This window comes from Lactuca saligna, chromosome 1 (assembly GCF_052625555.1).
Source record: "Lactuca saligna cultivar CGN05327 chromosome 1, ASM5262555v1, whole genome shotgun sequence".
Lineage (NCBI taxonomy): Eukaryota > Viridiplantae > Streptophyta > Magnoliopsida > Asterales > Asteraceae > Lactuca > Lactuca saligna.
In genome coordinates, this window is record NC_136417.1 from 23121805 (window position 1) to 23182752 (window position 60948).

At 33.5% G+C, this 60948-nt stretch overlaps 4 protein-coding genes across 4 annotated transcripts; 2 read left to right on the forward strand and 2 right to left on the reverse strand.

The window, feature by feature from the left end:
• Nucleotides 1–7571: 7571 nt before the first annotated feature.
• On the reverse strand, nucleotides 7572–9237 carry LOC145028630 (uncharacterized). The gene is made up of 2 exons (XM_078977343.1): nucleotides 8833–9237; nucleotides 7572–7946 (listed from the first exon to the last, which is right to left on the reverse strand). The coding sequence occupies exons 1-2, from the start codon at nucleotides 8982–8984 to the stop codon at nucleotides 7886–7888; spliced, it is 213 nt and encodes a 70-aa protein (XP_078833469.1). The 5' UTR covers nucleotides 8985–9237; the 3' UTR covers nucleotides 7572–7885.
• Nucleotides 9238–12888: 3651 nt separating this feature from the next.
• Nucleotides 12889–14840, reverse strand: AZG2 (Xanthine/uracil permease family protein). Its single transcript, XM_078977357.1, has one exon. The coding sequence runs from the start codon at nucleotides 14740–14742 to the stop codon at nucleotides 13093–13095; it is 1650 nt and encodes a 549-aa protein (XP_078833483.1). The 5' UTR covers nucleotides 14743–14840; the 3' UTR covers nucleotides 12889–13092.
• A 26425-nt stretch (nucleotides 14841–41265) lies between these two features.
• On the forward strand, nucleotides 41266–41934 carry LOC145003633 (uncharacterized). Its single transcript, XM_078962635.1, has one exon. The coding sequence runs from the start codon at nucleotides 41266–41268 to the stop codon at nucleotides 41932–41934; it is 669 nt and encodes a 222-aa protein (XP_078818761.1).
• Nucleotides 41935–42555: 621 nt separating this feature from the next.
• Nucleotides 42556–44081, forward strand: LOC145003649 (uncharacterized). Its single transcript, XM_078962636.1, has 2 exons — nucleotides 42556–42820; nucleotides 43546–44081. Exons 1-2 carry the CDS (start codon nucleotides 42556–42558, stop codon nucleotides 44079–44081), a joined length of 801 nt encoding a protein of 266 aa, XP_078818762.1.
• The last annotated feature ends 16867 nt before the right edge of the window (nucleotides 44082–60948 follow it).

The window sequence follows — 60948 nt, forward strand, 5'->3', positions numbered from 1 at the left end:
TACGCCCCGCGTACGTCCAGGCTACGCCCAGTGTACGTCTTATGGGCTGCCCAAAACTTGGCCTAAATACATAAACCCAAAACAATATTCTTTTCCTTCCATATTAGGCCCAACATAAATTAAAAAAAAATTAAATAATTAATACCTCGAGAGATGGGGCGTTACAATTCACCCCCACGTGAATCAGACTTCGTCCTCGAAGTCTGCTGTTACTAAATCTGAAAACAACTACGGATAATGCTCCTGCATTTCCTCCTCTGACTCCCACGTCCACTCTGAACACTCTTGATGCTGCCACTGCACCTTCACTAGCTGAACCACCTTGTTCCTCAAGGCCTTCGTCTTCCGATCCAAAATCTCAATGGGTCTCTCGATGTAATTCAGGATACTATCAACCTGAATATCCTCCAATGGTACAACTGCTGACTTGTCCACCAAACACATTCACAAGCAGAGTAGTTGGGTTTCTACTAAGATGGGGTCTGGATGGCAGGGTTAGAAGGCGGTCGTCTGTATGGAATGAATCTTTAGTCTTAAATGAAATTCAGGAAGTTCGGGTAGGATCGACTAAGGTTGCCGAGGAAGTAGTAATGAATGATTTTGAGGATGAAATATAATTTAAGTCGGGGAGAGTTGTAACATCCTGTTTCAGGACGTTTCTTAATTTGGGGTTCATGCACTGTAATTCGACCATGTAAAGGCATTGGGTTTCAAGGGAATGGAGTTTAGACTCTGTTGATTGTTTATGGTGTTGGATAAGTGATTTAAACCTTGGATTATTCGATGGAAGTTGAGGGGTAAATGTGAAAGGTAATGTTTCATGCTTCTTGCATAAATTAAGGATTTTAGTTTGAGATGTTGTTAGTTATAAGTAACTAGATAGAGTTATGGGGCTCGTCGATCCCTTTCATTGGATATAAATATCATCGAAAACAGAGTTGAAACGAAGAAATTATGGTTGTTTGAAGTTAAGCAAAGGGAGTACGTTGGGCATATTGGGCTGAAGAAGTCGTGTTTTTTAGGGCATTATGTTGGTTGTAACTTTAGGTACGCTGGGCATACCGCCGCAGAGTAAAAACCCTATTTTCGTGGTTTTGATCCCTATTTAAGGTCTCTAACCCCTTGGGTGTCGTTCCTACCAGGAGCCTCCACCCTCTTGAGTCTCTAACTAAAAACCCTAGCCTCCTCTCACTTATTTTGAGCCTTGGCATCATTTATGAGCTTATTTATCCATTAGAAGGGGGGATCTTGAAGAACAAGGTGGTGGCAAAGTGTATGGAAGAAGGATTTAAGCATAGATCTAGCAAGATTACATCATTTCTAAACCTTTGTGAGTAAAGAGCTTCAAACTTTCTCATTAGTTTCATAGATATTGTTAACTTTCATATTTATCACTTTTTGGTCACTTTAGTGCATAAAGTTTAGATCTTGAAATTTTGTGACCTTGTTATGGATAAACATGGAAACTTTATCCATCTAAACATCATAACGATTCAGATATGAATGTTGGAGACTTTGACTTAATGGACTAAGATGAGAAAGATGTGTTTTTTGGTCCCTTTGAGGCTTAAAGACTTGATCTTGGTTGTTTGGATCATCCTAATAGATAAAGTTGGAAACTTTATCGAATATGAAGCTATTATGAACCTAATTTGTGTATTGGATGGTTAGCCTTTGAGCATTAAGTGCTAATAAGAAGCTAGGGTTTGGTTTTGGGCTTCACTAAGCCATGAAAAGGATTAAAGTTGCCAACTTTATCAGTTAAGACCTTCCCAAGACTAATATTTGAGTATTGGACATTGTATCTTAAAGCATTAAGTGCTTAACATGAGGTTTTAAGGTCCTTGTGATTACGCCCTACGTAAATCAGAGTACGTAGTGCGTACAGCTTCTTGGTCCCATTTTTCCTTTTCTGTGGTTACCGAGTATGTGGTGTGTAATAGGGTGGTACGCATGACGTACTCACCAGAGGGCCATTTAGGCCTTGGGTCCTTTTAGGTTTGGGCCATGGTTGACTATATGTTTATTTGTAGGGGTGAAATAGACCCGTACCGGTTGAAAGATATCGAAAGAGTCGGAAGGGACTCAGGGGTGAAATAGACCCGTACATGCTTTAGTATGATATGTATGTATGATGTATATGGTATGTGATATTTTGGAAAACTCACCAAGTTTCGTGCTTACGGTTTATGTTTTAAATGTTTCAAGTACTTCTGATTCCAAAGGGAAGAGCTCGACGTGATTGCATCACATCCACCGGTGTTCCGCATTTTATGATTCGACATGTACTCTGATAACTATTAATATTATTTTGTACTTGATGGAAATGAATGAATGAATGGTAGATTTTTTTGGTTTAAAAATATATTTTTTTCACTTAAAATTTTGGGACGTTTACACCGGGAGGGGGTCTCGGACCAACGCTTCAATGATAAAGTCAGTAAAGACTCTAAGAGAGAAGTTTAATTGTGTAATGAGAATCGAATGAAGGTTAATGGAATGATGTATTTGATTACGTACATGATAAAATGACTTTCTTTATTTATTTATAGGCGAGATGAAGAGGTAATTACCTCTTCATATATCGAGCATGTCTACCATCTTGTTGTATTAATGGCCATATGCCCGAATGTACGCTTGTGTGTACTTGTTAGCCACTTAACAGCTATTTCTCGTTGATCAAAGGATCTATCAGTCATTAATCACAATACATGCTATTTTCTTAGAGTCTCAATGTACTATAACACTATTGTGGCGTTAATTCCTATCTTCATCGTTATTTTATGTAGTTCGGTACTTGCACATAGTTTGGTACATGCCTAGTTTGGTATTTATTTAGTTCGGTATATACCTGACTCGGTATATACTTAATTTGGTATATACTTGGTTCGACATATACTTGGTTCGGCTTGATGAGGGTATATTCGTAGCCTCAAGCTAGGTTATACCCTATTACATGCCATAAATGGGGAAGAGGACAATAGCGATCTATGACATTCAACCACAAGGAGGCATTCAAATTTCAAAAATTTACATATACGGTCCCTGGGGCTCAATCTAACGGCAGCTTATACCCTAAATTCGAAAAATCCATTCAAAACTAATTTTGGGAAAATGCACAAAACACCCCTGGACTTATAAATCCTAATTAATTAAGTAAATTGATTTATTTAAATTGTTATTATTATTATTATCATACCTTATTTATTCAGTTATTTTAATTAATTAACGATTATACGTCAAAAGTCTTAAAATATCATTTTAATTAATTAAATTACTAATAATTCCCTATTTAAATATATTTAATTACTCTAACATTTATTTACATTTTTTTATAAATAAACGGAAGCAAGCGTTACAATGGTGGTACCTCAGACAACAGTGAGTTCTGAGAGCATGGTTATGGGTTAGGTACACCTGAATAATCATCGAATGACGGACCCGAGCACATCATGATGTGGATCTCATTGTTGATAGAGCGTAGACCTGATGACGTCGGTGGATGTTTGTGCAGTTAGCTTGTAGCATAGATTCATATGATTGGATTCACATGGCTAATAGATCCATTTCCCAGCTTGGTCCGAGTGTGATGCGGTATAATTGTGTTTCGATTACATTACCAACGTAAATAGTCATTTATAATAAAATGTTATTTGATGATTACTTAATTTCAACACTTTGTGCAACTTTACATCCCTATCAATATACCATCATCTCACTGGTTTTGGGTGTTTTGGATTTGAAGAGATTCAAAATAACTATATAAATAGTCACTAAGTGGACGATTATTTTGAAAAAAAAATGCTTCTTGGTTGACACCTATGCAAACTCGTATCTATGAACTTCTAATGGATATCAACTATTAGGGTATCAAACCCACTGATTTCCTGACCTTAGAGATTTTCAACCGAAACCTGTGTCATATCATATCACAAACGATTAATGGAATTTTTTTAAGGAATCAAGAAAAAATAGTGTTCCATTGGAATGATATAGTATTATTTAAAACATATGGAACACTGGTTATTTTTACTTTTATGTAACTATTAGTTTTGGTATATTAAAAAAAACTTAGTTTTGGAAGATCTATGTAATTATTAGTTTTGGTAGATTTAAAAATTATCAAGCATTGTTCTTTTTTGTAATATATACTTGTTATATATATATATATATATATATATATATATATATATATATATATATATATATATATATATATATATATATATATATATATATATATATATATATATATATATAAAACACGCAAGAAAAATGACGGTTCTGGAATGCTACTACGGAATACTATTCCGGTACCCCGGAGTTCTTGCCGGAATCCCCAGTTCCGAACATAATGGTCATATTTCAAATTTTATAAATTATTAGTTATTTTTTTCAAAAGCATCTTTTATATGGTAGATTACTCAACTTCCCTTAAAAAAAACTAGATATTTATATACATAGTTAGAGAATAACACAGTTATGAACAGTACATTTATAGATTTTTTGACACTTTTGCCTCACATGTTTTATCGGTTGGTATTTTTTTCCTAAGTTTTTTTTTTTTTTTTTTTTTTTTTTTTTTTTTTTTTTGGGTTCAATTCTCTCGTTCTGCTTTTGCTTTAACGGATTTCCATTTTTTATATTTTACATAAAGGGTCCTTAGGTTTTGTTGAATTTGATTCTTTTGGTCTATTTTTGTTTTATTTGTACATATTAAAGATTTTTATTGTGTTTCGGTGAGAGAATTGACTTATTTTACGTAAATGGTCTTTAGGTTTTGTTGAATTTGACATTTTAGGTCCATTTTTGTTTTTTTATATATCATAAAGTTTTTTTTTTTTTTTTTAGAGAAATGACTTAATTTATATGAATGGCACCTAGATTTTGTTGAACTTGACACTTTTTGTCATATTTTTGTTTTTATAAAAAAAAGAAGGTTTTGAGGGAAGCCCAAATCACCTACTAGTTAATGTTTAGGGATAATGACTTAGGAGGGTAATAACGTTTCCTGTTTGTCCATTTTAGGTCCCTAACGTATTTTTTTGTGCGTATTACACCATTAAGGTTATTATAACCGTTTACAAATAGTCTTTTTAATAGGAAGTAGCCGGTAAAAGGATTATTTATAAACGGTTATAACAACCTTAATGGTGTAATATACACAAAAAATACGTTGGGGATCTAATATGGACAAACAGGAAACGTTATTACCCTCCTAAGTTATTATCCCATGAAACTATAAACCCCTATAGTAAATTTTTACTTTTTAAATAAGAAACTTGTAGGTCTTGAGGTTGGTAGTTTGGATGTTTTTAACCTCGGTCTTCTTTATAAATGGAAGTCGCGGTTTCTTAATGATAAGGGAGCTCTTCAGGTTAAAATTGTCAAATTTTGTCATGAGGAAGGTGGTGGTTTTTCGGAAGATTCGAGAATAGGAATTGGAGGGGGTGTTTGGCAAAAGATTGTAGGATCCATTAATCACCTCCATGAGAATGATTGTATTCCTTCTAATTACATGTATAGAGTGGTGGGGGGGGGGGGGGGGGGGGAGAGACTCAAACGAGGTTCTAGAAGGATGTTTGGTGCTTGGATATTCCTCTTAGGGAGCGGTTCGGGAGGCTCTTTGCTTTGGCCTAGAACCTCGTTTGAGTCTCATCCCCCCACCACTCTATATATGTAATTAGAAGGAATACAATCATTCTCATGGAGGTGATTAATGGATCATACACTCTTTTGCCAAACACTCCCTCCAATTCCTATTCTCGAATCGTCCGCAAAACCACCACCTTCCTCATGACAAAATTTGACAATTTTAACCCGAAAAGCTCCATTGTCATTAAGAAACCGCAACTTCCATTTATAAACAATGTTGAGGTTAAAAACACCAAAACTACCAACCCCAAAACCTATAAGTTTCTTATTTAAAAAGTAAATATTTATTATAGAGGTTTATAGTTTCATGGGATAATGACTTAGGAGGGTAATAACGTTTCCTGTTTGTCCATATTAGGTCCCCAACGTATTTTTTGTGTATATTACACCATTAAGGTTGTTATAACCGTTTATAAATAATCATTTTATCGGCTTCTTCCTGTTAAAAAGACTATTTGTAAATGGTTATAATAACCTTAATGGTGTAATACGCACAAAAAATACGTTAGGGACCTAAAATGAACAAACAGAAAACGTTATTACCCTTCTAAGTTATTATCCCTAATGTTTATAGTTCAACTAGTGTGAATAAAATTTATGATTTCTTTTGAGTCAAACGAATAAAAGTGAATGAAAATTTTGTAGGTCCACACCCTCACAAAACACATACTTAAATAGTGAATAAAATTCACATTTTCTGTTAAATAATCTGAATAAAAAATAACAAAAAAAAATGAAGGTGAAATTATTGTGAAACCGTTAACAAGATAATATTTCGAGTAATCAATTCCAACAAGTTTCAAATACAATTATTTTTTAATAATTTTGTTTGCTAGTAATTTCATGATACAACATGGACTTTTTAGTACTAGAGATGACAATTGTAGACACGACATAATAAAAATACACGATATGAAATGAAATTGGGATAAAACTGAAATTCGAATTTGTGTTCGTGTTAAGTGTAAAAAACACGATGTCGTATCGTATCGTGTTCGTGTTTAAAATTAACACGAAATTGACATGATTTAGCATTTATTTGTCGTGTTTTTCGTGTTATATATAATTAAATATTAATTAAATAAGCTAATTTTTTTATTATGTTATATTTGTTGTGTCGTTTTTGTCGTTTTTTAATCAGTTCGTTTTTGTGTTAGTTAAAAAAAACACGACATCGTGTCGTGTCGTATCGTGTTACATAAAACGTTGTCGTATCGGACAAAAACACGACATGATTGCCCGATTTGCCACCCCTACTCCTTACAAATGTTTTTATCTTATACAAATGTTAGGATGTTCATATTGTACACGAATTACAAGATGATAACGTTGGGAAATATTGCCCAGAGATAACATTACAAATTAGTAATCATGTTTTAAGCTTCCATGTCAAACTTTTTTGAAGACTTAAACTCATGCATTCATAAACAAATGAGAGAAAGATTAAAATATAAGCAACTTAAAATAAACATAACTTTTGATCCGTATAGAGTTTTGAGGCCCGCGATACATCGTCAAAAGTCAAAACAACGCTCTCGTTTGACAAACCAAAACAGTTGAAGGTGGTTCGCATACCTGTCGTCTGTCGAGTTCCTCTGTTTTAGGCCTCAAGTTTAGCTAATTTCCTTATTTTGTTTTATAATGTTTTTTAATAAATATTTGATTTCCTTAATTACTGTATTTTTCACTAGTTTGTTTTGGAGGTTAATTAGGAAACATAGATGTTCGATTTTAATGTTTAGAAATTTAGCAATATCAGCCAAATTGAGCATAGAGTTCTTCTATGTACGCTTTTATATATGCATCTTAAAAGTTATCAATACATTCCCTTTGAGTTTTCTAGAACAATTGCACCACCATCTATTTTGGTGTTGTCTCTGATTACCACTACATTCATGGCGTGTAGTTTTTCAAGATATGCAATTACATTATCGACTACACACCATAAATCCTCAACCGTGGGACCCCCATGATTAGAGTTATAATCACGTAATTATAATACTTTTACAGGTCTGAATACTCCATACTTATGAGAAAAACTATGTATAAGTTCATTTATGCTAAAGAAAACAAGCCAGAATAGTGATTTATAGAGGCTCAAAGTAAAACTTTGTATAAGAGACTCTTGTATGTTTAAAATTCTTACTACCAAAAAAACAAAAAGCCAAAATACGGATTTTTACATGTAAGTGAACATGTTTAAAACTCTTTGCAGGGAGCCATCATCAGCTTAATCATCCTTGGGAATATCTTTCTTTGGCAGCTCCTTTGGTTTTGCCTTCTCTATTTCCCTATAAAACCAAAACAAATTTTCCCCAACTCAGTGGCTAAATGCAAGAAACAGCAATGTTACTTTCAAATTGTTTTCTTACTAGAACATTGTACTTTGAAAAATCCAGCCCATTAGGCAATATACCTTAAAGAACAACTCATTATTTGCTAATGAAATTATCAAAATTAACCTATTCCTGGGTTGATTTAAACAAGTAATAAACTTTCTTCTTGTTGTATGATTGCATAAGCTAGCTGTAGACAGTCTTGACATAACACATTTTTAGGTTATGAATTAGGAACATTTTGAATTAATGAGGAATTGTTCGATCATGCTTTCTGGAAGCACCCAAGTATACATATCCTGAAGTGTGTTAGATTAATTTCATGTTATCAATGTCTAGGATCCATTCAAATTCATGGCGAAGCTGAGGTTGTAAAATGACCCAAGGATTTTGTAAAACATCTAAGTGTTAAGTCAAACATAGATTGAACATCATTCTTGTTGGCTGTTGCAACAATTTGCATGCTGTTACTAGACTATGACTCCTATGAGTAGGAAGCTCATAGGAAGCTCCTATAAGTGTTAAGTCAAACATAGATTGAACATCATTCTTGTTGGCTGTTGCAACAATTTGCATGCTGTCACAGAGTGATGTCTCCATAACTTGTGAAGATTTCTGATAACTTGATAATGATCACTATGAGTAGGAAGCTCGAGGACGCTGTCTATGACTATGACTCCTACTATTTTGGAACCCTAACTTTCTACAAAATGGACTCTAATCGAGAAACGGGTGGATAATTGCGTATGTTCTACAGCACATCAGTAGTTTAGGTTTATACAGAAAGTATAACACATTAGTCAATAAATCAAGGAACAATTTGTGAGTATTGAAAGAGTACTTAGCGGCGGATGCAGATTCTTCTTCGAGCCAGTGACGAATCTGACGAACGTTGCGTTTGAAGATGGAAGCGGACTGTTTCACATCGCTCCTCATCAGTAGAACCACTGCGCTCACTCCCACCACGGTCAGTATGAAATTTGTTAACGCCATTCGTTCGATAGAATCCAATCTATGAAAAAAAAAAAGGTTGTCGCAAAAGATGAACAGCGAATCGAAATCTTCGTGTTTGGTAGGTAATCAGATTGAAAGATAGCGGACGGCGGAAACGGCAGGTGATCGCCGGAGATTGATTTGGGGTAGGGGTTTGAATGTCGTCAATACGATTGTCACGACGGCGGTCATGTCCTAGAGGGATTCACAAAATACAAAAACGACAAATGAATCCTTCAACTAGCAATTTGTTTAAACTAAGCCACTATTGTTATAAAATCTTCACACGGGCCATTTTACAAGCTTTTAGAAATTTGATAAGGTAATCAAATTTTAATTTTGTTCACAAACTTTTGTATATATTTGATTTTTTCCATAAATTATTTAAAATTGTTTATATTCTTATGACCGTCTCATAAATATAGAATATAAATAATTTCAAATAATTTATAGGTAAATTTAATATGAAAAAAAATTAAATAATTAAATACGAATAAAATTAAAAGTTCATTAGTGTTTTAAATTATGATCTCTATAAAATTATTAACCTTATGCTTCTTAGTTATGTTTCATAAGCTAATCAATAAATATCATAAAGAATTAAAGATCTTGTATGAAACATCATGCTTCTAGTATTGTTATTTATATAGTCTCAATAATAGCAGTAGAATAAAATATTTCAAAACTAGGATATAACTTCCACATAGCATTTAAATATATTTTTTGAAAAATAATATATGTAATGACTGACATGTTATTGCAAGTCTCCAACTACTTTTACTAAGATGATATGCAACAATCAACATCGATATTTTAAGAAACAATTACAAAGTTCCAACAATCAACCTTTTGGTCTCGATGTGGCATCGTTGAATATCTATACAAAGACATATATAGCTTCATTGATAAAAAAAAAAATCAGTCAATTTTGTTGTGGTATATAATCCATAAGTATTTGGCAAAACTAGATTATTGTGCCGGAAGTTTGCAAAATAATTGTATCTGAAACATATATTTCAAATTATATTATTTACTTAAAAAATCATTTATTATTATAAGAGAGTGCACCTCCTATTTCGTATTTGTTATATGTGACAATTATTTGAAAATGTAATGAATTTTCAATTTTGTTCATATTTAATCATTGATTCTTTTATGTTTGATTTACCAATGAATTATTTGAAATTGTTCATATTTTATCTTTTATGATCGGTTGGTTGTAAACAGCCATAAGGATAAATGAATAATTTTAAATTATTAAAAGGTAAATCAAATATGAAAAAAAATCAATTATTAAATATAAATAAAGTTAGAAGTGTGTTACCTTTTCAAATCATTATCTATAGAAATATTTAAGATGTTTTCACATAGTGTAAAATCCTTTATCAATTTATTTATAGATTTCATAAGATATAATTTATATATTTTTATTGTTTATAATTCAAAATAACTAAAACACAAAATAATGATTCAAAAAGCTTTTTACAAATGATTTGTAAATTTATAAATATTGATGAAGAAGTTATAATCGGAAAAAAAAATCATAGATTGAAAATTTAGTTGAAATTTTTAAACAATCAAATATAGTTGCACTAGTATCTCCAACAACCCTCTTAAACAATCAATTATAGACCGGAAAGAGGTTTGATGTGGAGATATTGCTTTGAAAGACTTATTTTTGAATTTGTATGCTTTAGAGAGAAACAAAGATTGTCTTATTTTAGATAAACGTAGCCATGAGAATGATGTTGGTTCAAGATGGATTTGGAGTTTGTCTTAAGAGAGGCAGGGAGGTTGCCTAATTTTCGGATTTAATTGTTTTGCTTGACAACTTTCAGTTTGTTGGTGGAACGAGCAGCTGTTGTTGGAATGGTGATGGTGCTAGTGATTTCTTTGTTAAAATTCTTTCAAGGGGTTGAATTGGATCCCTTTAAAGATTAGTTGTTTCATTTGGAGATTATTTAAAAACATGATCCCTCTTTTTCAAAACATTTTGATCCGTTAATGTTTATTCCTCTTTATGCCCTTTCTATCAGATTAACGTTGAGACTCTAGATCATGTATTCTTCAACTGTGATGTGGTGAAGGTTTTATGGAGTTGGCTTATGGGGTGGGCTGCGATTATCAATAATCCTTGTGATTCGTGTGAGGATCTTCTGGAGATGTTGTTGAATTCTAAGACTACAAACAAAAAAATTCAAAAGCTTAAGTGGCGATTACTTATTCCATCTTATGGGTCATTTGGAAAGCACGTAATGATATTGGTTACAGGAATGTTCGGCAAGCTTCGATGTTTTTGGCCGATGATATTTGCATCAACACATTTAATTGGATTAAATTTAGATCCAAGTTAGTTTATATTGATTGGTCGATTTGGTGTACTTCTCCTATTAAAAATATTCTTTTATATTCGGTTTGACTCTTTGTGTTTTGCTTAAGTCTTTTTGCTTTGTGTTAATATTATTGCTTGCCGTTCATAAAAAAAATGTTGCACAAACTATATATAAAATAAAATATTAAAGGCAAAATTTAAAATTTAATTTTTTTATATTTATAAATTTCTTTCACTAAATTACAAATCTGAACTTTACATTCAAAATTTAAATTTTAACATTATTAATATGTTTTTTTTAATTTATTAATTTCTAAATTAGAAAACGCCCACAGCCGCACACCGCAGTGCAGCACTCTGTTCCCTGTATCCTACAGCCACAGTCTACTCCGCCACCAGCCACCACAACACCGTTCCCGCTCAATACCCGTCGTCTTCGTTCACCTCCTCCATCTTTCACCCACAGCAACTAAGAAGTAAGAACCCTTCAATTCCTCCACATCACAACCACTCACGATCCCTCCACAAAATTCTCATGCGACACCGTTACCCTATTCCGCCACCTCATCTCCCTCCAACTCACCAGTACTCCTCCGTCCTCCACCTCCCCTCCCTCCATCTTTGATCCACAGCTTGGGCCGGCCCTTCATGCAATTCAATCGATTTTGTCGACTAAACCCCGTAAAGTCTGCACTGTGGAGACATCATTTAGGTGGTTCTTGAATCACATTTGTCATCATACTATACCAATTCCAAAACCCTAAAGTTGCTAGCCTATTCGTGGCGATGGAAGCCCTTTTTCAGTGTTTGCTCAAATTCGTAGTTTTCATAACTTCAAAACCATACAAATACAACATTATTCCAATTCCTTACTCCCGCTTCTCCTCCATCGAGTTCACAATTAAAGTTGCAAAGCCGACTATCCTTAAAACCCGCGATTTTCATAATTTTCCGCCATTTGTAGCATCGAGGAAGAGAGTATTAAAGTGTATAGATAGCAACGAACAATTAGAACTAGTTTTGATGAAGGAGATAGTTGGAAGAACGGTGTTCGAAGGAAAAACCTTGCTGTCTTTGTCTCCGGTGGTGGTTCGAACTTCCAAGCTGTTCATCAGGCTATTCTTATGGGAGATGTTCATGGACGCTGTGTTGTATTAGTCACCAACAAACATGGTAGATTCTAGCATCTTGTTTCTCTTATTTTACCTTCTTCGATTTCGCATGATTCATCTGTAATATGTGCATCAAAGCCAGTGGTTTTTCATGTCTAGATTTCCTTATTTTTCATTTTGTAAATGTATAGAGACAGCAAACAAGATAAATTGCAGGTTTGAGAAATTTGTTAATGAATGATTAGTTCTTGAAGCTTTGGAGTTGGAAAGAAATAACTGCGGAAGCAAGCAAAACAAGTTAATCATTTTCTTTGTGCATTTTTTATATCAGTGAAAAGAAATGAAGATATTGGATTATTGGTTAAGAATATGAGAAGTTTATCATTTTCTGTGTGCATTTTTATATTAGTGAAAAGAAATGAAGATATTGGTTAAGAACATAGTAGAAACTCGGTTAAAATTAAATTATCCAACAACACAAGTTTAACACCTAATATTAGATTTCAAAGTTCATGGAAAGAAGAAACACAACAAAACACAAAGGATAGAAACCTAAATTATCCATCAAAGATGCAGGAACTGCCACAGAAAACCATTCTCATGGTAGCTCGTGCATCTTCTTCCATCTTAAAATAAAACAAAAGAAAAGACAATTCTAAAATATTCACAACACCTCAACGATTCGATCAGCCGCAAAGCTAGCAGATACTTGATTTTGTTCTCTTGAAACCATCTTCTTAATCTTGATCAACCATTTGAACCACCAAACTCCATAATCATACAAACTAAGAGCAATGTACATCCCGATTCCCCCAATAATTCCATTTGAAATCGAGTATGTTAAAGGCATGAGTAAAATGGTCACAAATGCGGGTACACCTTCTTTAATGTTATCCCACTCGATATCTTTGATCACCTTCATCATCAAAGCCCCGACCATGACTAAAGATGGACCTATAGCCCATGGTGGCACACTGCTAAATAATGGAATGAAAAATATCGATAAAAAGAAATAAAATCCAACAAGGATTGCAGTTAATCCTGTTCTGCCACCTTCTCGAATCCCAGCTGAGGATTCGATGTAGGTGGCGATCGGAGAGACCCCGAGCGTGGACCCTACGATCGAGGTCCCTGCATCGACCATGTATGCTACATATTCCCCTTGGAAACCGCCTTTTTCATCAATAAAACCCCCGAGTTCTGCCATTGTATATAACGTACCCGTGGTGGCAAGTATGTCTACATATAATAAAGTGAATAGGGCAACCCATACTTCACTTCGGTTAAAATTGACGAAGCTAATTGCACCTAGGGTGGACTCAATTTTGTGAAAATCTACCACATTTTTGAAGTACTTATATCTAGTGTCGCCTAGAGGTGTGTCGGGAAAAAACGTCACGGACGTGTGCCTAATCCATGATATTAAGGTGACAAACAAGATACCATAAATCATGCTTCCTTTAATATCCTTCATTAACCCATAACATGTGATTAGGAACCCGACTAAGCCCAACCAAAATGTTGGGCTTTGCATGATTCCATCAGTACATGCCCCGGTAATCGAATTTTTACTAGTGCATGCTGCTAGGGTTACTAAAGTGTCAGGATCAGGACCTACAAGCCCAATACCTTGATTAGCTTGCAAGCCCACAAACGCTATAAAAAGCCCGATTCCAGCTGCCGAAGCTAACCGGACCGATCGGGGTACGAGTCGCGCTAGCTTGGCACGCAGCCCAAAAGTTGCAATAATTAAAAAAATACAAGCCTCAACCAATACAATGGCCATAGCTGTTTGGTAAGAAATGGACCCCGACCCATGAAAGCCCACTAAGTTGTAAGCCAAGTAAGCGTTTGGGCCCATACCAGGAGCCAATGCCAAAGGCAAGTTGGCAAATATTCCCATGGCTAATGAGCCAATCATCGATGACAAAGCGGTGGCGACAATAAGGTCGCTTTTTAGCTTTGAAAGACAATTTTCATAACCGATATTGGGTTTGAACATGCAATCTGAGGAAATAAATGTTGTTGTTTGGTTGGATGAAGGAGGAGTGCAATCGGAAACAGAACACGTCCCACCGGAATCAGTCAGGATTGTGGCGTTGACTGTGATGATGTAGGCCATGGTGAGAAATGTCGCGGTTGCAGCCCGAAGTTCTTGAGTGAAACAAGTCTTTCGAGCTTGTAACTTGAAATATTTGCCAATCTTGCCATTTGAAATTGAGTCGTTTAATTTTTTTCCAAAATCTTCCCATAAATTCCCCATTTTTTCACAAACCCCATTTCCGTATCTTGAACACAACTCCCCTCCTCCCATATTTGAGTCACCTTTCTGTGGGTGGTTTGCCTAGTTTACTCTTATTATAAGACACACATGTCTCTTTTTATTGGCCGTAGTGTGTGTTATCTCTACTTGTGAATAATGCAATATGACTTGTATCTTGCTTTAAATGTAGTGAGAAAAAGGATCAATTTTTAATGATGGAAACCTAACTGGGTCTTTTCGAAGTTTGTGAAAGATTCTGTTTTTGTTCTAGGAATTTACTTGTTTTATTTGAGCTATGTACAAAAACTTACTTTTTTCCTTTAAAAAATGCATCACATTGATAACATGAAATTTTTAAAAAATATCAACTGAAATGATTTTTGAGATTTTGTATTTTGAACTTTTTATTCATCTGTAATAAAATATTATTTCAATAATCATTAAAGTTAGGATAAATCAAACACTTAAGTTTGGTAGAAATACATAGATTTACTTTTTTATGATAATTTATATCAAACTTAAGGGTTTTAATAAATAAATAAATTAATAATAATAATAATAATAATAATAATAATAATAAATAAATAAATAAATAACATTTATGCCAAACATAAGGGGCTTAATAAATTATAAATACACAAAATACTAAAATTGGAAGAAAAAAAGTTGCAAACTTCTGATTTTTATGAACCTAAAATAAGCAAAACTTTAAATTCATCAACTTTAAGATCTTTTATATCATTTGCCCTTGAAATTTTATCGATGTTATTTGTATTTACGAGCACTTAAATGTTTTTAATTTAATATGTTACTTTGATAAGAGTTAGGTTACCTTTTGACCATTGTCGCTACATACACAATAAAATATATATCTTATGTTTTGTTAGTTATATAAGCACTAAACTTTTATAAAGAACACAAATCTTACAAATATCTAATATTAAATAAGTCTCAGATTGTTTTACTTAAATGTTGTGATAATTGCTAAATTATGTTATAAATTATATATTATATATTTTCCATGAAGGGTTTTATTATAAAACTCTAAGTATTTTCATCAATCATCATTGTCATACATAATTTTTTTTAATAAAATTTACAGATATTTAATATTTTCTCCTGCTCAAAATTATTGTCTACAGATAAAAAATAATACATAAATTTAATTTTATACAATAAAATGATAGTTTTGTCTTTATTTTGTATTTAATGTTCTATTAAATACTTAGTTGTTGAGTAATAATAAAGGAGTATTTTAGTAAAAATTTTATTTATTTTTAAAAATGACGTATTGTTTTAGGATAAACAAAAAAAAAATTGCCTATAATTTCGGGAGAGAACGAATAAGAGTTTGTTTTGTACAAAAAAATTTATCTGATTTTTTTGTATCATGAAAAAATGTCCTCTGTTCACATGTTCGCTTTCAACTTTGGGGCCAAACCCACTAAGCTGGGTAAAAGTGAGGTTAGTTGCCTATTTAGCCCCCTACATTTAAGGAACGTCACAAATAAGTATATAATATTTTTTTATATGGCTGTTTGATCCTTCTTTTTTTTTTTTTTTTTTACAGTTTAAGGTTGGGTGATCTAAAAGACTTAAATGATTAAAAGAATCTATTATATATATATATATATATATATATATATATATATATATATATATATATATATATATATATATATATATGTATACAGGTTCAAGATTCTAATTTTGTGAGACCGTGAGAACAAATCTAAAAATAATTTTAAAATTCAAAATAAATGGAAAAATCCAAAAATTCTTTTTTTAAATATTATTTTCGGAACTTTAATTAACTTTAAAAAATAAATAAATAAAATCCCTTTTTTTTTTTTTTGAAAAATACGTGAAATATTCTAAATAGAATATTACACTGATATATTCTAAAAAATAAATTTAAAATGCAAAATAAATGGAAAAATCTAAAAATTCTTTTTTTAAATATTATTTTCGGAACTTGAATTAACTAAAAAAAATCCTATTTTTTTTAAAAAATACGTGAAATATTCTAAATAGAATATTACATTGTACATATTCTAAAAATAATTTTAAAATGCAAAATAAATGGAAAAATCAAAAAATCCTTTTTTTAAATATTATTTTCGGAACTTGAATGAACTAAAAAAAAAAAAAAAAAAAATGTGTCTCACGGTCTCACAACATTAAGGCGTCTCACATGAACCTAACCTTATATATATATATATATATATATATATATATATATATATATATATATATATATATATATATATATATATATATATATATATATATATATATATGAATGAGTTCTACCGAAACCAATAATCAAATGACACGTGTCCATTTCTTTCTTCACAAGTTATGTATTGTGAAAGTTATTGTGGAAGTGATGTGTTATCATGTTTTCATTGGTTCAAATATGTGTTCCCCTAATCATTCATTTTCCATATAACTCTTCCCTATATATATATATAGGTTCAGATTCATTTGAGATCATTCTAATTTTGTGAGACCGTAATACCAAATCTAAAAAAATAATTTTAAAAAACAAAATAAATGGAAAAATTCAAAAATTCTTTGTTTAAATATTATTTTCGGAACTTGAATTAACTAAAAAAAATAAAAAAATCTCGTTTTTGTTTACAAATACATGAAATATTCTAATACAATATTACACTGACATATTCTAAAAAATAATTTTAAAATGCAAAATAAATAGAAAAATCTAAAAATTCTTTTTTTAAATATTATTTTCGGAACTTGAATTAACTAAAAAAAAAATAAAAAAATTCTATTTTTTTTTTTTAAATACGTGAAATATTCTAATAGAATATTACATTGTACATATTCTAAAAAATAATTTTAAAATACAAAATAAATGGAAAAATAAAAAAATTCTTTTTTTAAATATTATTTTTAGAACTTGAATTAACTAAAAAAAAAACGCGTCTAACGGTCTCACAAAATTAAGCCGTCTCACATGAACCTATTATTTTAATATTACGAATAATTTTAAAAATATTTAATAACAATTTCAATAATTTAACAAAAAACGGATATAAAAAGAGAAACAAATATCAAATCAAACAGTCTTTTATTCCATATTAAATCAAGAATCAAGAGAAACATGAACATTCTGAAATCAAAATTTTCCATGTCATCTATAGGAATTAATACACCATGAAAGACATTGCTTTATTTCTAGTTGCTACTAATTTCTTCTTCCTCAAATCCCATTTGATATACCGTAAAAGAAAAGAAAAACAATTAACACACAAATTATATGTAAATTAAGAGAAACATACACATTATAAGTTCAGCAAACAATTTAAAACCAGAATTGCATAACCAATTAACGATGAACTCATTCAACAATAACATAGTAACTTTTGAAGCAAATGAGTAGAAATATGAGCAAGTAGATCAGAGTTGATTATTTCATATTTTTTTAAATGAGTAACTTACATTGGAATTGAAAACCTTTGACTTTCCAAACTTATAGAAATCCTTTGTTACAAAAAAAAAAAAAAAAAACAAAAAACAAAAAAAAAAAACAAAAAAAACGGATTTCGTATTAAAAATTATATAGGTTGAAAATTAGGGAAAAATAAGATTTTCACATTCAAAACCAAAAAAACGAAGTCGTATTAACAAATAAAAAATTGCAGGCTTCCACGATTTTAACAAGTGATGGCCTACAAAAAATTATGATTATTTGGACATTTTTTAAAAAAAAATTTGGCTATTTTTTTTGAAAAAACAAAACTTTAAGAATATTAACTATTATGGGAAATTTCCCATTGAGTTAATTACTTTCACGTTGTAATATTACATATTTTGCTTTTAAAACTATTACTATTTCGTCAAAAAATTTACATATATAATAATAAGGTTCCATATCGAAAAAGTCAAATTTTAAGGTTTTATAAGTAACTAAGTGTGATACTCATGTATTACATGAGTTTAATTAAAAAAAATAAATATGAAATTTTAATAATTTGAATAGTTTGAATTTATAAGAAAATAAGAAAAATTTTGAATTATTAAAATTAATGAAACTTTAATGTATTGAATACATTAAATATATAAATCATTTCTAATAAATACTTTACATATATATTACCTTACATATTAAATGTGAAATTTTAATTTAATAAAATGAAAAATACAATAAAATGACAAGTGAAAAATAGAAAATTCAAAAAATTCTAAAAAATGCCAAATAAATGAGAATAGGACATGCGACAAAAAACTTTCATTTATTATAGTAAATGAATGATTATTTCCAAGACTTAGCTTAAGACAACACTTTTGTATACATAAAAAATGAAAAAAAAAAAAAATAACATAATTATAGATTGAGATTTCTAACATATGCCTAAGGACACAGATAAAAACATTAATTATGGAAATTTATACTAACAAAACAGTAGGCATTATTGTCATTTGATATTTTCTTATAATTTACGTTTTCTTTTCAAATCTTTTATAAAAATATTACTTGTCATTTTCACATCATTTTTTATTTTTTAAAAAGTATTGATGTTGATAATAAGTTAAACAATTATTTATTTGATCCATGTTTTTTAGGAGAATTTTAAATTCGTTTTGAATAAGTTTCAGTTGTGATTGCCGATAATAATTATATTTCTATATTGAAAATCCTACAAAATCATATTTAATTAATAATTTATTTAAAATAATTGATTAGTAGCTATGAGTTTTTATTATAAAAAATTAATTATATAACTATGGTTCCCACAGACTTATAAACTAGTATTACCATAATTAAATATGAAGTGCAATAATTATACAAAATATTTCTCAATGAAAAATAAGAAATGCATGAATTAAGAAGAATATTCCTTATAATTAATATATTTCACATTTAATTATGATAATAATATTTTCCATATTTAATGTTTTTCATACGTGTCCTTAGGACACATGTTAACAAATTTCTTATAGTTTATGTAAAATATATAAGATTTTTCGAAAAGTTATATCAACACTTAGTAAAAGAAAAACTTAACAAATACTCAATGATTTCATTCTCAATTTGGAAAAGCCAAAAAGAAAAAGCAAAAAAATGACTTAAAAAAACTCACGCCATAATAATAATAATAATAATAATAATAATAATAATAATAATACGGAACCTAAATGTAACATCCATAAAATTCATAGAAATTTAAAACCTTTTTCAAGCATCCAAAAACCATTATTTAAGTGTCCCCAAATCTTGAGAGTGAATACCACCGTCCCCAACTCCAAATCGTGTGTGGGATATCTCGTCTCATGCGGCTTTAGCTACCACAATGCATAGGCTATCACCTTTCCTCTCTGCATAAGGACTTCTCCCAATCCGGTGATCGATGCATCACAAAACACCACGAAATCCTCAACTCCCTTAAGGAGTGTCAAAACTGGCGCCTCGCAGAGTCGTTGTCGCAGAGTCTCAAATGCAGTCTGCTGCTTAAAGCCCCACCGGAAATGCACCCCTTTCCTCGTCAGATGAGTGAGGGGTACCACAATCTTTCAGAAATCCTATATGAATCTCCGGTAGTACCCTGTCAATCCCAAGAAGCTCCTGATATCAAGGGGAGATTTTGGAACCACCCACTACAAAACCGCCTCGATCTTGACCGGATCAACCAAAATCCCCTCCTAGTTAACGAGATGTCTAAGGAACTGAAAATCTCACAACCAAAACTCACATTTCGAAAACTTGGCATAAATCTGCTGTTAGGCGTATCAAATCCAACAAATAAAGGGGTACGATATACTCCAAAAGAACACTGCTATATTGCACTAAAAGAGTAGTACAAGGAAAGCATGGTCAATCCACAGAGACACGGAACAATTAGTTTATACCTCTTTGAGCAAGGTACTTTAGTCACCAAAAGTAAGAGGGGTGTTTTGAATGCAAAGATTAAAACAAACAATTAAAGACACAAGTAATTAGCAAAAAGAGTGAATTAAATTCAGAATTTGTAAGGACCCCAACTCTATGTATGAAAACTTAACAATGCAATTCAAAGATGACAAGATATTTGTTCAATTCTATCTAATTGTTACTTGAAAGTGTTAACAAGCTCTTTGATTAATCTTAACCTTACTAACCTAATCTAAACAAGCTCTTAGAATTAGATCAAAAGATTTCATTAAACTTTATGTAAATGTTCCCAACAACACCCAATACTCCTCACAAGCTCGGAAGTGTAAGAGTGTGTGAATAATATTTACACTAAATTCATTCAATGAAAATCAATTTAGTGCTTGTTACTTAGTCCGATTCACAAAATAATTACGGATTTTTCAATTAGGTAACTTAAATGACCTAACCCTAATTCAAATGTCTAATAAGAATCACAATTAGAATCAAACATTCGATTAAAGCAAAATCAATTTCACTAGATAGAATTAAAAGCAAACATCAAGTCATATGATTGAAATCACAACCAAGAAGTCAAAACATGAAGTTGCAGAAACTAGGGTTCTAGCCACACATGGCTAGAATAAAATCACAAGTTGTACAGATGGAAATGATGTGCAATTACAACTTAAAAATAAGAGAAATAATGTTTCCAAATGATAAATGATCAAATCCTTGCCAAAACCTTTGAAATTCCCTCACCAATAATGCTCTGATATGATGTGTGTGTCCCCAAATGACCCAATTTCCGTCATATGAAAAATAGGAAAAACTGCCAAAAGTTGGTTATATAGTCGAACACGACCCGTGTCAAAATAGAACAAATCAACATGGGTCGTTTTGAGTGGGAAATGGCCAAATATCCACGACTTTTCATTCCAAAGTACAATGCTCATTTGGGTCAGCACGACCCGTGTCAAAATAGAACAAACTGATACGGGTCATGCTCAGTATGGTCGACAGCTCCTTTTCTGGTCAAACACGACCCATGCTCCTTTTGCAGTGTAAATCCAACACACCTCGTGTACCCCTCTGGCTCCGATTCTAAACTTCATTTTTTCAACTTTTCCATTCTTTTCCCGATCATCCTGAAATCTTCACCAATGCTTCCCGGCACCTCCCAAAGTGCGTTCCAACCTTCGGTTTCCCTGAAAAGAACATGAAAGTGTGAAAATAAGGTTGTTCTAGAGACTAACATAAATATGATGAAATACAATAAAAATGGAGAACAACTATACTAAATAGATGCATAAAAAGGGAATACAAGGTGTGCAAAAAGATGCACAAATTGCACCTAACAGTCGCTCTCGCCTCAAAACTCCCAATAGCTCATGGAGATGCTCATCATGCTGCTCTCTAGTCTTGGAATACACCAAGATGTCATTTATAAACACAATGACCGTTCTCGAGCATCGATCTGCATACTCGATGCATCAGGTCCATAAACACTGTCGACGTGTTGGTGAGCCCAAACGACATCACCACGAACCCGTAATGTCCATAACGAGTCTGGAACATGGTCTTCTCCACGTCCTCCTCCTTAACCCTGACATGATGGTATCCGGACCTCATGTCTATCTTGGAGAACCAAGATGTTCCTTGCAACTGATCAAAAAGATCATCTATCATCGGGAGTGGATAACGGTTCTTTATAGTTAACTTATTCAACTCCTGTTAATCGATGCAAATCTAGTGTGAGCCATCCTTCTTTCTGATGAAGAAGATCGCTGCTCCCCATGGAGAACTGCTCGGATGGATGAACTGCTTGCCCAACAGTTCCTGTAACTGAGACGACAGGTCCTGCATCTTGGGTGGTGCTAATCGGTACGACGCCTTGGCGATAGGGTCCACACCTGTAACGCCTGTAGATCCGGGCTAGTCAATTTAGAGGCAATAAGGGTCGAAAATGACTTTTCGACAAAAGATTATTTAGGATAAATAATCTTAACCAAGTTGTAGAATATGTCACAAGCTTTCCGTACATATAAAGAACGCCGAAATCCGAGTTATAACGAAGAAGTTATGGCCCGCCGAAGTTTTACGGCAAAACCGGCACGGCACCGGGAGACGTAAATAGTGAATTTACGATAGAGCGAGATTTAGCCTTAGAAATCTAAACAAAAGTTGTAGAAAATGTTAAACTAAGAGCGTCGATAAAAAGAACGCCCAAATCTGACTTCGTATGAAGAAGTTATGATTTTTCTAAGATTCGGCTTAGCAGTGTACAGCCCGAAACTCGAATTTTAGTTCGAGCGGTTTTTGGCTTACGCGACCTAAATGAGAGTTGAAGATCTCATTAATAGGAACTCAACGGTAAAAAGACAGACGAAAACGGAGTCCGGATGAAGGAGTTATGAACTCTTCGCGGCCATTTAACAGTCTAAACGCCTCCTACTGTTAAATTTGAGATCGGTCGAGAATTAGCCGACGGAGTCTAAACGAAAGTTGTAGATCTTGATTTTACCTACGCGTGGATATAAAGAACATCGAAAACGGAGCTCGTATGCGAAAGTTATGATTTTTCTAAGTTTGAAGGCTGATACGCGATAGGGGGTGACGTGGCACCACCATAATTGGACACGTGGCACCACCAGAAGGCTACCACATGGACTGACTCAACGAGTCATGACTCAGACTCGATGAGTCCACCCAATTCCTCCCCTATAAATAGAGGTGCCGGGTTCCCTCATTCTTCACACCTTCCTAAACTATTCTTTCTCTCTCTAGACTCTCTCTCTAGCCCCCTAACCCCCCTAAAAGCCTAGGTAAACCCCCTAGCACCAGAAGGAAACCCCGAGGCTCCTAGATTCCCGAGAAAAGAGCCTTTCGGCCCGGGAACGCTGCTCCGGCAAAGCCCGGTTTTGCGAAAAACCCGCTGTAAGTGAGCTATGCTTACGCTATCTTTAGTATAGCTTATGTTTTAATATAGTAACATTATTAGGAACTTATAATGAGTATTTAGGCTATTATTATGAGTTATATTGAGTGTTATTTAACGCTTATATAATAATAATAATAGTCAGACTATTTATTAGTCACGGTTATCGTTAGACTAAACCCTAGTGGTACTGGTACTAGGTTTTATCGAAGGAATATCGTTTTGAGAGTATCGAAGCGCTGTCCGAGTGCTGAGTCACCACCTATTCAAGTGAGTGCATAGTTACTTTCAGCTTACACATAGATATGAAGTATTTTATATAAATTACGTGCTGTGTGTGTATATTATCTGTATACTTGCTATCTATGCTGGATGAACGTTTTATACATGTTTTCAATGATTTAAACTGTATATGTATTTTATATCTACAAAATGTGTTGGGTAAAACATGGGTAGATGTATTAGTTGCTGTGTGATAAAATGAAATAATGAGATGCCTCGTTATAGATGTTCTTGATGATCTAGTCATCTAGCGGAGTATAGATGACGACCACGGACTATTCTAGACAGTCCAGTGGAACACTAGCAGGCTCGCAACCTGTAGGTGTTTATTCGAACTGTGTGTTTAACCGAACTGTGTGTTTGTTCGAACTGTGTGTTTATTCGAACTGTGTGAACTGTGTGCTCACCAGATATACTCCATCCCAATGATAGTCCTTTGACTAGGTCCCTTGTGTTAGATGTTTTAGGGACGTAATGTGAGGATAACGGGAATGGGTAATTGGGTTGATTGTTTGATGTTTAAAAATAATAATTATATTATTGTGGGTTGAAAACCCTATGTACTCACCAGGTTTCCCAACCTGACCCACTCAGTTTATTTATATCACAGGTGTTGATACGAAGTCACTTTACACTGAGAGATTTAAAGAGATGTAGATCACTAGTGTAAATAAATGTAAGTTCTGTTTATGCTTTTGTTCCTGTATTGACGATGACATCCCAAACGTTTTAAAATGAATAAAATACGTTTCTTCGAAAATGTTTTAATAACGTATTTATCGTGTTTTTCTGGGAACGAATTCCGCAACATTTTTATTAAAAGAAGAACTCTGATTTTTATAAAGCATAAACAAAATCGGTCTTTTCTGGCCGTGATTTTGGGGATGTCACAACACCTGCCACTAGGTCGACCCTGAACTCAACCTGCCTCTCCGGAGGCACTCCGGGTAACTCCTCCAGAAACAAGTAAACAAAATTTCTAACCACTGGAAGCTTAGAAATCGAGACCTGATCCCTAACTCACGTATCCGTCACAGATGCCAACTAACCCGCACACTTGTGCTAAATATACTGCCAAGCCCTGATGGCTGAGCAAAATCCTGAACCCGATGTGGTGTCCTCATCGTGGATAACCAATTCTCCCTCACCTTGGGTATGAACTACCACTCGCTGACCCTCGCAGTCGATCATGGCACCGAAACGATTTATCCAGTCTATACCCACAATCACACATGCATCCCCCATAGGAATCGGAATCAAGTCTATCGGGAAGGATACCCCGAAGATCTCTAGAACACAACCATGATAGACTAAAGAAGTAGAAATCACGTGTTCATTGGCGATAGAGACTAGCAACAGACACTCAAGCTCTCCTACAGGCAAACCGAACTCCTTACTGAACGATCAAGAGCCAATTGAACAACTCGCCCCGGAGTCAAATAATACCAACATAGGTAAGGAGTTCACTAAGAACATACCTAACATAGGTACAAACACATAAGCATGAAACAAATATAATTAGTAAGATAAAGGATAGAAACATGCCAGCCACCACATCAGGTGTTGTCCTGGCTCCTCGGCAATAAGATGAAAGGCGCGTTCCTGATCTTTCGAGGGCTCTGGTCTACCCTGACTCCCATCAGTAATTCTAAGTGTAGTTGATGCCGGACTTTGCATTGGCTTGGTAGCGAGCAACGGACAATGGTTTTCATGTGGCCAATATGATCACAATGGTAACATAACTTCACACTCGAAACCAAAGCGGGCTTGCGGAAATCCCTCGCATAATGCCCCTCCTTGCTACAGTTGTGGAACCCTCTACCAGATAGAAAAATCCCAGAATGAGCCTTCCCGCACTTCCCACAAGTGCGTCCGCGCTGACCTCCAGCCTTAGAATCGGCGGTCTTGGACCACTTCAGCGTCGGGGCCTGCCTCTTCTCTTTCAAGTGTAACTCAATCTTAAGCTCACGCAGTCTAGTGGCCTCCTATAACTCCAGTAATGTATCACATCGTTGGGTAACAACAAACTATCTGATGTCAGTCTTGAGAATTCTTAAATAACGATTCATCTGAGCCTGCTTAGTAGCAAACTCCGGGAAAAACATCGCCCTCTCAGTGAACATACGGGTGATCTCTGTCACCGACTACGTACCCTATTTCAACTCTAAAAACTCATGTGCCAGCCGCTCTCGCTCAATCCGCAGAATGTAATGAGTGTAGAACATCTCCATGAACTGATCCCAAGTAACCGCAACTCTCTGCTCATCAGAGTACGACCCCATCATCAATCTTCACCAGTCCTTTGCTACGGACCTTAGCAGGTTCAGAGCACACCTGAACCTCTGGTCAGTAGGACATAATCATGTGAAAAAGAATCCCTCAACGTCAGATAGCCACATTATGACTATGATCGGGTACTGAATCCCATCAAAGGTTGGGGGCTTCGTGTTATCGAAGTCTCGGTATTGAAAAGCCTGACTGGTCCCACCACCAGTGACTGCGGAGGATGTAGTGGCAACCGTCTCAAAAATGGTTGCATAACGCTCATCAAAGTACTCAACCATGGCGGTCTTAATAGACCCAAACATCTCTGGAAACTCGGTCCGGAAAAGTGCAGCAACATCATCATGTAGGATCTCCTGAATCCTGGCATCTAGCTCATCTGGCCTTATCTGACCAATGGTCTCGGGAACTGCTGGTCCACCCTAACTGCCAACTCCTAATCTTGACCCGGATCTGGTCACAAATTGCCTCGTAACCACCATGATGAAAATATACCAGGAAGATATCAGACACCCCAAATAATAACGGGGAACCAACTCCCAACCAAAACCCTAGGGGTTGTGACTTCCTTTCTATACATAAAGGTCTTGTGCTTTCAGTAGTACGGGCCCGTACTACCTTCCACATCTACCTATATTTGCATCAAGTACCATCACAAATCCCTAAGAATATACATATGTAACACCGTAAAAATTTGAACAATTTTTCACTTTTGTAACCCGTAAAATATCATTTGTAATCATAAATAAAACATTGTATCAACATTGTATTAGTACAAAACCCAAGATCAAAATATATATAAACTCTGGTGGTGCTTGTGTACGAATCATGTCGGCGCCTTCCCGCGATCATCACTGGTACCTGAAACACATAACACATAACACTGTAACCATAAATGCTTAGTGAGTTCCCCAAAATACCACTCTAACACATAATAGTCACTCGAGGTTGTAACTCTGTTGACCCTCAGGTCTATGTGTCTCAGTGGGGCCCTCCATCCCCAACTCTTTATGGGCCCTCTGGCCCTAACTCTGTGGACCCGAAGGTCCTAACTCTGAATCATACATAGCACATATCACAATAAATCATAGCATATAAATAACATGCAATTACACTGGCATGTAACTCTAAAATACTCTATCACATAACTCTGTTACCACACTAGGTAAAGTATAGTGAGAAGACTCACCTTAGGCGTCTCGGTAAATCTCTGACTCGGTAGAAATATTGCCTAGTCTCCGACTATTCACATAAAGTAAATACTCTTATAAATATAACTCTCGAAACTAGACTCGTCCTGCCATTGGCACCCTCAGGAGGGTAAAAGACTATTTTACCCCCCTCTCGACACAAGTACTCCATTGACCAAACCCTAAAGGTCAACGGTCACACTTTGACCCTACTCGCCGAGTGCACCCTGGTGACTCGGCGAGTTCACACATGCTCTCTAACACTTTGTCCCGCTTGGCACGCCGAGTCCCTCCCTATGCTTGACAAGTTCATACTAGGCATGAATCGCGGGGCCACCACGACTCAACTCACCGAGTCTCAAGAACAACTCAGCGAGTACCGCCTTGAACTCTAGTCCTCTAGCTCCCTTCTGACTCACTGAGTCATCCCCCAACTCGGCAAGTCTACCCACTGAGCAATTTACGTGAAACCCTAACCCTACTCACCGAGTCTCAGGAACAACTCGGCGAGTTCATGCCATGCACAAACTCTACTGACCTCCTGAAGTCAGATATGTTTCCCTAAATCAAAGATATGGCCTTCCCAAGCATGAATGTCACGTAAAGCTCGAAACTTGATGCTTGTATAACAACAACAAGGCATCAAAAGGAGATTTAGTCCCAGAAATGGCAACCTAAGTCCAATAACCCCAAACTGATTCATAAAGCTCCAAGGGTTAAGGTCTCTGGACCTCTTTGAGTCTAGATCCAAGGCACAAACTCGAAGAGGGACCATTTGCTCCACAAAATCACTCTCCAAAGGGGTTAGAAAACCCTAACTCTAATGATCAACACCAAAATTGAAGGAGGTTCGAACTATTACCTCAAAATGAAGTCTTTGAACTCTGGAACTGCTAGAATCGCACCACCCCTTTGCTCTTGTTCACCTCCTTCTTGCTAAACCAAAGGTACAAGGATCAAAAGTAACTTCTTCTTCCTCACAACGATTTGGCTCACTTAGGGTTCTCTCAAGGGATTGGTAGCCGCAATGAAAGGCTATAAGTGCCCTTAAATAGGCTCCAAACCTGGGGGATTAGGGTTTCATTAAACAACGTGGACTCACCGAGTCCACTCATGGACGCCGAGTCTAAAGTGAATCCGTAGGAACAATCACAACCCTACTCGGTGAGTCTACGCATCAACTCGCCGAGTTCCTTCTCGTAATTCAAAAAAAATATTAAATAATATACTTGGGATTCCGGATGTTACAACATAAGCATAGGCGATCACTTAATCCTCACTCCTAGAGGAAAGCTAAATATCTCATAACTAGCCAACTGACCTCGCACAACTCATCCATGAAACTTCCACCAACCCTGCAACACTCATGTATGCTAGTTATACATAACAATGGACCCTATAGACATTCAAATATTTGATCCTACCCTAATCCCTTTATCAGAAAAGAATAGGAAACAAGGTCAAACAAAACATTCTCAGGGTATAAGATCTTAATTATGTACAACTATGATGCATACACTAAGCAACTAAGTAATGATGTCAAATACATATAAGGACAACTTTAGGCTATCAAGCATCATATAATCAGGCAATTCTATCATGTAGTTCCTGAAGATCCCTAGCCTACCACTAGCATGTTGTTCTTGTTGGATTATGTGTCTAAGCCTATAACTATAATTGGGATGTACTTGACCCGATAGTACCATGGTCCCTTTGGGTTGCCTTCACACTAATGACTACACATGATGATTGTTAAGGAGAGACATTGATTTATTAGTAAGAATAATAAATTGGGGCATAAACATGATTTATTTGTTGGAATAGTGTCTAAGGCTGCAACTATATTAGGCAAGTACTTGACCCGGTTATGCATGGTCCTTTTGGGTTGCCTTCACCAAAGCAACTTGACTGGAGAAATAAATAGAGAAAGAGGTTATTATGATTTATTAATATGTTATAAGAATAATATATTAAAGGAGAAATCATATTTGTTTAATTAATATTGGTCAATAATTAATTAGGAATTAATTTTGTGATCAAGTGTAATTAATTAAACTAGAGGGGCTGAATTGTAATTATGTAATAGTTGCAAAATAGGGCAATGGTTATACTTGTTAAAGGATGGAAGAATTCAAGGATAAGGATATCCTTAAAATTGTCCAAGGTCCAAGAGATAAGGGTTTTCAAGGCTTATCTTGTGGTTGCTTGGTGGGCAAGTAACTGGATAAGGATATTGATTGAAACCCTAATCTAAACCCTATATAAAGACCCCTAGGCCTTGGGAATTCGTGTACATGCTTCTAAGAAGTCCCAAGGATGATTTCCACCTCCTCCATTCTCTATCTATAGCCTCTCCAATTGCTTGTGGTGTTTGTGAGCCATTAGAGGCACTACACTTGTGGTGCTTGATTTCAAGACTTAGGGTTTGAAGATTTAAGTTGTTATTGCAATATAACAACAAGAGGTATGTAATCTAACCTTATATATGAATTTCGAAATTAGCATGCTACATTAGGGTTTTATCCATGTGATCATAATGTTGTGTATCTAATAGTGAAAACATAGATCCAAATTAGGGTTGCATGCACACATAGGATTGTTTGTATAAAACTCATCATTATTAATATATTATAAGAATAATATATTAGTTAGGAATCATATTATTAATTAGTATTTAATCAGAAATTGTGACAACCCAAGTTGTTCCGTTACGTTTCCCCGTTACCGTTAACGGAATATTCCAGTTTATAAAAAAAATCCGTTAATTAGAGGTCGTCAATTAAATAAACATTTAATTTGTTTATATTTAATATGCAGTTAAGTTGTGATAAAAGGAAATAAAAACTCATAATACACATTTCCATTTAATTGGAAAAGTTAGTTTTTATTATTACGACCACTAAACCGGGTGAGACCAAAAGCCCCGTTAAACGACAATATCGGGTAGAATATCACTGAGCTCCAACTCCCACCCATATATAAAGGGGAGTAAACTCCATTTGGAGACTTTTCCACCCTCTCTCTATACTCTCTCTCTCTCTCTAGGCTCATTTTCGACTCCAAAACCACGATTTCCGATGTGACAACCCGATATTTCAACTCTTTGTAATGGCCTAATAGGTCAAGTATTGTAAACGTTTTTGAGTTAATAAAATTAACTTTGATAATAAAATATCCAAAAAGTTTCTATTTAAATTCTTCTATGTTTAAATATCCTTAAACCATGACCGTACGTAAAAAGAACGCCCAAATCCGACTTCGTATATTGAAGTTATGAATTTTCCAAGTTCAGCATTAGCAACAGACAGCTAAAAACTCGAATCGGAGATCGAGCGACATTTGGCCGGAATGACCTAAACGAGAATCGAAGGTCTCGGCAATGGTATTTCAACGGTAAAAAGTCTGGCAAAGACTGACGTCAGATAAAGAAGTTATGAATTTTTAAAAGAAATTCCTTAATCACGTCCTTTTAATAAATAAATAATAAAAATAATTTCGGAATTTGCCAACGGAATCTAAACGAAAGTTGTAGAGCGTAGTCTCACCTACGCGTGGATATAAAGACCATCAAAAACGGAGTTCGTATGAAGAAGATATGAATTTTTGAAGTTTATTAAATCAATTATATATTTATTTAATTCAAAATTCAAGCATAATCCGAAGAGGAGTCAGCATCCTCATCCGAGGTACGCGCTGCGTACTCCTGTACGCCCTGCGTACCCGAGGAACTTGGTCTCAAATCGTCCATGTCGCCCTATGCGAGGCTACCGACCCGCCCGTCCGACCCACCGTCCCATCCGACCCGACAGACTGATCCGTCCCATCCGAAGTCGAGGCAGTCGAGGCTTCGGTCACGCATGACGTACGCGTACGCGCTACGTACGAGCGTACACCCCGCGTACGAGGCTTCTCAGGCCCCCATATAAATAGCATGCGAGGGCTTCCGAGAAAAATGCTCATTTCTCTCCATTCTTTCACGATATTGCCTCGTTTTCCGTGCCCGTTCAAACCCAAAGCTCTGGTCTTTTTGCTCAAGTCCTGAGGGTCGATTTTACTCCCGAGATTCCCGAGAATCCCGAGAAAAATCCGTTTCCCGAGACGAAACTCTGCCCGGTTTTCCATCTCGCTATCTCCAAACTTTCAAGTGAGTTCATACCCCTTAATTTACCTTTTAAAGGTTCTATAAATTCTTTTATATGCTTTCAAGGGTGGGATTACAAGTAAAACACACGAGTATTATCGTGTGTTACATAAAGAACTCTTTTATATGCCTTTATATATCCAAATCACATGCGATTTACAAACTTTTAAGGAACTTTCATATATATGTAACATATGTTAAATTAGCATTCTATCTTTTGAAATATAAATTCGTTGTAATGCATGTATAAACTAAACTTTCTTAGATTATACTTATCATTCTTAGACTCTACACCGAAAATCTATGCTTTCATAACAAATGATTCCTTTTCTTGGTATTTTTAAACAAACGAGACATACTTTTAGAAAACTATAATAGGTATAGTTTTACGAACAAATTTCTAACTCTTATGTACTTGAAACATGAATTTCAAGAAGTCACTTTCGTATACAAGAACAAACGTATCATTTTAACAAGTAGATCTGCTTTTATACCACGGTTTTGTGAGACACTAACTTCATGTACGTTCGAGTACACATTTCAAGTCCTGTATTATATACCAGAATCCCTTGAAGGGGGAGCATGGTGTTTGTGTATAGATCTATACGCGCTTGACAACCCGCGCCCTGACTGTTAGCTGCAATCCACCGTTTGGGGTGACAAACGTCATAACATTCCAACGCCTGAAGAACGTTGTGTATAGGCATTCTGAGTCAATAGTATGGTTATAAAACTCACATGGGGTATTAAAAATGCATTGATTTACAAGGTTTTCAAACACATTGGTTGTTTTACACTTACATACATTTTTAGAAACAAACATTGGTCTTGAGTAAAGGCTACTTTTATACTAGTAGAAAATATAGGATTTTCTAAACACAAACAAACAAAGACAAAACATTTCATATCATACAAAAATTGTCACTTAAATACTTATGAAACTCACCAGCTTAAATGCTGATCTACTCTTTCAAAATTTCTTGTATGTCCCAGGAAATCAGTAATTTCAGGTATTCATTTCGCTTTTGACGAAGGGATGCTGCGGCGCCAGTTTAATCTCGTATTTTGACATCATATTGTAATTGGTTTTGAACATGTAACTTTTGACAAATGTAAACTTTCAATTATATATATATATATGATGGTTGTATTGCTTTCTTTACTCTGTATTCATTTGTTACGCTACCACATGAAGTCATCTGCCCCCTAACGTTTCCGCCGTTCAGGTTTGGGGGTGTGACATCCGACTCCTAAACGTAAGACTATCAACCCTAACTTGTTATATGCGTGCATTATTGTCATTTTAGCCTAAAAATCACAAGATTGAGACATGAAAAAGGAGTTCACGGCCTAAGCTCCTCCCTAGGCCGTAAACACCCAAAATGAGGCCAAAATGACCCCAAAATGTCCCTAAAGGCTTTGACATAAATTAAGGGAATTGCCTAGGAGTGTTTAAACATTAAATCACATGATTTTAGGGGGTAAAAGAGAGTTTACGGTCTAGGCACATGCCAAGGCCGTAAACACCTCTTAATCATGTCAAATTACCCTAAACACACTCCTAAAACACCCTTGGACTTAATACATAAATTAGAGGCTTATCATTTCGGGTTTAAACCATTTAAACACATCAAAATGGAGGGAAAAAAGGAGTTTACGGCCTAGGTATGTACCAAGGCCGTAAACACCCCTAAACATACCCAAATGATGGCTTTAATCCCCCCAAATGGCCTCACACTTCATTATAAATTGTTGGCAAGGTATTAGGGGCTTGAAACTTCATTAAACTCAAGGAATGAGAGTTTACGTCCGTAAACTCCCTTAGGAGTTGTCCCTGGGCCGTAAACTCCATTAAGATGCCCTTAAAGACCTTAAACCCACTTATACTATATAGTTTTGGACCTAGAATAATTCCATGAACAAGTTAGAAGCCTTAAAACACACTAGATCCCCTCACCAAGAGTTTACGGCCGTAAACTCATGGTGAGTAGTCCCTGGGCCGTAAACAGGGTGTTAAGGGTTTACTCTTGGAGAGTAAACTCCATTCCTAAGCCATACAAACCTTTAGACGCTACCCGGGATACCCCAAACACTTAACCAAAGTATTTTCCGCTCCTTTGAGCACGTATACTTGTTTAATTAGTATTAAATATAGTAATTGTATGTGAACATATGTTATCATATGTTAAATAGGTCATTGAGTGTGTTCGAGTCGTTACGTGACACCGAACACCCAACCGGCACCTCCGTCGAACCTACTTACACTAGGTGAGTTCATACCCCTGAATGAACCTTTTAAATGTTTTTATACGTTTTATAAGAGAATACAAGTTAAACATGTCAGTTATCATATCAATCACATGTGATTGATAACCCGCATGCACGAGATTTTACCACACTGTACACTGTTTTACCGAGTAGGAGACTATAATGGTTTTCAAAAAGGTTTTCAATTGTTTCAAAACTCTTACTTGTACTGTTGTATCTGAAATCATTTCAACCTGGTTTATAAAGGTTCCAAAGATTTCTACAGGTTTTCAAACTTATTTTACCAAAGAATACCAAAATGTGATTTTCCTAAGTATAAAGGTTTTCCAAGGTTTTCGTCAAATTTCTCTTTCACGTCATATACTTATACTTGTTAGTTACCGTTGCTTCGCTTTCACTTATTGTAAAATCATACTTGATAACACTTTCACTTCTTGATACGCTTATACCTGTTATTGCCTCTATTTCGCTTATACTTGTAGTCACTTATACTTGTTAGACGCTTCTACTTCATCAGTTGTCGATTCCACTTCGTGATACACCTATACTTGGTGCACTTATACTTCATGTTTCAATTATTCCACACTATTCGCTCACACTATATGATTCAGTTATTTACTCACACTCTATGATTTAGTTATTCGCTCACACTGTATGATTCAGTTATTCGCTCACACTGTATGATTCAGTTATTCCACACTATTCGCTCACACTGTACGTTATACATCACGATTCGGTTATTCCACACTGTACGTTTACACACCACGACCTAGTTATACATCACGATGCGTTACCACTTTTACACACTCAATCGTAGTTAGATGTATGTCTGTACTTGTATATGTGCATATAAATAATGATTGAAGGACTTAGGAAGGTTTGTCCGCCCTATTTCCTTTTCTTCATTGAGATGTGGTCTGGTGGGATCGGATGGCCGTCCGAAGGTCGTTTGGTTCATTTGTTGTATGTTATGTATGCGAGTATAGACATATAGGTTTAGATTAGTCAGTTCAGTTATGAGTCTCTACCTCTAGTTCAACACTCACATTAGAAACACACTACCCACTAATTGGAAGTCTCTACCCACTATTTGGGATGCATCTTCAAGACACGGCCTTCTCTGTCGTCTAGTTGGTAACCAGAGTCTCCTGTAAGGAGAGCGGACATTGTGTGTATAGATCTATACGGGATTGACACCCTCGCACCCTGACTGCTAGCTACAGTCCACGACCCACCAAGCCAAGGGGTGACAAATGTCATAATTTATAGACGCTTGTAGGGCGTCAGGTACTCTAGTGTTGGTTAGTATGGTTACGAGTATCCCAGGTTGCCTTATAATTCATGGCCTTAAGGTAACGGTATTTCACCGGCAATTTACATTTTATGCTGGTAACTCATTTTCAGAGTCATACTGTTTTGACCTTGCAAGATGTATCTTTCATTTGATACTGTCTGTGGTCTGTATTTTCTGTTTTGACCTTGCAAGATGTATCTTTTATTTGATACTGTCTGCGGTCTGTATTCACTGTTTTAGACCTTACCAGCTGTACCTTTCATTTGGTACCTTCTGGGGTCTGTGTCTCCATTTGTTAGACGGAACCAAGTGTGTCGTTCGTTCGATACTCTCCTGGAGTCTATGAGCCCTTTGCCTTAGTCAGCAGTCCTCACTGCTGAGGCATATGTTATTTCCTTGGTTTTTCTTGCTTCCTTTAATAATCAAATTCAATATTTTGATAATGATAACGATTAAGGGAAAACTACTTTTTACCACATAACTCCGTCCAGTCTTGGTAGAAGGCTGCTTTTATTAAAGAAAATATAGAATTTTCTGGAAAGAACTCTAATACACTGTGAACTCTTAAACTACTACCTTATAAAGTTATTTGAATAAAATGTCACAAATTACTTATAAACTCACCAGCATTTGTAAAAATGCTGATACTCGCTTTTCAAATAACTTGTATTCTCAGGTTAGCATTAGACAGGTTCATCCCCGGATTATATGAACTTAGTATACGAATTATTATATCAAATTTATACTGTCATATAATTTAAAATAAGCAATAGATTATATGAACTTAGTATACGAATTATTATATCAAACTTAACAACAATGTTATTGTTATATTAAAAAAAACATATATTTATAAAGATTTCAGTTATATAGTTATTTCTGCAGAACGCGCAAACATTTTCCTAGTATGTTATATAAACCCTTACATTTAGGAAGAATTTGATAAGAAAATTAAAAGAAAAAATGGTAGTGGAGTGCCTAAAAGAGCTATACAAGTCAATGTTGTTGGTGAATATATCATTTTTTACTCATAGTTTGATAGTTGTATATAATATTTTCAATTTTTCTATAAATATCTAATAAGTTTGATTTTTTTCAATGGTGGTTTGCAATTTTCAAAGTTACACGTGAGAACATCATCATTAACTTATATTTTTTTTATCTTTTCGTTTTTATTCTGAAATATTTCAATATGTTTTGTTTATTATTATTTTTTTGTTTCCTTTTATATTTGTAGTTGTATGTGTATAAAAGGTTGTTTGGAATGCATATTATAATTGATTATATCAATACATGTTAAGTATATTGATATATTCTATAATTTGTTTCATAAAAACTCAATGTTAAATCCATCGTAATAACAAGTTATAGAAATTTTATATAAAGTGTACTAAAATGTGAAGTTTACAAGCTTCACAATGTTTCTTTCATAATTATATTAATGTTATTAATAATTTTTATTGAATGCCTTAAAAGGCAGCAAATCTGTTCTAATGATTTTTATATAAACTTCGTATAAATATAATTGTTTCAAAGTTAATAATCACATAGTTTACATAAAGTAGATTTATTTGAAATACTTACAACAACAAAAGACTTTTCTAATTTTTGTGTATTTATGATTTCAAATTTAAAATTATTAATTACTATAACTCAAAAGTTTTTTTAACTTATAATTAATAGTTGGTAGTGATTTTTTTTATTTTCCTCTCATTTATATACATTGTAGGTATATTAATAAAATATAAATAAGTTTTCTCACAAAAAAAATCAGGTGTTGTAAGAGATTTGTTTTTAAAATATGAAGAATTGAAAAAAAAAAGAGTTTTATTGCAACATGATTATTTTTGTACGATTTTTTCTTGGAACAATAAAGTTTCTATATATAAAATGTATGTTGATTTCTATATTTTTTGTTTGATTTATAAGTTTTTAATAATTTTTTTTTGTTACAAATGTTATAATAGATATTGTAGTGTTTTTATGTTATTAAAAGTTGTGATATTTATGTTTTTCATATATTTGTTATTTGTTAAATACAAAAATCAACATATATTTTATATACAATTTACACAACTTAAAAAGGTATATAAAGTCTTCAAAAATTATAGTATTTATTTTAGTATACTATTTGTTACTCGTTATATATATATATATATATATATATATATATATATATATATATATATATATATATATATATATATATATATGAATCAAAGTTTGATATATATTTTATTAACATTGTTTTTTTATATATAAATATTAAATCATAATTTATATAATTATGAGCATGCTTACATAATATGAATATGTGTGGGTGTGGTGTGTTTGCCGATAAAAAATATATAACTATATTCTTGTGCAAGACGTGAGAATTAGTCTAGTTATAATTTAATCATAACATCGACTTCTATCCATAGATGTTGGTTATATATGTGAATAATATGAAAAACATATATGTGAATAATACGAAACACAAGCATCGGCTTCTTATTTATGAAACCATGCATTTGCGTTTGGGATGGAATGCTCATGTATTTGATGTTTTACTAACATCATAATCAATATAACACTTTATACCAAGAATAATATAAAACAGGATTTGATATATAGATTATCAGATGCCCAATGGATATGATCAAGTTTTTTACCCACAGTAAACACTAGAAATAAGACTTTTATTTCTGTCCACATAATTCATATATAAATTAATTTTAATAATATGCTTTTCTATCTCAATTATTAAAGCAATAATGGATTCATATACTTTTTTCATCTGTTTTGAAAATCTAAACTGAAATCTACAACTATTAACAAAAATTATTTTCTGAATAATGTAATACGTAAATAGTATTGAAAATTGAAAATGTTATTTCATTCGTTTGACGACATACATCACTTTTTCAAACTCTGCATAGTGTTATTGTGTTAATATAAAAGCTTTAAAGAATTCAAATTATATAAACGTGGACGAGACTCAATTTTCTAAACGAAATTAAACAATATATAATAAATTACAATGTAATGTATGGCAAAATATGTGGATCCTGCCGATTAAAAAACAAATTAAATGGGTAATTTTTATATGGGACATAGCAGTCGGATACTTTTTTTAGTATTGTATGAATATATAATATCTTAAACGTAATTATAAAATTCTATTATTGCAATACAAATTTAATACTTTTAAATCAAATTACATGTTAAAATAAATAAAATAATAAGATTAAAATGACATGATTGAAAAAATTACAAAAAAATTATATTTTGGACGTCTTTATAAGTTGACTTGCTATGACCTAATATAACAGCTTAATTGATCATAGTATAAATTATCAAAATTTAATGATTTTAGTGAAAAGTTTCTATAAAGCCATTAAATTTTTCCAAAAATATATATTATTGATCAATCCAATCAATATACAAAAACTGTCAAATATAAGCACTTTTTTTAATGAAAATAAAATATACTAATTAAATAACAAAAAATAATTAAAGTATAATAACTTTTAAATATTGAACCTTACTATCACATTTGCAACAATTTAGAAGTTAAATTGCTTTATTTTGAGTTTTAAAAATTATAAGTTTCTTTTGCTCAAAAGTGAAATCATGAGGTTGAATTAATGATTAATCTATGCAGTTTGATAATGCGCATGCAAATGGGCTTTGATTAGGCCCATAAGGCTTTCTTAGCTAAGCTTTATCGGGACATGTCCATTTAAAAATTATTAATATTCAGTTATTGAGGGCTTTTCATTTTTATATAAAACTCTGATGTTTTTAAGGCAATGTTTTATTTATTTTTTTAATAAAAAATTTATTTAATTGCATGCGTAAAGATACAATAGTAATTTTCTCAAAGTACGCGATTAGGGTTCTCCTTTTAAGAAATAGTTGAATATTCTGCAATTATAGTTGAATTTATATTTCTATAAAAGTTTTAAAAGCTTATATATTAGTTTATAAAAATATAAAAATTTAGACGAAATATATAACCAAATACTATATTTGGACCAAAATATGTAAGCGGTTAAAACATGATTAGATATTTGGACCAAAATATGTAAACGGTTAAACATGATTAGATATCTTGTTATGTGTATTATTTGATAATAAAAAAAAAATTATTGATATGTAAATTGTTAAACATATAAAAATAATTGTTTAAATTGATAATAAAAGTGCTATATAGATAAGCATTTAAACGGTATCAAGTTTATCACGGTATTAGTTGCATATTACATATTATGGTCTTGTGATTTCTAGTTTTATTTATACAAATTTGTTGTTTATGAAAAAATTAAACCCCATGGGCCATGAAGTCATGAACTCCTTATTGTTAGCGAGGGCTATAGTGGGTAACATGGACAAAAGCGCAAGGCCCATATTTCCAAGGGGCTATAAGTTGGGCTTTTTGTAATAACACTTAAATAAAAATATATTATTTTTATTTTTCAAGCTTAAAATTCCTCGTGTACATCTCCAAGTTTGTTGTGAACGACGAAATTAGCGGAAGTTTAAAATAAGGTATAAGATCGAAGGATATCAAAATTGGAGAATAAAACATTTACGCGTAGTTTGCGAGTTTAAAAAAAATATAATAAAATAAAATAAAATAAAGTCAACAGAGAAAATAAAAGAGAAGAAAAACAAAAATTTCTTTTGTGTTCCCGAGTTGAATATAAGTAAAAGAAAATTTTAATATTTTGTTTTTTCTTTCAAAATATTTCTAAACCGGAAGAAAAGTTAAGAGAAAGTGGTCCTTCCATTTCACTCAACTTATTTCCACTTCATTTCTTTAATAAAACTTAGGAATACCAAAAAAAAATTAGTTTCTTTTTATTTCCATCAATTTTTTTTTCTCTCGTTAAGTTGAACTCGGAAATATGGTGTTAGTGTTTCTTTCAAATTAATATCTTTTTCAAATTGTTTTTTATGAGATGTTTTTATATCTTTTAGCTACAATTTGTTAAAACACCGTAAGACTCACACAATCATTGAAAAAGCTCACAAGAAAAAACTTGCTAATTAACAAGTAACTTGAAAGCTCTTTGCTTTTAAAAAGTTTTACAGTTTTTTTTTTTTAATTTTAAATATTTTTTGTTTGAAAAAACTTATATTGAGTGCTCCTAAGTACTAAGATATCATACTATATATTTTAAGTGTTTGAATTCGCCTAACGTTAAATTGGAATCAGGATTTAATTTAGTCAGTCCTACTTTGGGCCGTTTTGGAGACTCATCTAGAAATGGGCCTTCCTCCAGTCCTTTAGCTAGTAGCCCAGAATTCGAACTCGGTGACTTGAACGTTAAAAGACACCGGACAAGAAAGAAAAAGAATGGGGACTGTAGGTCTAATTCTAAAAGTGTTTCGTGAATCTAAGGCCTGTTTGGATTATATTTTTAGCTTATTGCTTATAGTTTATTTGTGGTGGGAATAAGCAATAAGCATGGGGAGGAATGTTTATTAAAATGAGCTTATTTAGCCTAATAAACTGAATTTTATCCAAACACTTAAATTAGCTTATTGTAGGAATAAGCAATAAACACATATTTTTTTCCTATCCAAACACCCCCTAAATCCATCGACCTTAATCATGATGCTTGTTGATCACAGCGATCAAATCTCGGCTCTCCTGTTTCGTCGGCTTCTATTTCTTGTGAACTTGAGAACACCATCGTTGTTGGGAAGCAAGTTGGATTTCAAATTGGGACTAATTGCATTGAGGTTACTGGTATGCTTTCGGGTGATGGCGGAAAGAAATTTTTTTCATGAATGTGATGTCTTTAAACATTAGGGGTATGAGGGAATCTCATAAATTTGATTGGATTGGTAGATTAAAGTTGGAAAATAAAATTTCTGTTTTTGGTTTTCAAGAATCACGTTTGTCTTCTATTCCTGTTGAAATCGCTGATTGGTGGGGGAATTTGGATGTTGGTTTTAAATTCGTGGAATCGGTCGGTAGATCAGGAGGTCTTATGACTTTTTGGGGCAAAAGTTTATTTCAATTTACTGCCTGTATAAAATCCAGGAATTTTTTGGCTATAATTGGGCATTAGGTTGGAATTACTAGAGAAACTATCTTTGTGAACGTATACGCTCCGTAGGCTCCTAGTGAAAAAAAACTTTATGGTCAAAACTCTTAAATTTAATGGCTTCGAGACCCGGTAAATGGATTATTTTTGGAGATTTCAATGTAGTTAAAAGACCTGAGGAGAGGATAATTCTTATTTTTATCGAAGTAGTGTTGCAACTTTTAATAAGTTCGTTAGAGATGCGGGACTTCTTGAATTAAACATGGGGGGGGGGGGTAGAAAATTCACTTATTTTAGCGATGTTGGATGCAAACTTGGTAAACTCGATCGTTTTTTAATCTGTCCAAACTTCATGTTTGCCTTCCCTTCCGCTTCTATAGTTGCACTGCCAAGAGAACATTCAGATCATTCCCCGATCTTTCTTATGACCGAAGTTGCAGATTTTGGGTCTCGTCCATTTAGATTATTCAACTCTTGGTTGCTTCGTGATGATTTTGATGTTATTATGAGATTGGCATGGAGCAATTACATTGGCGTTGGTGCCCCCGATAGATACTTTTTTGATAAGCTAAAAGCTGTCAAAGAGGCTATCAAGAATTGGAGGCGGGTGGAGTTTGACAAAGAAAATAGAAAACTTCGCGAGCTGAAAGATTTGGTCAATAACATTGAACTAGTTGCTGAGAATAGACCGCTCACAAATGCTGAAATTGAGGGAAGGAGATTAAATAAACAGCGTATTCTTGATCTGGAGAAATTTGCCAAACTTGACTTGATTCAAAAAGCCAAAATCAAATGGGTGTGTGATGGGGATGAGAATTCTCCGTTTTTTCATAACTACTTAAAAATCAAAAATAGGAAATGTCATATTCATGGCCTCATGATAAAAGATATTTGGACCACTGATGTAGATGCGATAAAAAAGGAGGCATGAGAATTTTTTGCTAAAAAATTTCGTGAAGAATGTCATGAAAGACCGTTATTCCTTAATGAAAATTTTCTTAAACTTTCGGATGCAGACAGGTGCTTTCTCGAAAACCCCTTTGATGTTAAGGAGATAAAAGAGGCAATTTGGAGTTGCGGTAATGATAAAGTCCCCGGGCCTGATGGTTTTACATTTAAGTTTATTAAACAATATTGGGAGATAATGAAAGGAAACATTATTCAATTTGTCAAGCATTTTGAAAAGTATGGTTTTTTCTCTAGGGGAAACAATTCTTCTTTCATTTCCTTGTTACCAAAGGTTAAAGATCCTCTCACCCTTCATGAATTTCGTCCCATAAGCATAATTGGGTGTGTCTACAAAATTATTGCCAAAACTCTTGCCAAAAGAATTAAGAGAGTTATTGGATCGGTGATTGGGGAAGTTCAAACTGCTTTCATTGAAGGGCGAAGCATTCTTGACGGGCTGATGATTGCTAATGAGCTATGTGCTTAGGCTAAAAAAATCTAAACGGAAAACATTCATTTTCAAAGTCGATTTTGACAAAGCTTTTGATTCTATTAATTGGAAGTATTTGGAATCGATCATGAAACAAATGGGATTTGGAGATAAATGAATGTTTTGGATAAGAGGATGTCTCTCGTCTTCTCGGCATCTATTCTCCTCAATGGCTCCGCCACAAAAGAGTTTCCTATTACCAAAGGGGTTCGGCAAAGGGATCCTCTATCTCCTTTCTTGTTTATAATTGCTATGGAAGGATTAAATGTCGCCATGCGTTCGGCTTGCGACCATTCTTTATTTCATGGGGCTGAAATGTCTAACAGAGGCCCTACGATTTCTCAGTTGTTTTACGCCGATGACACCATGTTTATTGGAGGTTGGACAAGCTCCAACTTCATAAACTTGGCAAGAATTGATGCTTTCATGCATCTTCGGGGCTCAAAGTTAATTTTCACAAATCCAAAGTTTTTGGCATTGGAGTTTCGGAGAATGAAATTGCTAGTTGCGCTAGAATTCTTGGTTGTAAGGCAGCCTCTCTTCCTTTTAAATATCTTGGAGTCCCCGTTAAAGCAAATATGTCCCAAAAAAGGAGCTGACAACCTGTCATTGATCGTGTTCAAAATTAACTTTCTCTATGGAAAGCTAAAACTTTATCCTTTGGTGGTTGCCTAACTTTGGTTAAAGTTGTGTTGGGTAGTCTCCCTCTTTTTTATTTTTCCATTTTTAAAGCCCCGATTTACATTATTGATAACCTCGAGAAACTGAGAAGACGGTTGTTATGAGGAGGAAGTGAAGAAAAACAAAAAATTAATTGGGTCGCTTGGAAGGTGGTGCTTGGGCCAAAATCATCTGGTGGGCTCGAGGTCGGATCCTTGGCCTTGCTTAACTAGGCTCTCCTGACAAAATGGATATGGAGATTTAAAACGGAAAATGACTCTCTTTGGAGGCGAGTGATTGGTAGTATTCATAGATGTGAAAGGAAACCTATTCACTATTGGGCTAAAAAATCTCACCCGGGCACTTGGAGTAGTATTGTCAATGTCTTCTCGACACTTGGCAATATTGATATTGATGTTTCAGATATTTTTGAATTTTATGTAGGGGACGAAAAGAAAATTTTGTTTTGGCTAGATGACTGGCTAAAGAACGGGACTTTGGCAGTGAAATTCCCTTCTTTATATGTGTTAGATAAGAGGAAACCTTGTCTTTTAGGTGACAGATGGGTGAATGGCGCTTTCTCGTGGGCTTGGAAGCAGAAACCCAACAATTCTCAGGAGCTGCTGGAATTGAAATCTATTTTGGATGTTACAAGGATGGTTGTTAGATCCAATGGGCCCGACACTTGGAGATCAAGGTTAACCGTTGATGGTTTTTTTCGTATATGCGATCTTAGGGCCCTCATTGACAGTAAATTGATTATCCTGATAAATAAGCCCACGGTTTGTCTTCACTTAGTTCCTATCAAGTGCGTTAGCTTTGTTTGGAGGGCTTGTATGGGGCGTATTCCTACTGCAGTAGCTATTTCCAGGAGAGGTATCAACATGTCTTCTATCTCTTGTCAAATGTGCTTTAGTGGTGTGGACACTGCGGATCATATTCTTTTGGACTGTCCGATTGCTTTTGATTCTCTACGCTAGATTTCAATTGGTGTGACGTTTCTATTCAAAGGTTGCTTTCAATTTCAAATTTTGTTAATTTTGCTGCCTTATGGGGGAACAGTCCAAAAAAGAGAAAAATATTTCTTGCTATCTGCTATGGGTTTCTATGGTGTATGTGGAAAGCAAGGAACGACGTTTGGTTTAACAGAATCCAAGTGAACTCTTCAAAGTTGGCAGATAATGTGATTTCTATGGTTTTTAGTTGGCTGAAATATAAGGGTAATTTTGGAAATTGTAGATGAGAGTGTTGGGTTTGTTCCCCTTTTGACATTTTGTAAGTTTTGTTTTTGTTTTTTCTTTTGTGTCCGGTCTTTTTCCTTTAGGCCGTGGTTTTAATAAATTCCGCCGGTTCCAAAAAAAAGAATATAATGGTAAAAACCGGTTTACCTCGGTAATAATGTATGTTTTAATCTTAAATGAGTTCAGTTATTATTTTATAATCCATGATAATTATATAATTTATGAAATCATGGTATCTTCATGAATAGTTTTAGGTATAATAAATTTCCTGCTTGTTATTTTTTAAAGGGGTGTTTACGAGTGCTTTTTCAAAAGTGTTTTTACAAAATTCGATATTTGTATTTTGAAAAAAATCCAAAAATCATTAACGTTTTAAAAGCTTTATAATTTGTCTTGCCAAAAAGCCAATTGAAAAACACTTTTAGGATTTATGACTAAATATTTTTTTAACTTATTGACGTAAAAAAAAAACCCATAAATTAATAATTCATTTTAAAAATCATTCCAAACAACCACTAAACAATGAAGTGTTACACATCTGTAAAATTTAGAAATATATCTGCTAGTTGCAATTGAGTCCCACATCGCCCATTTCCATGAAACTCTGGTTTAGTTTGTTCGTGAAATTATGATTGTTTTTTTTCCTTGAATAATGAAATGTATAAACTTCGATTTGAAGAACAGATTTGCACAAATTATATTGTTCAGAGTACATTATCGATCTGAAACGATCGAGGCTCAAGTGAGCTCGTCGACGATGAAGAAATATAAACAAATCGTGCAGCAAATCAGGAATCCAGTGTAAGCCACGAAGAGGAACGAATCGGGGTGAGTAATTACGAACAGTAGAAATATCAGCAGAAGATTTGCAGAAGAAAACAATCTATAATGGCGATTCAGTACCTCGTGAGCTCCAAGGTAAATGCCCGCAGCTAAGAGTAGTAACAAGAAGGGGCTCAGACTGATCTCCGACGACATTCCTGATCCCTATTCCCTACCCGATTTTGTCGGATGTTTTTTGCTCATCGGCATTAAATTGCAGATGTAGGTAATCTAACTCAACAATTATTGATCAAACAATCACTTTGACAACGAAAGATATCAATTTCTTAACATATAATTGTGTGTAGGTTAATTTTGTTCTTTCTTTGTTTGGAATTCAAGCAATAATTGGAAAAGCTGCAAAAGATTTTCAGTGAACCATCAACTTTCAACGGCATAATGCAATTTGGAGGAGACCGTTTCAAAGTTCAAACTGCGTTAAATAGTTTAAAAGTATTTATGGGCCTGTTTGGTTTGCTTATCGAACCATAACCATTATTAATAACAATTAGTATTCGTTTTGGTTAATGATTTTAGTTGGTTAATGGTTAATATAACTTAACCATTATGATCCTAGATGGCATAAAAATAAATAGTATTTTGCTATAAAAAGTGAAAAACATAGAGTATATTATTATAAAAAACAAATGATTGTGTATGTATACCTTATATTAATATGATAGAAGATCAAATATCTAATCTTATTTCAAACAATTAGTCTTTAAAATTTCAATTCTCAATATAATTACATATCATATATTTAATATTATATTTTATTAAAAACAATTATTAATAATTATTGATTCGGTTTTAGATGAAAACCATAAGCGAATCATATATATTTGGTTAATTAAAAATGAAAACCGCACCACCTATTTTAGTAATGGTGTGATCAAAATTGTTCGGTTATATCGGTTTTGGTTCGGTTTTCGATTAATGTGTTCATCAATATATGAAAATTTTAAGTGATATTTTTGTTAACGAGTTCGTTAAGAAAATTTGTCCAACTTATATAATGAGGCTAATATGTCCAACTTATATAATGAGGTTATAGTTTATCTTGATTATATGTTCAAAGAAACATTAAATTGTATGTATTCATACATAATTTCAGGCGATTCATGATTTAAGAAAGACACTACGCATAAGAGCTAATCTTATTCATCGGTTTAGCCGGTTATCTGTATATTTTTTAATGATAAATCGAATCTACTTATAATTTCACCTTATATTTCAGACGGGACTTGATCACTTGAATCATCGGCTTCAAAAAGAAAGACACTATGCATAAGAGCTAATCTTATTCATCGGTTTAGCCGGTTATCTGTATATTTTTTTAATGATAAATCGAATCTACTAATAATTTAACCCTATATTTCAGACGGGACTTGATCCCTTGAATCATCGGCTTCAAAAAGAAAGGATAATATTTGATATCACTAGGCAAGAAGTCGGTACTACAAGCAAATGAAAAGTAATTTTAAAAAGTTAGATGTTATTTTAAAAATTATAGATATGATGTTATGAGAAACAATTTAACATTTATTGGACTAAAAATAAGAGGTCATTGTCGAATTTTTTTAAATAGATGACTTTCATTAACTAAAAAGGAGTATAATGATTCAATCAAAACAAGACAAAAATTGGTGTATATATATATATATATATATATATATATATATATATATATATATATATATATATATATATATATATATATATATATATATATATATATATATATATATATATATATATATATATATATATATATATATATATATATGGAAAAAGGGAATATACTTCTTAAATGTATATAAGCTTACGTACTCAAGCTCACTATACTACATCGTTTTGCATCATATAATACATTCTAATTGTCCAATGTTCGTATAATTTAACTTCTAAGTTAATTAGTTCAATGATTTTTTTTTAAATTACACATTTATCTTGCTCTTACATAATTTTCATTTTCAACTACAATATATATAGCCTATTAGGTGTTCGGCAAAAACATATGATGTAAGAGAAAAATAATAGTGAAATTTCGAAAATTTTGAAAATATATCAAGCCAAGAGTTGAAGTTTAAGAACATTATGATGAATATATCAAACAAAACGACATATTATTGTGTGTTTGGGTACGTAAGCTTATATACCTTTAAGGGTATATTCACTTTTCCCTATATATATATATATATATATATATATATATATATATATATATATATATATATATATATATATATATATATATATATATATATATATATATATATATTGGTCCTTTAAGAAACATATTTGTATTTTACATGACATTTCCTCTTATTTGATTATTAAATTATAACATAAGTTCTTCAAAATTAGTTCGTATAATTTAACTTCTAAGTTAATTAGTTCAATGATTTTTTTTTAAATTACACATTTATCTTGCTCTTACATAATTTTCATTTTCAACTACAATATATATAGCCTATTAGGTGTTCGGCAAAAACATATGATGTAAGAGAAAAATAATAGTGAAATTTCGAAAATTTTGAAAATATATCAAGCCAAGAGTTGAAGTTTAAGAACATTATGATGAATATATCAAACAAAACGACATATTATTGTGTGTTTGGGTACGTAAGCTTATATACCTTTAAGGGTATATTCACTTTTCCCTATATATATATATATATATATATATATATATATATATATATATATATATATATATATATATATATATATATATATATATATATATATATATATATATATATATTGGTCCTTTAAGAAACATATTTGTATTTTACATGACATTTCCTCTTATTTGATTATTAAATTATAACATAAGTTCTTCAAAATTGGTTTCGATGTATAAAAATTGATTGAGAATATGTTTTACCAATGTAAGAGGGTGTTAAATACAATGCTAAAAAGATCAAATGTAAGGGTCAAACTAAGTTTTGACATCCTAGTCAGAATGAGGAATGCAACTATGCAAGATATGAAAGCCATGAATTCCAACACTAGGTGAGTGTACGTCGATGAGATGGTACAAAGCTTCTAGAAGAGTTGGATCTTGTATCAAAAGATAATTCTATAATGCCACATCATTTGTCTTTCTTTGTAAACAATGCTACACTCCATGTTCCGGATATATATTTAATGGTACTATACATATAATCCACGACCATGACCTACACATCAAAAAGTACAGGGGTAAAAGTTAATAACCTAATTACACTCTTATTTAAGTCTTAAAAGTTACCAATTAAGATGGATTTTTCTTTAGACTCTGTTTTGAGATACGTCTTAGAATCTGTGTGGCCTTTCTCATTTCTCTGCAACATCATATATATATATATATATATATATATATATATATATATATATATATATATATATATATATATTAAATAACAATTAGAAGAAATATATATGAAGTGATGTGAGCACCTTTGGTACAAATATATTATGAGATAGAAGACAGAGAGCAACATCAATATCAATATTGATATAGCAAAGTAGAAGATGTTGGTATGCTTCTACAAACAAAACAAATATATATATATATATATATATATATATATATATATATATATATATATATATATATATATATATATATATATATATATAGTTAGGTTCATGTGAGACGACCTAATTTTGTGAAACCGTGAGACACATTTTTTTATTTTATTTATTTTATTTTTATTTTTTTAGTTAATTCAAGGTTCGAAAATAATATTTAAATAATTTTTTTTTGGATTTTTCCATTTATTTTGTATTTTAAAATATGTACATTGTAATATTCTATTAGAATATTTTACGTATTTTTCAAAAAAATGGAATTTTTTTTATTTTTTTTTAGTTAATTCAAGTTCCGAAAATAATATTTAAAAAAAGAATTTTTGGATTTTTCCATTTATTTTGCATTTTAAAATTATTTTAGATTTGGTCTCACGGTCTCACAAAATTAGAATGGTCTAAAATTAACCAGAACATATATATATATATATATATATATATATATATATATATATATATATATATATATATATATATATATATATATATATATAACTTCATCATCATCTCACATACATATGATGATATGAATAAGGGTTTGTTTAATAGTTGTTGATTGAGTCAGATCATTGAGTTAATGTGCGATTGAACCAAACATAACCCTGAATTTAACCGAGTAAGAGACATATCAGAAGAGTCACAACTGAATATTCATATCAAACATGACAGATCCAACCTCTTACAAGACCCAGTAAGATGCATATCAAACAACCCCAAGTCAAAAAAAAGTTCACATATTAAAAAAAAGTGAATCTCTTTACCTTTCCTGCCCTAGAAAAGGGCTTAATGCGGCTAGAACAAGTATATACATCACAAAATTAGCGTAAAAATATTTTTGTATACATTTGGAATTCACAAATTCTCCTTCAATGTTATGATTTATATAAAGTTGTACATTATAATTCATAAACATCAAATGTTACCATGAAGTCGTGTTGCTGATGGACCCTTGTAACGCCTGAATTGTCATGTATATTCTTATGCAGCTTATATATATATATATATATATATATATATATATATATATATATATATATATATAGGTGAGGGCCATACGCTGGGCATACACATGGTGAGGCGTGAAACAGGAAAGTCCCTGCGTACGCTGGGCGTAGTTTTGCCATAAGCAAACCCTAATTTTAGGGTTTGCACCCTATTTAAAAAAACTTATGTCCCTCATAACCCTTATTCTCTCAACCTCCATTGCCCTTAGAGTGTTAGAACCGGACACTAAACCTCTTGCATGCATTTTGAGCTTACTTTCTGCATTTTTGGTGTTATTTGGTGGTTTTGAAGAAGAAGGTGTTTGGAAAAGAAGCAAGGACGTGAAGATAGCTTGTAGATCCAGAAGTTTGGCATCATTTCTGAGCTATTTGAGGTATAAAGCTTAAACCTTGGACATTGCATGCTTAGATCTAGTTTTAGGGTGTTTAATGTTCTATTTTGATCTCATAGTTGAGGTTCTTTGAGTTAAAGGAGTTTGAATCCATATGAGATGTCCTTTTAGGGTCTTGGAAGTGTTAGGAGCCATAAAACTTAGACTGTGATGGTTTAGCCTTAACCATGGAAGTGCTAGATATCAACTAAGTGTGTTTATGGACTTAATTTATGTCTTAATCCCCATCTATGCATGCAAAAGCATAAAGTTTATAACTTTATGGATTAGGACATTTTTAGGGACCTGGATCTATGTTTTAGATGTTAGGGCTTAATGGATTAAGTCACAAGAAGGTTTCTAGGTTGGCTAGCCAGTACGTTGGGCAAACTCCTTGCTACGTTGTGCGTACTGAGTCAACCACCTAAATCAAGTCAAGACCAACGTACGTTGGGCATACATGCAAAGTACGTCGTACGTACGCATGCAGTGGACAAAAGTGACTTTTGGGCTCTTGGATGTTGGCCTTGATTTGTTAGGCCTCAAGCCCACCTGTGGATTAAGGCCCATGAGCTAGGGTTATGATGGATGGTATTTGGGCCTTATTGGGCCTTATATTTTATTTGATTGGGCTTGGGTACTTTGGGTTGTTTTGAAATTGGGACTTACGAGAAAGAGGCCCAATAAGGCAAGGGTTAGGGAATCTTTTGCTTTAAGACATGAATTAGGGTTTGGTCTTGGAGTCATAATGTAATCTAATGGCTAATTAGAAATTTATGTTGTGCGATAGCGGAGGAGTTCATGAGTTGTTTGCGGAGTACGATTCGTCGCCCACAATTTGAGGTGAGTCTCCTTTCGTAGAATTTGTGGGTCGAAGGCACCAAGGTCGGCCCACTAGTTATGATATGGCATCATGATTGTTTTTGTGATAATTATCGGTTGTTCATGTATTGTTTGATGATTTTGTGAATTATGTGTGATATTATGTGGAAGTGGTAGGGGTGAAATAGACCCGGTATCCGGTTGAAATAGATTGAAGGGGCAGGTCGAGCACCCAGATATTCTCAGCATTATCCGGTTGAAATATACCAAAAGGGCATGTCAAGAACCCATATAAGCTCAACAATATCCGATTGAAATAGACCGAAAGGGGTAGGCAAGCACCCAGATATGCTTGGCAATATGTTTATTTTGTATGTGGTATGGTGGGGGAAATTACTAAGCTTTGTTTACTGTTTCAGTTTTTGTTTCAGGTACTCCAACTCGAAGGGAAATGAGCCAACATGATCGCATCACATCACACTATGATTTTACGCAATAGGGATTTCGGGACTTATGATATGATAATACTTTTCTATGTCTTGTTTTGTTTAAATACTATGTTTGTCGTATGTTCACACTGCTTTTGAAACTTATGATGTTGTAGGATATGGGTTTAGTAACTTTGAAAATGAAATTTTTGGGTCATATTTTTAGGTTGTTACAAGTTGGTATCAGAGCCTTGGTTTTAGGGATTCAGGCACACTCTCGGGTGTATCTGAACTCAAATCAAGGGTTTGGTATGTTTTTATAAGAAAACTATTTTTTCAAACTAAGGGTTTTAAAAAAAAAAGACAAGGAGCGTCTTACATGCAATCGGCTGAGCTCAAGTAAGTTTTCCCCAAGATACCCATATATGTTATCTATTATGATTTGGTTTATGAATATGTGAATTGCATGCTAGTTAGGGCTAGGGATCTGCTCAACTTTTGCATGATAGAATGCTAGGAGAGATGCCTTAAATGCCTATTGTATGAGCTTGTAGACTTGCATGCTAGTGTTGATCAGTCGGTGATAGGATGGCCTAATTAGGATATGTTTGTTTCTTGTTACCTGAAACCCGAATGTTGCTTGCTTTGTGCTTCTAGGAGTTCTAACTAACTTCAATTAACTAGTAAGCAAATACGCCAAGTTACATGTTATGCGAACCAAATAATTTCAGAAGGTTAGGTTTGGGTCTACTGCGTAACTCTTGTTTGAGTCCAACAATTGTAGGGTATGATCTTTTATTCGAAGAATTATTTGGTTTTAGTGATATGTAATAGTATTCGTGAACTAGTTAGAAGGAGTTAGTGGGAGTTCTTTTGGCAGTTGATGGCAGTGAGTGGTGAAAATTGTGTCATAGGGAATGCCTAGGAATAGATTAGTGTCACGAGCCTTATCTGATTTCAAATTGTATGTATGGATAGGAAGTGACTTGGAAGATTCAAAGAAATCCTTGAGGAAAGTAAGAATATATGTGGAAGTTAGTATGGGTCTGTACTACTGAAAGCAGAGGATCCGTACTCGATTTGGGGAGAGTCGCGAGGAAACCAGGGGGCTTGTTGGATGTGAAATTTTGCGATTTGTATTCATGATCCTGATAATTATATGGTTTGCTTCAGAATGGTGATGACGCGTCAAGGAGCAAGAGGTCCAGGATATCGGTTTGGTTCGGGAATGGGTTCCAAGTCGATTGATGATGGTCTACGAGAGTTCATTTCATCTGAGATTACTAGAGGCATCCTTGATGCGACCCTAGTAATTTTTGGGTCGATCAAGGAGGGCATTATCGAACTGATAGAGGATCACCTTAGGTTTTTCAGGAGTGATAAGGCACTTAGCCAGTTTTTAGGCTCACACGCTCTCCTTAAAGGATTTTAGGGGATGTGGGGAACCAGACTTCTTTGGGTGAAGGACCCTATCACAGCTAGGTGGTGGATAGCAGACATTGAGTGTGCTCAAATGATCAGCTTCTGCCTTGAGTGGTTGAAGGTCAGGTTTGATGCGGTTTGTTTAAGGGATTGGGCAAAGGACTAGTAGGAGGAGGTTGGTTATGCTTTATGAGGTACAACCATTAAGTCCATGACCTGGCCGAATTTCGTGACCAGGTTCCAAAAAGAGTTCGCACCAGCGGGGAAGATACAACAACTGGCCAAGGAGTTTCTGGACATGAGACAAACAACAGAGACTGTGGCGGAGATTACCACGAAATTCAAGGAGAGGGCCTTGTTGGATCCCCAGTATGCAACTGATGAGGAGATGAGGAAAGCCCGATATCATGACATGTTGAGGGCAGACTGATGGGTTTTGAGCATCCTAACACTCATATGGTGTACATGCAACCCTAGAAACCTTGGATCTATGTTTAACTAAGATACATGCAAATAATTATTTTTCCAAGGTTCTTATCCTATCTAGCATGGCATGGGGAACTTGAATCAAATAAAGCTAGTAGAATTACTTACCTTGTAGTTGTAGTTGATTGCTTGGAGTTTGAGAGCCTACCAATAGTGTGGATGCCTCAAATGGAAATCACAAATCACCACAAACTTTGGAACCTTGAGAGAATAGTCACAAACTTCTTGAAATCGTCCCTCTTAGTATACTCACCACAACTAGTGTGGATTTTAAGAACCAAAACCTCCTTTATATAGTGTGGTGGATTAGGGTTACATCCATGTAAACCCTAATACCCATATCTTTTCATTTCAATGAGATCCATGGGTTAAAGCTCCATGGAGTATCCATGGACTTTCCATGCAAGTCTAGCCCATTCCAAATAAGCATTAGCCCACACTATATAAATACAAGAGCCCATATTTAATCAGTCATACTTTTGATCTCTAAATTAATTCTAGATTAATTATAGATCAATACTAATTAAATAATATGATTTTATATTAATATATTAGAACTTATAATATATTAATAAATCATAACTTATACTATTCTCAAAATATTATCCATAAATTGTTTGGGTGAAGTGCAACCCAAATAGACCATGCCGAGTCTGTTCAAGTACATACCAAATATAGTTATGGACTTAGACACTATATCCAACAGTCTCCCACTTGGATAAGTCTAATAACTATAGTTGAAAGTATGACTTCAAGAACCGATCAACAATCGTAGCTCTTTAAACTCTGTTGAACTATGAAGCGTCGTTTTAGATAAGTGATCATATAATCCTCTGTTCTAGATATCAGCCGGACAAATACATGGAACATGGTCTTGCTTATTGTCCAACATTTGTTTCCCGATCTCTGATTTGTTTGACATAAACCTTAATTAAACACATCAATTTAGTTCTAACCGGGCCCGGTACATTGGTCAAAACAAAATTATCGAGGGGCCCAGATATCGCTTCTAATCCTATAAGGAATAGATAAACTTCGACTCATATGTTTGATCTACTACTTGTTAAACTACACACAAAGGCACGATTTATAACATCGAGTTACCAATGCGTTTTCGTGCAATCAATGCATAACCAACTCATAGGCAACAAATTATATCGCTAGGTTTGAGGACTTATATGATATTACTGTCTCCCAATCACTCGAGATAAATTCCATGAAGTGATACAAGTGAGCGTAGGTTGAATCCAATACTCGAAACTTATGAGCACTCATGAGTGTTGTAGCCCCACTTTGTCTAACATCTTAGACATCTACAAGCCAACCCATGACAGTCTTGATTCATATCTACTTCCAACATATGAACGACTGTGGAGAGTTTGAACAATATGATATAAACCATAACATAAGTATTTTGGAAGTCAAAACTTGCAAAAAGAGATAATAGTAAACGATTGACAAGAGATAGCAACACTTTAATCATAAATAACAACTTTTATTTATCATCAAATGTCAATTACATTTTACAAATTTCAAGATTATCTAACTACTAAAATTAATATCATCCTTCAGCCCAATGCTCCGAGCATGCTAGTGATGCTTAACGAGAGTCAGTCCCTTCATTAGGGGATTTGCTGGGTTCTCATCCGATGATACCCTCTTTTCCATGAGGATTCCTTCTTCTATTTGATGTCTGATGAAGTGATATTTTCTGTCAATGTGTCTGGATCTCCCATGATCTCTTGGTTCCTTGGCTAAGGCAACCGCACTATTGCTGTCACAGAAAATCTCCATTGGCTCATTTATAGTTGGTATAACTCCAAGGTCGTCGATGAAGTTCTTTAGCCATATAGCCTCCTTTACTGCCTCGATTGCTGCTATATACTCTAATTCACAAGTGGAATCAGTCACTGTCTCCTGTTTGGAACTTTTCCAAGTAATTGCCCCTCCGTTTAGGGTAAAGACCCAGCCCGACTGAGAGCGGAAATTATCCCTGTCAGTCTGAAAGCTAGCATCACTATACCCTACAACTCTCAAGTCATCACTCCCACCAAGGGTAAAGAAATTATCCCTGTCAGTCTGAAACTTCTGATGTTGTGGGATATGGGTTTAGTAACTTTGAAAATGAAAATTTTGGGTCGTATTTTTAGGTCGTTACATCCCTGATTTACAGGAAAACATGTGTCTATAAGACTCTGCAATTAATTAAAATGTTATTTTAAAACATAAAACTTTGTAAAAAATATATAGTAATGAAATGTGATAGTAGACAACTTGACATACGTGACGATTTCTTGCTACAGATGCAACATTGAACTTTGATTTTGGAACAACATAATTTATTACATGATCACAGTGCAATGCTCCATATAATTCTGCCAAGCAATTGCCCTCACTCTGAAATTTAAAAAATATATATTATTAAATTAAAACTTCCCTAAAACATTATTATTATATGTATAAGTGGTGAAATTCATTTGATTGTACATACAACATTTAGAAGATTGTAGTGCCTGTTGTCAAAATGTTGGTCAAGATATTTCTCTGCTCGAAAGCTTTTCTAACAATATCCACAATGCCATTCATTTACATCCACATGAATCTTGTGATCTTCTTGATCTCTAAACATGTCATTTCCAGGATGAAGCTTACACTTATGTGACATCTGATAATTCTCTTGTTCAACAAATGAAATTGAATACTGCATAATTTAAACAACACAAAGGATATGTTATTTGACATTTGCTTAGGGTTTAATGCATAATAATCGATGATTAAAACTATGACTATTAACATGAATGATGAATATCAATTGCTAATACCTCCTCCATAATATTGTATGCAACTCTCATTCTCTGGAATAATGAACTTCATGAGCATGTTCTTTTGAACTCTGGTGCAAAAACAATTGTTAGAAAATATATAGCAATTTTTTTTATGGAACACAAAACTTAGTGAAGCTATGATTTCTATTCTTTCTATCATATTCATAGATACCAAGAATCAACATCTTGATTCTTAAAGATGCCCAAAGTTCACACATTTCAGATAGTTATCACTAGAACAAAATAATCCACAAACTCTCATGTCATTAAGTCTTTGTAATTGGTACTTGACTGAACATAACCCTAACTGATCAGATTAATACCTATCTTGATATTTCTAATTCTAATGAGGCAAAAAGTTCAACAACAGAAGTTCTTCCTTCTACTTGTTAGAATAACTGAATACTCTAGCAAAATTTGAGAAAAAACATAAGATCTCCAAAGAATATGACCAAGAACATCAAATTAGGGTTGAATCTCAGCATAAATACTATAATTATTTGACAAAAACAAGTTTAGAACTGACCTAACTCGTAATCTAACTTTAAACAAGTAACTCAAAATACAAATCTTTGACGAATACATTACTCCCACATAATCGATATTCATCAGCTATGATGACATATGTTTTTTTTTCATTATACTTGGTATACTTGCTGGCGTACTTCACATATATAAAACATCATAAAATGTAAATATTAGGTAGAGAAATTCAACCCAGAACTTGAAATAGCATAACCTAAAACGTTATTTTGCATTGAAATTTGGATATATAAACATATTTACGGGAAAACAGACCTATGAATTTGTGAAGACTCGTATCATCGATTGTAAAGAAATCAATAAGACTATGAATCTACATGCCCTAACTTTCGGCCTCTCCATCTCTTTGGTTCGAAAAGAATTCTCTCTTCTTCCCTTAGCTGGATTTTGGCAAATTGAGTTGGGAGGTAAATCGAAAATGTTTTAGAAAGTTGAAGGTTAAAAATGAAATGTTTAACTTACACTTGACTCTATATGTTTAGAAAATTATCTTTAAGGTCCTTGGAGTTGTAAGAATTTGTATAAACTCCTTTATCACATCAATTTACAAAGTGGCACAAATTCAAGGAGATAATTAGGGTTAATGTTACAAAATGCATTATTTACACAGTTAGCTGGTAACCATCTGGTTGATTCACCTTAGTGCTAATGTGTTAGTTTTGTTGATGTTGGTTTTGACCAACTTGACGACGTGGATTGCAACACCATATCTTAAAAAAGGAAGTTGGTTTTGTTGATGAGTGTGTCTATCGACATGCTAGCATGGATTGTAACATTAGATCTTAAAATTTTAAAAAAGAAAGAAAAAAAGGTGCTATAGGAGGTTGCACGATTCAAAGTCATGGCCTACCCCAAGATGAATATGTGTGTTTTTTCATTAAACCAATGAATCTTTATCTTTATAATCTTATAAAAGAGGCAATTTAAATTTATATTGTTCAAGATAATTATCATTCTTACATCATATTCATTTAAATTCTCTACAACCCTCATCTTTCAAGTAATTAATGATATTCATTAAGAGTTATTCTTAACATATATCCTATAATTATTGAGTATTCAATTTAATATTATAATTTATGAGTATGAAATATCTAGTAGTTGACCCTTTCCATTGATAAGATTAAGTTGTTAGAAGCATCCTTTTTCGCCTCAGAGATAAAGTTTGTCGTTTGGAGCTGTAGGGGAGATCGTGCTCTAGGCCTGGATGGATTTACCTTCAAGTTTATTAAACAATATTAGGGTTTATTGGAATCTAATTTCGTAAATATTTTTGTTGAATTTTACTCTGCTGGAAAAATTAACAGATGATGTAACTCATCCTTCATTAATCTTGTACCGAAAGTGAATGACCCTCTATCTCTTAGTGATTATTGTCTGATAAATCTTGTTGGATGTATCTACAAAGTGATTGTTAAAGTTCTAGCGAACCGATTAAAGAGGGTTACTGGATCCGCGATAAGTGATGTTTAATCCGCCTTCAATGCAGGTAGAAACATTTTTGATGGACCGTTAGTGATATATGAGTTGATTGCTTGGGCAAAGAAAACTAAGAGGGAAGCCATGATATTCAAGGTAGACTTTGAAATGGCCTTCGAATCCTTGAGTTGGTCATTCCTTGATTCTGTTATGTCTTAAATGGGATTTACCACTACTTGGAGAGTTTGGGTAATAGGCTGTCTCTCCTCTGCTAGAACCTCCATTCTTGTCAACAGGGCTCCCACAAAGGAATTTGAAGTCCAAAAAGGTGCCAGGAAAAGCGACCCGCTCTCTCATTTTCTCTTCATCGTCGCTATAGAGGCTCTTCAAATTGTCATGATTAAAGCTTAAATCCTTGGGATTTTTCACGGTTTGGCAACTCCCAACCAAGGGCCTACTATTTCACATCTTTTCTACGTCGACGATGCAATCTTTATTGGAGACCGGTGCAATTAAAACTTCAAAAACCTCTCTCGGATTCTCCGTTGCTTTCAGTTGGCTTTTGGTCTCAGGTTAACTTCTCTAAAAGTAGGTTGTTTGGCATTAGTGTCTCCACCGCTCAAGTAGAATCTATGGCGAATATCGTACATTGCCAATCGGCTTCCTTTCCTTTCATATATTTGGGACTTCCTGTGGGTGATAATATGCTTTTATCAAAGAATTGGAAACCTCTTGTGGACAAATTTAAAGCAAAGTTATCTGATTGGAAAGAAAAGACGCTTTCCTTTGGAGGGAGACTGACTCTTGTTAAATCTGTGCTTGGGAGCATCTCCATCTTCTACTTTCTTTATACAAGGCGCTGATAAAAGTCATTGAATCTCTTGAAGGAATTAGAAGGAAGTTCTTATGGGGTGGAAATTCCACAACCTCGAAAGTTTGTTGGGTGGAGTGGAAAAAAGTCTTAGCACCAAAATCTCTTGGAGGTATTGGAGTAGCTAGTCTACGGGCCTCAATTTTAGTTATCCTTGCGAAGTGGTGGTGGATATACAAGCATGGCCCCTCCAATATTTGGGTGAAAATTGTGAAGGTGATTCACATCTCTAATCGATGATATAAATTCATCCCATTTAAGAACAATATCTCAGGCCCATGGAAAAATATTGCCACAATCACTGATTCTTATAAGCTTAATATTGATATTGCAGGCCTTATGCATCTTGAGATAGGGTATGGAAACAAATCACAATTCTGGCATGATAAATGGGCCCACAACAGCCCGCTCAAGATCTTATTCCCGAACTTGTTTGCATTAGAGAAATCAAAAAATTGTAGTGTTGCAGAGAGGCGCCCTGACATAGACCAGACCAAAATGTGGAATTGGTGTTGGAATCACCCATTCCAATAAGATTTAGAATCATCCCAGTTTCATGATTGCTACAATTTATTCAATCAATTCAATTTTTCAAATACATTTGACAACTGGTTACTCAAAGCTGAGGGTGTTAACCCAAGTACCTTTACTGTTAATACTCTTAGAAAGTTAATCGAGTAAAAGTATTGCACATTGGCAAGGGACTCCTTTCGATGGAATAGATGGGCTCCTTTGAAAATCAATTGTTTTGCTTGGAGAGCATGTCTTGGCAGAATTCCAACCTTAGAGGCTTTTACTAGAAGAGGTGTTTCGATCACACATATGAATTGTCACTTATGCGGTGTTGCTGAAGAATTGGTGGACCACCTGCTGATCTCAGGTACCTTCACTGAGAATGTTTGGAACTCTATTTCAAATTGGAGTGGTCTATCCAATTTTGCCCCTGGGTCGGTAATGGATATTCAATCAATCCCCGACTCTCTACGGTTGACTTCAAAAAAAAACAAAAAAACCTTACACTTAATCTTACTCTCTGTATGTTGGTTTCTATGGAAGGCGAGGAACAATAAAGTATTCAACAACACATCATCATCCTCTTCGTTGATCTTTGAAGAAACTAAGGCGAACAATTTCATTTGGTTGAAAACACGAATGAATGTTCCTAATCTAGATTGGAAAATCTGATGTTTAAACCCGCTACAAGTTTTTTCTCTATAATGTAACTGTAATCCTAACGCCTTGTCAGTTTTATTAATAAAATTTTATCGCCGTTCAAAAAAAAATGTTTTTTTATAACTATAAAAGAGATCAATCATTTGAACAACACACAAATATAGACCACATATAAAATGAGGATCAAGAAGAATATCAATAATTTTAAGTTTTCTGTTACTTTGAGTTTTTTTTGCCACCTTATACAAAATAAGAGAGAAAACAATATAAAAATAACTTCATTAAAGTTTAAAGGTTTTTGTGTTTGTTTGAGTTGATTTACCACGTTTTAAACAATGTTACAATGTTAAGGTTCTAAGTTGATATGTTTTATGCGCATTTTATAACTTAAATCTAAACTTATCTAAATTTGGATTTTAATTTAATATTTTTGTGTATTCTTAATTGATCAGTTATAAGAGTATAAATATCTATACAAGTTTTGATATTTTATTATTATGTGTTATGTTTGAGATTTCAAAATAAAGTCTTATTTATATATGTTTAAATTTTTTTAAAAACTTTGTGCACAATTAGTTAAATAGATATTATTATATTTTAGTATTTACAATTAAACTAAAAATTAGAAAAAAATTAAGAAAAAGAGAAAAATATTATTAGAAAAATAAATCATGTGATTAAATATAAATAATATTTTTTATATGTTAATTCTATTACTTAAATGATGTATTTGATTGATTTAGCATTTTGACTTTCAGTTATATACTAAATTATTAATTTAGTCATCCAAAGTTTCAAGAAATCATTTCCAAAGAAATTGTTTCAAAATTAAAAGTTTGTTATT

Coding starts and splice junctions, on each gene's coding strand:
- LOC145028630 (XM_078977343.1), bottom strand. CDS start 8,984: ATGGCGTTAACAAATTTCATACTGACCGTGGTGGGAGTGAGCGCAGTG. Junction 7,947..8,832: donor GAATCTGCATCCGCCGCTAA/GTACTCTTTCAA, acceptor TTGGTTTTATAG/GGAAATAGAGAAGGCAAAAC.
- AZG2 (XM_078977357.1), bottom strand. CDS start 14,742: ATGGGAGGAGGGGAGTTGTGTTCAAGATACGGAAATGGGGTTTGTGAA.
- LOC145003633 (XM_078962635.1), top strand. CDS start 41,266: ATGGGGGGGGGGGGTAGAAAATTCACTTATTTTAGCGATGTTGGATGC.
- LOC145003649 (XM_078962636.1), top strand. CDS start 42,556: ATGAATGTTTTGGATAAGAGGATGTCTCTCGTCTTCTCGGCATCTATT. Junction 42,821..43,545: donor TGACACCATGTTTATTGGAG/GTTGGACAAGCT, acceptor AATTTTATGTAG/GGGACGAAAAGAAAATTTTG.